The following is a 54,007-nucleotide window of genomic DNA, read 5'->3' as shown; positions in this document are numbered from 1 at the left end:
CTAATTAGTTTACACTACCGCATCCCTTTGATTCATGCCGCTTGTGTGGAAACAACCTCAGTTCAGAGGGACACTTGCCCATGAAAGGTAGGTGAATATCGAGTTTCTTCGCAAATATCAAGTTAAAAGGGTAATTTTGCTTGTTGGGACCATGAAATGATATCGAGATATCCAAAATATCAAGACATCCGTATCGAAGTTAAAAGAGCTTGAATAATAATAAATTATGGAGGATTTTGCCGGGACGGAGATGTTCAATCGAGACAACCGAGATATTGAGTTATCAGAGTTCGACACAACGGTGCTCGACTGTATTAATTATTACCTTAGAGACTTGTGCAAGTCTAATCATAGTACTGAGATCACTTTGCTGAACAGGGTGTTGTACAAAGCGATTTAAGGTGATCAGTGGGCTAGCAATATAAAACCGATATGGGGGATCATCTTACACACGCATGACTGCTGTAATCAAGCACGCGTTAAACAACACCCCTGGGCCATATTTCACATAAGGATTGACTGGTCCCTCTAAAATCTACAACAACACCCTGGTGAAATGTGCTGAATATTGGCTTGAAAGAATTTAAGAATTTCACAGATGTTGCACTATGTTTTTTCTATATCAGTCCTACAACTATGGGGCCATACAATTGGACTCATATTTTTTAATTGTTAAAGTGCATTGTGATAAGGCATCGTATCCAAACCAGTGATGATTTTATAATAAATATTTCTGAAAAATATCTTTTGGGCTGTCAATATTTTTTAATGTGTTTCTCATTTCCAAATTCAACCAGCAAGAGATACTGGTATGCTAAAAACATCAATAAAAATATGTAATATTTTTCACTAATTGGGTGACATATGTCATGGGATTTTCAAATTTAGATCACTTGGTAATTGTCTATAAATGAATTTGTGATGTAGGTTGAGTGTCTTCGCTTTGGAAACGATTTATTAAGAGAGTGAGTGAGTTTAGTTTTACGCCGCACTCAGCAATATTCCAGCTATATGGCGGCGGTCTGTAAATAATTGAGTCTGGACCAGAAAATCCAGTGATCAACAGCATGAGCATCGATCTGCGCAATGATCTGTTTTTTATGGCGCCACGGTAAGAGTATTTCATTTCCACAGCACCCAGCACCCGTGAAGATCTGGGTTAGAATTGATCTTCCGTGACCCATGCATGTCGTAAGAGGCGACTAATGGGATCGGGTGGTCAGGGTCACTGACTTGGTTGACATATGTCATCGTATCCCAATTGCGTATGTTGATCGTCATGCTGTTGATCACTGGATTGTCTGGTCCAGACCCGATTATTTACAGACCGCCGCATATAGCTAGAGTATTGCTGAGTGCAGCGTAAAACTAAACTCACTCACTCACTCATTTCCACAGCAGCAGGAATGAAAATTCAGAGTGTGTGTATGTGTTTGGGGGGGAGGAGGGGGGAAGGAGTGAGGAGATGGGAAACACAGGAAACAAATATAGACTCCCAAGAAGTGTTTAATTTGAAATATTCTCATGTTTAATAAACTATTCAACAAATACTTAATTAAACATAAAAATATATACCACTGAGTAAGATGTGTAATTATTTCAAAATATAATGGAGTGTAGGCACTTGAATGAACTCCATGAACTACAGTGTATTACAATACAAAAACAATAATCAAATTTATACTAATGTAAAATGTAATTTTGTAAGGTTGAGATGTTTTCATATTCAGTGAGAGATATGAAATAGGAAAATTTCTAAAATACAAAAATATTTTATCTATGAAACTGAGAGACTGAATGAAGGCATGAAGTTTGATACAATAAATGTGCTATTTCTTGAAAATATCATTCATTCATGTACCAAGAGAGGAAATATGTTTTGGCTTCCTGCATTACCTAATAGTCTGCACAGTTATATCTATAACCAATAAAACATATTATTACATAATTTTAATTTGTTTTAATTTAAAGAGTTACATGAAGCATACATTATCACATATCATTTTTACAATAATCACAAAATGGACTATGAGACAATTTAACCAAAAATAATTTATTTTTAAGACTAAAATTAGTCTACTAGTTGACCACCCAACCACGATTCTAGTCCCCATGAAGCCACCGTTATTAACACCTGTGACCAAGAATGCCCGAAAGGCTGTTGAACAGGCCACTGTCTGTATGTATTCCACTTGTGGATTTGAATGAAGCTCCTACTGATGAGTTGTCTCCCTTGGATCATGAGGGCTGACTTCATTGGTGCATCATTTTACATCATAATATACAAATGTTTAACATGCTACAAAATAGGGGAATGAAATTACAAAAGTATATTTATCTATATATACAAATACTACAAACAGATACACTGTGATTTTGTCATCTATTGTATAATTAAGTTAAATTATGTTTGTACCATCTTGCTGAGGCAACCATTTTTGAAGTCCAGTTAAGTCAAATTTCCATCTAGGCCAGTAGACACTTTTGCCTCAGGAAGATGTAGCTTAACATGTCACTGACGTTTCTTGTGTCAAATTATATCTTGAAAATATGAGTATTTTATCTTACAAGCAAAATCACCCAGAATTACATTTATGTACAATTTAACACAGATATTAACCCTCAAGTATTTAATGTCATTAAAAATGCCTAAACACATAAAATTAAACAGAAATGTAACTTTCAAAAACAGGTTCTTCATTTTACCAATCAGAAGATTCATTATTGCTATTTCTCATCCATATGACCTTTAAATTTGCATATTCATTGACAATTACTGACACAGACTATTTGCATATTATCAGTAGCTCTTTATACAGACAAAATAAGATGTCTATCATATCACAAGCTTACACAAACCATTTCCAGGCACCAAACTTCGCAAAGAATCTAAGTAGCACTGATTTTGTATGTTACATCTTTAACACACAATATGGCAAACATCCACTAATGGAATAATCCATTTCAGCTTTAAGGTGATACAGTTTCAAACCTGAAACAATTAAATGTTTTTAAGCTTTTCATCACCTTGATTGTACAAAGAGAGATTCTTGTTTCCAACAATGGAAGAGTATATTTATGTAAAAGGGGTGTTTTACACAACACATATCAGGCTTTTGCCTTCCAGCACTTCCTCTTCTACCTTGTAGGATGAAGTGGACTCATCCGCCTTTACTGACAGGAATGCACACAAGAAAGACAGAACAGTCCCAGTGACGCACAAGTAGAACGCCCAACCTGCAAAACATAATTTTTGTGTGAATTTTTTATCATCATATGAGCACGAAAATATGTCGGAATACAAGTCACCATATTTGCTATATTTGGAGCCGAGGGTGCCATTATACAAAGCAATCTTAACATTGAGGTGTCTTTGCGCTAAGGTGATTGTAACTCCCATACCCTAACATAGACTGAAGATAGTCTTAGCGCTAAGGTGACCACAACTCGCACACCTAAACACAGACTTATGACAATCTTAACACCAAGGGGTTTTTTTAAGAACAGCATCCTGGGGCCTGATTCACAATGCAATCGTAGCGCTACGACTGTCGTAAGTATATGTTAAAGTATTGAGTTACGATCACCATAATGTTATGATCGCTTTGTGAAATGGGGCCCTGGGTGCTGTTGTACAAAACAACCTTAGAGCTAAGATTACCTTCAGTCTATGTTAAGGTATGAGAGTTACGGTCAGCTTAGTGCTAAGATTACCTTAAGTCTATGTTAAGGTATGGGAGTTACGGTCACCTTAGCGCTAAGACTACCTTCAGTCTATGTTAAGGTATGGGAGTTACGGTCACCTTAGTGCTAAGACTACCTTCAGTCTATGTTAAGGTATGAGAGTTACGGTCACCTTAGTGCTAAGATTACCTTAAGTCTATGTTAAGGTATGGGAGTTACTGTCACCTTAGCGCTAAGACTACCTTCAGTCTATGTTAAGGTATGAGAGTTACGGTCACCTTAGAGCTAAGACTACCTTCAGTCTATGTTAAGGTATGGGAGTTACTGTCACCTCAGCACTAAGATTACCTTCAGTCTATGTTAAGGTATGGGAGTTACGGTCACCTTAGCGCTAAGACTACCTTATGTCTATGTTAAGGTATGGGAGTTACTGTCACCTTAGAGCTAAGACTACCTTCAGTCTATGTAAGGTATGGGAGTTACGGTCACCTTAGGGCTATGACTACCTGAAGTCTATGTTAAGGTATGGGAGTTACGGTCACCTTAGTGCTAAGACTACCTTCAGTCTATGTTAAGGTATGGGAGTTACGGTCACCTTAGGGCTAAGACTACCTGAAGTCTATGTTAAGGTATGGGAGTTACGGTCACCTTAGTGCTAAGACTACCTTAGTGCTAAGACTACCTTCAGTCTATGTTCAGGTATGGGAGTTACGGTCACCTTAGCGCTAAGATTACCTTCAGTCTATGTTAAGGTATGGGAGTTACGGTCACCTTAGTGCTAAGACTACCTTCAGTCTATGTTCAGGTATGGGAGTTACTGTCATCTTAGCGCTAAGACTACCTTCAGTCTTTGTAAAGGTATGGGAGTTATGGTCACCTTAGTGCTAAGATTACCTTCAGTCTATGTTAAGGTATGGGAGTTACGGTCACCTTAGTGCTAAGACTACCTTCAGTCTAGCAGCTAGAGCACTTAATACATTGATAATATGGTATTACTTTAGAGGTTTAAGTTACCAACAAGTATTCCAAGCAGTGATTGAACTTAAACACTGGGTTATGATCATTATAGCGAAAAGATTTGTTAAAAAAATGGAACTTAATCATGTTAATTAAAACATAAATTTGAAAAAAAAATTCCCAATTAGGTTATGATTAACTATAAGCATAGAATCCAAGTTAAATATTGCCTATGGGTAGAGCTGGTCGGAGGGAAACCCATTCTACTGGGATATTGATGGAAGATTGGTAAAATCGGTGTGAGACAATATTGAGTGACAGACTTACCCAGACTGCACCTGTCCATGTAGAAGGGGTCTGCCTGAGCCCCGCAGTACTTGGTGACCATGTCGCTGCCCCAGCCTGCAGGGTACAGGATCAGTCCCAGGATGCACAGCAACCCTGCAACATATATCGCATCGTGTGAAACACATATTGAGTATGTGAGTGAGTGAGTGAGTGAGTGAGTGAGTGAGTGAGTGAGTGAGTGGGTTGGTGGGTGGGTGGGTGAGTGAGTGAGTGAGTGACCGGGTAGGTGAGTGAGTGGGTTGGTGAGTGAGTGGGTTGTGAGTGAGTCAGTGAGTGAGTGACCGGGTAGGTGAGTGAGTGGGTTGGTGAGTGAGTCAGTGAGTGAGTGACCGGGTTGGTGAGTGAGTGGGTTGTGAGTGAGTCAGTGAGTGAGTGACCGGGTAGGTGAGGGAGTGGGTCAGTGAGTCAGTGAGTGGGTTGTGAGTGAGTCAGTGAGTGAGTGACCGGGTAGGTGAGTGAGTGGGTTGGTGAGTGAGTGGGTTGTAAGTGAGTCAGTGAGTGAGTGACCGGATAGGTGAGTGAGTGGGTTGGTGAGTGAGGAGTGGGTTGGTGAGTGAGTGGGTTGTGAGTGACCGGGTAGGTGAGTGAGTGGGTTGGTGAGTGAGTGAGTGGGTTGGTGAGTGAGTGAGTGGGTTGTGAGTGAGTCAGTGAGTGAGTGACCGGGTAGGTGAGTGAGTGAGTTGGTGAGTGAGTGGGTTGTGAGTGAGTCAGTGAGTGAGTGACCGGGTAGGTGAGTGAGTGGGTTGGTGAGTGAGTGAGTGGGTTGGTGAGTGAGTGGGTTGTGAGTGACCGGGTAGGTGAGTGAGTGGGTTGGTGAGTGAGTGAGTGGGTTGGTGAGTGAGTGAGTGGGTTGTGAGTGAGTCAGTGAGTGAGTGACCGGGTAGGTGAGTGAGTGGGTTGGTGAGTGAGTGAGTGGGTTGGTGAGTGAGTGAGTGGGTTGTGAGTGAGTGCATGCATGAGAAGGTGAGTGAGACAAAAAAATCCTTTCTTCCAAATAACCTCCAAACCAACTGTTTAAACACTTATATTCAATCATGAAATAATGAATGTGGATCACATGGTCTCAATAAAACAGATCCTTGTTCATGTTATCAACCATTGCTTTGTCAGGTCAAGACTTGATAATTGACAGACCAACAGCTGAAATATATCTGCCTCCTACATCAATATGCAAGCACTCTCTAATGAGGCCATTGATGAAATAATAAAGCACTTTCTTCACCCATTACAGCACCCTCAACGCAAGGACCCTTCATAATAAACACTTGGGGATAGACTTTCAACACGCCTGTATTATAAACACATGCCAAACCCCTCCGATCAGCTGGCAGCCAACAGACCTTCAGTATGGGCCTGCCACACTCAAATAAACAAAGTTCACAGGTTTCCAGGCCCTGTATTTGTTGCTGTCGTGTAGTTACTAATGTTGGGAATTGGTTAAAATCTCATAATTGATGACTGGTTCATTACAACTGATCAATCATCGAAAATAATTGGTTAGCATCATTTATCAAATTTTCCTGGTTATGTTTGTTACTGCACAAAGAATAAAGAAAAACACATTTGTAGTTCTTTCGGGGGTTTTCCACAAATTGCACAAAATGCATTTGCAAATTTCACATCTTTAAAGGATGACTAGTATGTTAGAAACATAAATTTCATGAAGACTTTAAGATAAATTCAATCATGACTTGGAACGAGCTTGTAGTGCTTAAGAAATGTAACTGATAAAACCAACCTTGTGAAATATATTGTTCATGCAAATAAGTGTTCAAAAATTGTTTGTGTTCGGTTATGAGAAAACAAGATCCATTGCTTGGTCGTTTAGTCATTGCAACTGATCTTCAATTATTTCAATTAATCGGAACACCACTAGTAGTTACTAAATGTTTCATATTAACCAGGATGTATGCCTTCAGATTTGGGGTTGAATCTAACTTCCCTTTGTATGACACAAAGTAAATAAACATAAAAAGATGTTGACGATATTGATGAGGAGGAGGAGAAGAGGAGGAGGATGTTGGTGTTAGTGATGATGATGATGATGATGATGATGATGATGATGATGATGATGACAAGCTTAAACCTGCTACACTGGACACAGAAAATTCAAGGTCTCAGGACAGTATAAAGCGATATATAAACCTTATAAACCTTAGGGAGCGAGGTGAGTGAGTGAGTGAGTGAGTGGAGTGAGTGAGTGTAACATACACAGCATAATATGTACAACGCATCTCAACATCTGTTGATGGAGATAGTAGCCATGTACTTATCATGGAGTGAGTGAGTGAGTGAGTGGGTGGGTACATACGTGCGTGCGTGTGTGAATGAGTGTAAACCTAATCTGGAACTCTGCAGCCTTCTTTCTGGAGTATCACAGCATCTCAGGGGTGTGGAGAGTTTGTTCAAGCTCATCTGGCTCAGTTAGTGTGGCATTTTAAACATTTGTCGCAGATAAATGTGGAGTTAATGATCCAACACGAAAATTGTCTGAGAGTCAAATGGTACAATTCGTGTTTGCAATCAGTTGGTTTTACTTGTAGTAAGAGCAAGATGTTAATAAAAAATTATGTAACTGCTAGATAGTTTAGTGAAATTAGTTTATTTGTTGAGAGACTTTTTGATCAACATTTTAAATGCTTGTTCGTCATCAATCATTTTTCAGATTAAGAGTTATCCCGTTCAGTTGCCCAATTTTAGGAACATAGAAATATGTTATCATGTTTAGTTGATTGTTTTTAGTTTAAATTCAAAAAAATCTATTTACTACTTTTTAAAAAAGTATTTAACATTTTATATGCCACAACCACAAATATGTTGCATTTCTCTATATTTAAAAAGAAGAAAAATAATCAAGCTCATGGGTTGAAGTAGGAAACCTATACTACTCAAATTTTGATAGGGTTCACTACATATATCATGGAAAGACATAACCTTATCAAGACTGGAGTAGTATACATATTTTTTGCCCCACACAATAGTAATGGCATTTTCTTCCCTCTTCCGGACCAAACCAGGGGAAACGGAGTAATTGGCAGAGTGTTACAACCGTTACCACATGTCGAAATAAATCTTTTATGTTGAAAAGGTTATTCAGTCTATTGGAGCAAAATCGTTTGTAAATGGGTGAAATGGGAGGGGGCAAATTTAGAAATGTGTTTCAATTATTCAATTAATGTGTTAAAACAAATTCTGCCTGCCATTTTACAGGCTAGAAGAACCACTGCACCGAGAACGGAAGGTCTGAGACCATAACCCAGTCATTCCAAAGGATGTCAAGGAATGATACTTGCTGTTTGGCTAACTGACATAGACTTATACATTGTCTCTGAAATATATATATTTTGAAAGATGGGAGATTCAGAACAGGTCTGCAGAAAATCTAGACTTGCTTGATTTGGGCTTTAGCATTGTAGAAATGCATCGGAGGAAGGGAAAATAATGCGGTTCAGGGTCTGTGAGACAGGTTCTGCCTGCCTTTATAGGGATAGAACTGGTGTGGTCAGCCTGTGGTCGAAACTTTTACTGAGTGGACAGGTACTTGTAAACTGACCTTGATCCAGACTGTCAATCCATCCATCCATCCATAATCAAGATGCTTAAGATTGACTGATTGATTGATTGATTGATTGATTGATTGAGTTTAGTTGCACGCCACACTCAGCAATATTCCAGCTGTATGGCGGCAGTCTGAAAATAATCGAGTCTGGACCAGACTATCCAGTGATCAACAGCATGAGAAACAATCTACACATGACATGAGTCAACCCAGTCAGCGAGTCTGACAACCCGATCAGACGCTTAAGAACAATCGTCAATGACATGAACAAGTATAAAAAATGTCACTAACTTTTAAAAGATAAGTTTGTCTTACAACACCCCGTAATTTGAATATTGACAATGTTTGAGACAAACATAACAATAAGAACAGTCATCTTGAACAAGACATTACACCCCATCTCCCTGACAACAATATTGTATTAGCATCACACACCGATCCACTCAACCCAACCCAACTCCAAAGCCAGGTTTCTAGTTCTCAGGTTTGAGATCGTTCCATGATTTGTTTGGGTCTGATTTCTCCCAGAAGTTCAGTTTCTCTGTCTTGTCTTTACCAGACTATCAACCAAAATATATGACACACCCAATCCTGACATAGAAAAACATCATCTCATCCTTAGCCATGTTTTTATTGCCTCTGGGGGGCACTCCCCCATCGCCCCCCTCCTCCCCAACAGAATACCCTTCCTCCATGGCATTTCAAACAAAAACAGGACATCCTGAAAAAGAGGAGAATGAAATAACACCCCCTCCCAGAAAAGTTTAAAAAAAGAGAGTTTGTAAAGAGTTGTCATATGTTAGCCAGCTTGATATTAACTACATGTTTGGAACCTCCCGGGGATGACACAGGTGGCACAGGAACGCACTGGTTAGTATTGGATAGTTTAGAACATCAGTAGTTGGACACACACACTCTCATGTCACCCTACATCTCTCTTGAAACTGAAGTTGAACACACAAACATGTCATCCCTGGGAATGTCATCGTATCCCAATTGCGTAGATCGATGCCCATGCTGTTGATCATTGGATTGTTTGGTCCAGACTCGATTATTTACAGACCGCTGCCATATAGTTAGAATATTGCTAAGTGTGGCATGATTAAACTCACTCACTCACTTTCTAGGACACAGTAGTTGAACACCCTATCTATCAGGAAACTGTAGTTGAACACCCCATCTATCAGGAAACTGTAGTTCAACACCCCATCTATCAGGAAACTGTAGTTGAACACCCCATCTATCAGGAAACTGTAGTTGAACACCCCATCTACCAGGAAACTGTAGTTCAACACCCCATCTACCAGGAAACTGTAGTTCAACACCCCCAACATCTGTCCTTGGAAAGGTAATTACACACTACCCCACCTCCATAACTGTCCTGGGAACTCCGAGATCACCTGTTCCCTGACATTTCCCTGCAGTAGCCTCACTATCTGACATTTGCCTGGGGGGACATGTGCTGGGGGGTTGGGGAGAGGGAGGATGTATGTTGTGGGAGGCTGAGGGCAAAGGGTGTAGGCAGCCGCTATTATACCTGTCACATTATTTGTAGAACATGACAAAACATGCACTACATCATCCCCTGACCTCTACATCCCTCATCATCAACTAATAACATCTCCTACATCACGGGATAGTTCATCCATAGCAGTTTCATCTCAGGCAGAGACAACTAGACTTGCACAAGTCTCTAACGCAATAATTGTTAGTTTCTTTATTTGCTGTTTAATGCCTAGTCTGTCGTACAGACCCTGAAGTAAATATATCCAAGAAAGCCCACGCAAGTCTAGAAAATGTGGCAAGTCTAGATTACCTCAAAGTCTCAGGGTTCCTTTTCATTATATTTTATTTTTTTTACTATGAACTTTTTTTCAGTAAAATATGTTCATTTCAGAGACTCGTTGTTAGTCTATTTAAAGCCGAACTCAGCAATATTCCAGCTATATGGTGGTGGTCTGTACATAGTCAAATCTGGACCAGACAATCCAGGAATCAACAGCATGAGCATCGATCTACACAATTGGGATACGATGACATGTGTCAACCAAGCTAGCGAGCCTGACCACCCGATCCCGTTAGTCGCCTCTTACGACAAGCATGGGTTACCGTAGACCAATTCCAACCCTGATCTTCATAGGTTATTATTAGTATACTGTGATTGCAACAGTGCATAATTTGGTGCTATGGCACACAAAATACTGAAATGACATGGATGAGTGAGTGAGTGAGTTTGGTTTTATGCCGCTTTTAGCAATATTCCAGCAATATCACGGCGTGGGACACCACAAATGGGCTTCACACATTGTGCCCATGTGGGGAATCGAACTCGGGTCTTCGGCGTGACGAGCGAACGCTTTAACCACTAGGCTACCCCACCTCCCCTGACATGGATGAAATACTTTCAATGTGCCCAGGTAGCAAGAATTAAATGATAAAAATGGGATAAATTTGACCAACTCAAATGATTTAAAACCTATTTTTGCACGTTAAGGATGCTTCATGGATCCGGTCCCTGGAGTCCTTATCTATACTGAGTCAAAAAAGAAACTTCACAAAATGTAATTTGAAAAATAATGAATAATTTTTCTCTGTCAGTGTATCGAGTACATCACACAGATCTCAGCAATGTAATAGTAAAAATTTAACCATCTTACCATCTCTTGTTTTTTTATAGTGCCCTGAAGAAAGAATGTGAAGTTTCTTTTTTGACTCAGTATATTTTATGTACCCTTGCCTATTACAAAGATAGAATCACTGTTGAGGCTTGGATTTCTCATGCAGTGGAAACTTGGAGCAAGGCTATGAGACCACATACATCGGTTGGTATATGATCTCAGGCAACACCACACTACATCATAGATAACATCTGGCAGATTTGGAGGAGGGTTAAGGGGGCACATCCCCCTTTTTAAGACTTCCATCTAGTCTCTGAAAGGAATGTATTTTACAGAAAAACAGTTTCTAAATCATCCTAATAAAATATACTGAAAAGGAGGCAAGATAATTTCTTCATTGAAATGTGGTGAGCTAGACTTGCCACATATTCTTGACTTGGGCTGAATTGAGTTTGTTTGTTTCAGGATCTGTATGACAGACTACCCTTTCTTCTGATGCCTTCAGGGGCGGTGTGGGTAGCCTAGTGGTTAAAGCGTTCGCTCGTCACCGATGACCAGGGTTCGATTCCCCACATGGGTACAATGTGTGAAGCCCATTGCTGGTGTCCCCCGCCGTGATATTGTTGGAATATTGCTAAAAGCGCCGTAAAACCATACTCACTCACTCACTCAGATGCCTTTAGAGCCAGCTTCTGTAACTGTCTCATCATAAGATACGAGTAGTTACAACTACGATGACTTTGGAGAGGTGACTTGTGTTTCACTGATAGCGTGTTTTCACGATATTTTCTACAAAATTAGAATAATTTTAGTTCAATTTTTTCATAACTTCAGAAATATTTTGAGAATGCATTTGATGCAATAATATGAAACCAAGTATTAAATCAATTCTTATTTATTGGTTTTGTAATAAGCGAAATACATGTTATCTCTATTAAACCTTTCGTTTATCGCTGCTGTGAAACATATTCCACCTTGTATAACATGTTACTGAAACAAGCTCAGATGGGGTAAGGTGCTGACAAACCCAGAGACATGATCAGAGCAAAGCAGGATTCAAACCCAGAATGGTAGGTTCCTGATGTGCCAAGGGACACAGCTAGTCCACATAGTTCTAGTGTCCCCAACCCCCCGCTGTGATATTCCTGGAATATTGCTAAAAGCGTAAAATGATACTCACTCACTCACTCACTGCCCCTCCGTACAGCACCTCACTCATAACACAGTCAACTCACTCACTCACCCACTGCCCCTCCGTGCCAGCACCTCATAACACAGTCAACTCACTCACTCACTCACTGCCCCTCCGTGCCAGCACCTCATTAACACAGTCAACTCACACTCACACTGCCCCTCCGGTGCCAGCACCTCATAACACAGTCAACTCACTCCACTCACTCACTGCCCCTGTACCAGCACCTCATAACACAGTCAACTCACTCACTCACTCACTGCCCCTCGTTAAGCACCTCATAACACAGTCAACTCACTCACTCACTCACTGCCCCTCCGTTGCCAGCACCTCCATAACACAGTCAACTCACTCACTCACTCACTGCCCCTCCGTTGCCAGCACCTCCATAACACAGTCAACTCACTCACTCACTCACTGCCCCTCCGTTGCCAGCACCTCACAACACAGTCAACTCACTCACTCACTCACTGCCCCTCCGTGCCAGCACCTCATAACAGTCAACTCACTCACTCACTCACTGCCCCTCCATGCCAGCACCTCACAACACAGTCAACTCACTCACTCACTCACTGCCCCTCCGTGCCAGCACCTCACAACACAGTCAACTCACTCACTCACTCACTGCCCCTCCGTGCCAGCACCTCATAACACAGTCAACTCACTCACTCACTCACTGCCCCTCCGTGCCAGCACCTCACAACACAGTCAACTCACTCACTCACTCACTGCCCCTCCATGCCAGCACTCCTCATAACACAGTCAACTCACTCACTCACTCACTGCCCCTCCGTGCCAGCACCTCACACACAGTCAACTCACTCACTCACTCACTGCCCCTCCATGCCAGCACCTCACAAACAGTCAACTCACTCACTCACTCACTGCCCCTCCGTGCCAGCACCTCATAACACAGTCAACCATAGTTTTGCAATGCCGAGACCATTATTTCCAAAACCTTGAAACATCGCTGACTGTGCGAAACACATTCCCAGCTCACTCACGATTATTCAGTTATTTAAGAAGAGTAATGTTGATTCACCATGGGAAACAAGAACATCGACACCAAAACATACATAAAAGTAGAACTAAAAACACAACCCACTTTCCTATTGGTTCAAAATACATTTCTGTAAAATATGATTGATCCAACAGCTGTTGTTGTACATAAACATGTAAAAAAATGACGAGAGCGTTGAAATAATTCAGAAAAAAATTGCCATGTCAAAATGACCTAGACTTTATAACACAAGTCTACGAACATGACACGGGTTCAGATATTCAAACTATTTCACGCTTTTTAAAGAAATGTTCCATTCCGACAGAAACATCTGCTGTTTTGTAGAAACATGTAACATTGATAAGACAACGTTCATTGTCGCTGTTAACATACCAAGAGGTTACGTTGTATGTTTTTCTAAAAAACGTTCACAAACTGACTCTAAAATTAACTCTTTTGAATATTTGCAGTTATTCTTGTTTTTTTCACAAGACCAGTGTTTTGTTTAATGGAGTAAGAGAAGTCAATATACCATGATTCGGAAATTTGAAAGAGTGTTTTTAAAACCTTTCCCTGTAATGGTGGATTTGGTTTATTTAAAAAAGCACTGATGTGATAGTTTTTTTCAATTTTCAAAATAAACATATGTTATTATTTCTGTTACATTTACATTAAGCGATATCTTTGCATGCCACAACCAATTTTGGGTTGTAATTCTGCAAGCTTGTTTAACACTATTTTAATACAATATGTTTAGTCAGCAAAATGTGTTTTAGCAGTAACAAGATCAGCTTGGATGGCAGGTTTGAATATTCCAGCTTTATTGCAGCAGTCTGATATAATTAAGTTGAACCAGACAATTCTGTGATCAACAACATGAATATCGATCTGCACAATACGCAATACGATAACATGTGTCAACCAAGTCAGCAAGCCGTAACATCCGATACACTTCTTACGACAAGTATGGGTTGTTGAAGATCAATTCTAACCCGAATCTTCATGGCTACCATAAAACATAATAAAGTTGAGCCACAGACTAACATTTTGACTCTGAAATGAAAATATTTTTCAAAGGAATATACACATGTAAGGGACTGTTCATTATTAATGGCTAGGAGGGTGATGATGATTTTGATATATATATTTTTTTAAATTTTTTAATTTTTTTTTTTGGGGGGGGGCATCCATTTTGTTCTTAGGGCTGGGGGGCAGCAGTTTTGTACACACTTACTGGGGGGGGGCAGCAATTTTGTACATATAAATATGATTAAAATTATGCTTAGAATTTATGGGAAGGGGAGTAGGGTCACTGATTTTGTATATGACATGCAAGGGGGGAGGGTGTTACTATCTTGTACATAAATTTTAGGGGGGTCATTCACATTGTACATGCTTCTCCATAAAAATCATCATCACCCCCCTACCAATAAATTATGAATGGTCCCTAAACACTCACTTTACTCACTCACTCATTTCTTTGTTTTGAGAGATGTTTACAGTTTGTTTCCCAGACCCTGGGAAATGAATTAAAAAAAGTATTCTCCTCAATGTGTATTCCCTCAGCTGTAGTGATTTTGTTCTGAGCTCCATTTTGATTTTATGTGTTTTTTTATGAGACTAAACATTACTCTAAGAGACCCCTAGAAGAGGAGAATCTGAGAGTATCAAATATATCAGCTAAAGTCGATACAAGTTTCCCACTTGTCAGTGATGTCAATGGTCATGTGATGCAATTTCACAACAGTAGTTGTCTCATCCAAACTTAACCCGTGAAGGTCCGTGTTAGAATATTGATCTTCAGTCACCCAAGCTTGTCGTAAGAGGCGAATAACGGGATCGGGTGGTCAAGCTTGCTGATTTGGTTGACACATGTCATCGGTTCCCAATTGTGTAGATCGATGCTCATGTTGTTGATCACTTCATTTTTTGTTTCTTGTATGACCCACACTTTTGTAATTGAATCGTTTATTAAATTTGTTTTTTCAGTTTTTCCCTCAAAAAATTAAGTTTACATTTTCAATAGTCCAATATAAGTAGACATAATTATGTGCAAACATTTTCAACACGTTCTTTGGGTCTGCTTCAGTTTTCTATAACAATCTGTATGGTTACACCAAGTCAGTCAAAAAATAAAATAGGAATATATTCGTGTGATTATATTTTAATTTTGCATTTGGATTTGGATATGGGGTAATTTTGTGTGAAACAGTATATATTTCCATCCATCCATCCATCCATCATCCAGGAGATTGGAGTAGCCAGTAGTGGTGTTCCGATTAATTGAAATAATCGAATATTGGTCGCAGTGACCAAACGACCAAGCAATCAATCACATTTCCTCATAATCGAACAGAAACGATTTTGGAACTACTGTTTTAGTTTTTGAAATACTTGACAATGGAACATATCTTAGAAGTTGTCAGGGCCTGAAAACGTGTTCAATTCTTAGAAAACTCACTTCACTACTGAAAAGTCATTACTGAATATTTCTCTAAGACTCCAGGAAGTTTATGTTCATGATATATTAGTCATCACTTTAATGTAACAAGCTGCATCATGTTATACATATCTGTAATTACAACCTGGATAGGAAAATCTGAAATGACGCTAACCAATTTTTATCGATGATTGTTCGTTGGTAATGAAGCAATCATCAATTGTGAGATTTCAACCAATTCCCAACACTAGTAGCCAGAGATTAAACAGAATGTATTTGATCAGTGATCAAACCCCAATTTATCCAATATCATTCATGATTTCGTGTGATTTTAGCAGTTGTGTCCTTGAAAACCATCATTGATAGAAGAGTGCTCAGCAATCAAATCAGAAAATGATCACGCCGAACAAACAGCAGCTCCAGAAATCTGATATTAACCAATACAAAATATGGTGGAGATAAAGACAGTTTCTTCCCTTGACGTGAGTCAATGCTGTGATTAGTCTCTGTGCTGAATATAGATTGGCAAACAAGCCCTGGCTCCGATATAATGGGGAGAGTGTTCTGTATTGAGCGTCCAGCATTAACATAGAATATAGCTGTATCATAATCAAGCAAGGCATTATCTTCAGTGTTCTGTGATGTTCAGTTAAAGTTAGGGAACAGTTGTATAGGTTTTGATTTAAATGAGCTCCTTACGTTTGGTTGAAAGGTGTGGTGTCTGTGTGTGGGCCTGAGAGAGAGAGAGAGAGAGAGAGAGAGAGAGAGAGAGAGAGAGAGAGAGAGAGAGAGTGAGTGGAGCCTGAGAGAGAGAGAGAGAGAGAGAGAGAGAATATTTGTTCTGAATAAAGTACTTTGCTTAGGAAAACAAAAACAGTTTTGCATCAGTGCATTAGAGAGAGAGGAGGTAGAGGATGAGAAAGAGAGATAGATGAAGAGGCAGAGTGTGAATAAAGTAATATGCTGAAGAATCAAAATAGTGGTGTTGGTGTGTTTTGCATGAGAGAGAGAAAGAGAGGGAGAGAGAGAGAAAAAGAGAGAGAGAGAGAGAAAAAGAGAGAGAGGACAAGAGAGAGAGAGAGGTCTGTGTGATCTTTGAGTTGGTGTGTATGGTGTGTGTTTGCTTTTCTCTCTGTATTACATATGTGTTTGTGGTGTTTGGGTCTCTCTGTTACATGAATGGTTTGTGTGTGCGTGCCTGTTGTGCGTGCATGTTGTGCGTGCGAGCATGAGCTCCTTTGTTGGAAGTTATCAAGAAGCATGGCTGCTATTCATAACTACAGTAAATCTGACTGAAGAACGATAACATAGAGACCTATATCAATGCCTATTGCAAAATTGGCCAAGAGAATGACTGTACTGTTGCTTACTTTGACATAAACTAACATTCGATCACCAAATACTTTTAAAACAAGTCAAATAAATCACTGAAGTATTTTGAATGATGAAATCAGCATTCTTCATTTTGCCACAGTGGAATGGCAACATCTGAAACATATCAAACTAAATGTAAAATTTCTTCCTACTAAAGGGAGACAACTCACCTGCAATGCTTTGAATAAGCCCTGTCACGGTGAAGATGCTCTTCCCACAGAGGGACCTGTTGCAGATGCTGATGACCGATGTAACCGTAGCGAACAGCAACATAATAGCTCCAATACAGAAGAAAAAGAGCCGCCTTCCACGTGTTCGGGAATTCACTGTCGGGCATTCCATATCCTGTTACAAATGTCGCGCACGTGTCTCTGGTCTCGATCAGCTCGTAACGATGTAATCGGGTGCATCGGTTGAACATCCCAACCGTAGGTGTGAAGATTTCCTCTGGATTAACGCCAGTGATATTGTCATAGATGGAATCCAGGCCCATTTTTTGTGGTGCCCCTATGAGCCAGTTGGGAGACATGACTGAAGTCACCACCAGCATGAAGGTCGTTATGGACAACAGTGTCCATAGCAACGACCAACAAGTAATGATGACGTAACACATTTTGACTGGGTAATTCACAAAGTATTCCTGATGCCGACCAAAACGGTTCCAAGGAAGTCAATATCGAGAGGAATGGTTTTGTGAATTTGAAAAATATATTCTGATGCAGTAAAGGCACACTTTGCACAATATACAGATCTTAATATCACAAGATTGGAATAAGAACAAGAAAAAAGGCCTTAGAAATGAGGTAGCACTTTTTAAATGAGGAATGATTCCAGTGTTGTGCGATTGAATATTATTGCATCAGCTTCAGTGGTTCACGTGTCCTTTGTTTTCAAGGTAATCCTGATCAAGGGAATGATTGAAAGTCTGTGAAATTGGACCAAACGCAGTTTCTACAAGGCATCAAGTACTTATATTCCTTCCATATATCTGTCTCAGAATCTTGACCTTCACCTTTTCACCACAGGTGCAAGCTAGAAAATGTGACCTTGAACTTTTGTAGGGTCACTGTAGGTCACACAAGGCACTCAGTTATTGGACTATTTTGTTTCTGATTATTTCTGTTGATTCCAAATCAGAGAGATCTGTAAAGGTTGAGCTATTTTCTAGATTCCTGATAACAGGTCTTGGAACAGATGATGAGATATACTGTAATCTTGTACAGAATCTATATACTGGTGCTGTTATACACAATATTGGTTTACCATTTATGGTGCCAATTCTTACCGAAATCTAATTCCTTTTTCCAAACTTCGTATCACACAGCAATTATCTTCCAAATATTCCAGATTCTTTTTTGAGTTCCAAAGATGGAGCCACAATAATTCTCTATGTACAGATGATATCAGTCTTCTAATTTTTCCTAATGATTCCTGATTCCTCCCATTCACAGATTAGGATTGTAGTTTCTGGAATGTATTTCCAAATGAACTCTTCACACCACAGATTCCTGAAATGCTCTGTACGGAGCCAGTATCCTCTTCTCCTTCCAGCTGTTTGACTTTATCCAGATTGTATGAGTTCCTGGTGTGTTTTGTTACACTTCCTGGTTTTGTTGTGAGTTTTGTTCAACTATATTCTCCTTGTTGGTGTACTGGAACAGAAGTCACTTTCATGTCCTTCATCTGGGGAACAGAAACAGAAAATATAATGTATGCCCAAAAACAATAATAATTTTTTTTTATTCAAATAACCTGAGAGTGCGAATGATGGGTATTTGTGGGTGAGTGAGTGAGTGAGTATAGCTGGTTATGAGCAATAGCTTCACCATGTCACGGCCTACAGTGTTTTTTTAATACTAAGGCCAGACCAATTTTATTTCTTGTTTTACAGATTTTTGTCCTCAGAAAACCAAAAGGCGGGAGGGGAAAAAATAGAAAATAAAAATCACAACTCAAAATAATTTTCCGTTTAAGTACCAAAAGTATTTTATTTTTGGCAATTTATGAAGTCTATATGGGGTAAAAAACAATCAAAATTTTTTTAAGTTTACATTTTTGGTCAATAGAAACATAAGGATTTATTTTTTGAGCGGGAAAAAATAATTTATTTATTTTTCTTATTCTTGAAAAAATACGACCGGCAGATCCGTAAAACAATTGGTCTGGCCTAAAGTAAACTACATGTATGTTTTTACAGCGAACTAGTCTGCCTCATAGTCCCCTAACAACTTTACTTTCCCTTCTGTCCAGCCCTCGAGTGAATGTAAAGTAAGTCTAGGTTTCTCTCACTGGGAGTCCTTTTCAATTTGAAAGGAATTTTTTGTTTCTGTCAAAGTGATATATATTCAGAGACTAGCCGTTAGTCTACTCCCCGATATCCTTCAAGATCTGATCACAGGCTGCAGACCTGTCTGTCCACTTCAGTCACGTGACCAGCTCGTCCTACTCAACATCAAGTATGTAGGTTCGAGAACTGGCTACTTGTACTCTAAGGTTCTCCCTTTCACACAGACTCACGTCTGCTCCTACTCATCTCTCAAGCTTGGACTAAAGGCGCACCTCTTTGACTGTTACAACTGACTGTTCACTGAAGTATTTCTCTACATTGTGTGTTTTAGAGGTTTGTGTACCATGAGCATTAAAGATGGGGCTGTATCATATCATCATCATCATCATCAAGATGGACCTAAAGGCACAACTATTGACTGTTATGAATGACTGTTCATTCAAGTATTTCTCTTGATATTTTGTAATTATATTTTTCAGAGGTTTGGAAAGAACATTGAGCATTGAAGATGGGGCTGTATCATATCATCATCATCATCATCATCATCATCATCATCATCATCATCAACCTTCCCATCATCATCATCATCATCAACCTTCCATCATCATCATCATCAACCTTCCCATCATCATCATCATCAACCTTCCCACCATCATCATCATCATCAACCTTCCATCAACATCTTCCCATCATCATCATCATCATCATCAACCTTCCCATCATCATCATCATCATCAACCTTCCATCATCATCATCATCAACCTTCCCACCATCATCATCATCATCAACCTTCATCATCATCATCATCATCATCCCACCATCATCATCATCATCAACCTTCCCATCATCATCATCATCAACCTTCCCATCATCATCATCATCATCAACCTTCCATCATCATCATCATCATCATCACCTTCATCATCATCATCAACCTTCCCATCATCATCATCATCATCAACCTTCCATCATCATCATCATCCTTCCTTCCATCATCATCATCATCATCATCCAACCTTCCACCATCATCATCATCATCAACCTTCCCATCATCATCATCATCATCATCAACCTTCCATCATCATCATCATCATCAACCTTCCCCATCATCATCATCATCATCAACCTTCCCATCATCATCATCATCATCAACCTTCCCATCATCATCATCATCATCATCATCATGTACCTCCATCATCACAATCATATGGAAACACCTAACAATCACAGACAGACAGGCACACACACACACACACACACACACACACACACACACCATGCCTATTTATACCCTGCTTTTGTGAAATGTCAGACTCTCATTACAAACAAAATCAAGGGTCACTGAAGTGACATAAGAGACGATGCAACCAGAATATATATGGCTCTGGCATTAGCTACAGCACCTTGCCTTATCTGTGTACACTCTCAAAATGTTATCTTGCCGCATTATGTCTTATCTTGTCACACCAGCTGGTATTACAACATAAAACTCCGCATGAACCTCTGACCCCCTTCAACCGCAGGTGATAAAGTGTTGTTGGCTTAATGATATTTTCCAAAAACCAGTTGCACATTTCTTAAATCAACTGAAAATTAACTTTGTTGCCATAACAGTTTCTGAGCTGAAAAAATAAAGTGGCGATTAAATTGAATTATCTTGATAATAAATTACCATATCTTGATTCAGTTTCATGAAAATCAAATATTTTTTGTTTATTTTTATTTTTAAGCACTCTCTCAATGTCAGTTGCACTTACCCTTTAAAATATAAGGTGAAAAAAATATAATTTTTTCTTGAAATGTCAGATTAAGTTGACTGTTCTAAAACATGTAACCGCAAGACAAGCTTGAAACTTGGAACAGACGTACTACTGAAATTTTGATAGGGATATTCTGAGTGTCCAGAAAGGGACTGGCCATGACTTATCAATGGGAGCAGTTGTCATGCAAATAGCATTAAAATCGATGTTAAATCTATGCTGAAACATTGCTTTTCATAGAATAAACAAGTTGTATATTCATAAAATTATCATCACTCTTCACCTTTAGAAATATTGTGAAATATTTAATTATGCCCATCAGAAGTTGAAACATATATTACTCAAGAGAAGTTAAGGAACAAAAGAGTATTTCATGTTACTATAGTTGATTTGTCATCCCCTTTAATGAATATAATCAATGAAATCCTCTAAATTTGTGATGTTATTTGAATCATATGATGGACACTATCTTGGAGCAAGCTGATCGCAAGAAGGAAATTAGCCAGCCTGTCTAGTTAGAACCAGTTAGAGGTCAACTATGAAATGGAACATATTTGCTAACTGAAGCATAAAAACAATTAACTCACAGTTATTAAGAAAAAACAAAGGTTGACCTTTTCAGTCTGAAGGTCACTAAACCATGGAATCTATGACCTTCAGTTACTGACCAATGACAAGCCATATAGAGATATAGCCAACATGACCATTATGTGTCATTGTAGGCCAAGGCCGTTGTATTAATAAAATCATAAGTTTGGTTACAGACCTAAACTTATCAAGCTAAACTAAATCCCTTTGACAGGATAACTGGCCCAAAAATGTTAAGTATTCAGAGGTAGGCCTATTTTAAGAAAGGACATGATGTATGGATGAATAACTTCATTATTGTATAAAATCCAGAGCAGGAGACCAGAGCAATACTCTGATTCACATAACTGAAGGAATTTACACTTGTCAATTCAGTCAAGACTAGTGTTAGATGATTGTTGTTATTTGTTCTATAAGACCTCAGAGCTTCAGATAAGATTTAGCTCATTTGGGTACTGTACTCACTGTATTTTTGTGGAGTGGATTTTATGAATGTTGAGTGGGTATTTCATTTTCCGTTACCCACTGCTTTCAAATATGTGCGTATGAGTCATTTTACTCACCTAAGTATTATGTCATTGAGTAAGTTTACTAAGCAGGTATGTTCTGCCTTATATCATACCTAATCAAAACCAACTTAAATATAATGGAAATGATTTCATAAAAAATCACTCGTCCTGTACTTACAGTACAACACTAGTCCTATACTGACAGTACAACTTGATAGCAATCGATGTCTTTTTCATTACACAAGCGATTTTTATAAATATATTCCATAAGCATTTGTTTTAAACTTTTTGCGTATCTAACATTTTAAATGCGTAATTGGTACAACAATTATTTTTCAATCCATAATTGGAAATTTTCTATGCATATTTTACCCAGATACGCAGCTTATCTAGGCCTCTGGGGCCTGGGAGACTAAGGTTATCTCCCAATTGACAGACACCCATTTGACAGACACTAAACTAGAAGGTTAATTAGGGTAATACCTACGAGTACAATGGAACAGTCCGCTGTCTAGTGAGTAGAGCAGGGTAAGCCTGAAACTCGTTACTGAGAAGTTTGATTGTGAGTAAATAGAACTTTGTTGTGATTAAATGATAAATGATTTCTCTTCTCAAATTTTAGTTTACTATCAATTACTATCGAATTTAAAAACAGGTTTGTCACTGAGATGTTTGATTGTGTTTATTGATAGAAAAGCCCCCTCCCAATAATAGCATATGTACAAACAGAAGTTACGTTTTGTTGGAGAGGTATAGATATGAACATTTTTGAAAACATTCTGATTTGCAGTAAATGAGACACCTGCATTGCCATGTAAGATACGAATAATACCAATCAGTGTTCTAATTTTAACGATACTTTCTAAAGATTGTAACAGTTTATGTCTTTGAGTAGTATACAATGGTCATTCAAGGAAGTAATGGCCACATTGTCATGATGCGTCATATTTTGAATATTTATTCTAAATAAATCGTAATTAAGTGCACTAGTCATATATCTTAATATTGTGTGCAAAACATATAACTTCTTTATTCCATATGAATAATATTTAGGTTCACATTTGACTTTATTTGATTTATATGATACAACAGTGTCGCAATTCGTAATAGCTAAGCTAATGTTTTCAATATGATGATGCCGACTAGAAGGTTAAACAGAAGTGTTTATGAAAACAAACTGTTTTTATATTGCAGCAATGAAAATTCAAATAACTGTCTTTTCGTCCATCTTTCAAAATAAATAATATAGCTTCAGTTTGTTCCTGTGTTTTGGACTATTCCATTATAATGTGTAGGTAACAGGTAGTAGATAATCTGTTCACTGAACCGTAAATGTTGTTGTTTTAAGGTGTCTGCGAACTGGCTGTCTGCGTAATGGGAGGACACCGAGACTACAACCTTCCCCGCCCACCCCTCCACCTACCTCCCTGAAGTTTGACAGCCTTTCCTTATTTACACATGCAGTTTACGATCAAACTAATTAGCTCAATTTTACTACATCTAGACTTGTCAGATGATTCAAGACATGAGCTGGATGAAATTTTGAACTTATCTCCTAGGGTCTGAGACACAGACTAATAACAATGTTTATCCATGTTTTGTTTACACTTGTGTTTATGATCAAACCAATTAGCTCGTTAACCTTCCTCCCCATGTCAACTGCACCAATAACACAGCCTTCAGTTATCACAACTCTCATGAAAACTGGACATTTTTATGCTTGGCAGGTGCTTGTTGCTGGTCTACGGAATTGTCTCACTCAGTTATTGGGCAAAGTCATAAAACTTATTATTTATTGGCTGAAGCTTATGGGTAGTTAGTCTGTCTCACAGTCCCTGAACCATACCATTTTTTGTTCCATTGAAATGCAAAAGGAAGTTAGAGTGCCTAGTCAGATGCTTAATCTTTCATCTCACTCAGGTCGTGTTTAATGTTTATGGCGTCTTTGTTATGGAAATCAAAATGATAAATTTTCACAGACGAAACAGTAGTCTAGATTTAGGGTTGTCCTCACAAAAATGATTTGGTGGTCAGTAGGATTCTTTTGTTTGTTGCTTAATGCCACTGCAATATTGCTCTGTGTGACAGGCATGTAAATATTCAAGTCTGCACCAGACAATCCAGTGATTGACATTATGAACATCGATTTAATAATGGAATACAATGGCATGTATTTAGCCAAATTACCTAGGCTGACCACCTGAAGAATGTAGATGACATATTCTTGGATGTGGGTACTCTCACAATACTGATCACCGATGAAGATCCCGGGTTAGCATTGGTCTTCAGTAACCCATGCTTGTCGTAAGAGGCGACTAACGGGATCGGGTGGTCAGGCTCGCTGACTTGGTTGAGACATGTCATTGCATCCCAGTTTGCGTAGAATGATGCTCATGCTGTTGATCACTGGATTGTCATCATTCGATTATTTACATGTCATTGGATCGCCGCCATACTGCTGGAATATTTCTGAGTGTGGCGTAAAACTAAACTCACTCTCTCATAACACTGATCAGAGTACATAAGAGTCATTCAAAAACACTTCTATGTAGTAATATTCTATTGAAAAATTAGCCATCTTTTAAAAGTATCAAGTATATTAGACAATGCCAAGTTTCTTAAAACCTTAAAGGGAAAGACTTCCGCCCTTATCCCCCTTAGATTTCATTCTAGTCAAATCATATCACCTGAATATTATACATTCCTCATCTGACAAGGATGAGTTTTAACATGTTTCTTTAATTGTATCTAAACATACTGCAACTTCTAAAAATGCGACTCAAAGAAAATTTTCCCCATCGTTAAAATTTAGGGGGGATACGGACGGAAGTGTTACCGCCCAGTGGTTAAACTGTTCGCTGGTCACTCCAAAGACCCAATTTGGGAAAGAGTTCCTTACGACACACACACACACACACACACACACACACACACACACACACACACACACACACACACACACACACACACACACACACACACACACACACACACACACACACACACACACACACACACACACACACATTTTTTTTATAAGGGTAAAGGTACTTTTAATTACTTGTATATCTTTGTATTTTTAAAAAAAATTAGGTGGGGGGGTCCGTAAGGAACTCTTACCCCGGTTCCATTCCCCACATGGGTACAATGTGTGAAACCCATCTCTGGAGTACCCCCCGTCGTGACATGCTATAAGCGGCGTAAAACTAAACTCACTCACCATGCCACTAATCCATTTCCCAGCTTGTGATGATGCAACATTTTCAATCCCACAATTCATCAGTAATCTGGTTCTCTTGGTGCGATGCGCTAGCACGTCTGACCGCAAACATTCGGGAACAGGTGCCCGCCTGGTATTAATCTCACTAAAGTAGCCAAAGTTGTCAAACTCCGCACAGACAATTCATCCCTTCATTCCTGAAGTGGATGCATTCGCGGAGCAAACATGCTCCGAATTCTTGGCACGATCTTCTAAAGGGACCCCTACGTTCGAAAGAGCTCTGAATATTCGGACACATATTTGACTCAATTTGTTGACGTCCGTTGTAACGTGAGCCAATTGTGGTGTATCAACGACGTTGCTTGTTTTGTGATGTTTGGCCAAGTCGCTGCATTGCTGCGGACTGACCTAGGATGGCATTGGTATTAAAGGATTTGAATTCAAGGTTTTTTGTTTCTGTTATTTAAAATATTACAAAACCAACTCGATAACAGTAATCTCGTAATTTAACGCTGCTGCGTGAGATAACAGAAGATTGGGTATGTTTTTATGCCGCTTTTAGCAATATTTCAGCAATATCACGGTGGGAGTACAAGTAATGGTTTCATACATTGCATCAGTATACATCTGAATACATTTAATTTTGATCGAAACCATAAGTTAATTTTATATTGAATGGGAGCCTCAATGAGAAAGGAACGTGAGGAAATCTGGGTGCCGTTGTACAAAGCGATCGTAGCGCTAAGGTGATCGTAACTCCCATACACTAACACAGACTTACGACTGGCGTAGCGCTAAGGTGATCGTAACTCCCATACCCTAACACAGACTTACGACTGACGTAGCGCCCAGGTGATCGTAACTCCCATACCCTAACACAGACTTACGACTGACGTAGCGCTAAGGTGATCGTAACTCCCATACCCTAACACAGACTTACGACTGGCGTAGCGCTAAGGTGATCGTAACTCCCATACCCTAACACAGACTTACGACTGACGTAGCGCTAAGGTTGCTTTGTATAACGGCACACTGGACTTCCTTAATTTGGGGCTTTTGCGTTGCCAGGGGAAATAATCCAGTTCAGGGACTGTGAGACAGACTAACATGGCACCCGGCGACATGACGACTTCAGCCAACCGGCTACCCGCCACACACAAACCCTACTCTCCTCGTCTCAATTATATACTACCCACACTTTGCTAAGGATCACAAAAATTCCCAATTTTACGTAAATATAGATTTATAATTTGAAATTGTATCCATTTAAAACTGGATAAATAATAATATAGTAACCCCTCTTAAGGCAAACAGCCACTTTAATCTAACCTCATGCACTTGATACATGAGGAACCATTAAATTGGTTTTCATGTCACCAATCAACCATTTTGCAAATCATGGAACGAGTCATTGACAAATAAACAACACATGTCAGTAGCAGGTATGGGATCCACAAGATTAAATGACATACTGAAACCTAGGAACCATGCTTACAATAAGCTTAGATATTTAAACCAAATTAGACCCCACATCAAAGTTTTCTGTTGAATCAATGATCTGATACCTAGCAAAGTGTGAATAGTATATTAGATTATTAGTCTGTGCTTATGTTTGTGGAATAAGGTGCCGGATTCAAAATGTTATGACAGAATTTAGAATTTCACTGTCCCTGGACGTAAAACAAATCATTTCAACAATAACTATTGTGTTCTCCAGTACGTCATCAACGATGAATGTCAACCACGTAGATATGTTTCTATGACGGCGGTATGTGTATCCACGTGACAAGTGGTCTAGTGGACAGCGTCTACCTGGAGAGCGGGAGGTCATAGGTTCGATTCCTTACCTGCGTTACACCAAAATACGTTAAAAATGGTATTTCTTATTGCCCTGCCTGACGCTCGAGAGGATACAACAAGACTGGTCGGCTCGAAGTCAGCATACTGTGTCTGAGCGTTGTACCCATGTCAATCTGCGGCAGTGTATTCTAGTGGTTAAAGCCTCACGCCTAACATCCGAGTTCGACATGGGTAGAATGTGTGAAGCCCATTTCTGGTGTCCCCCGCCGTGATATTGCTGGAATATTGCTAAAAGCGGCGTAAAACTAAACTCACTCACTCATAACAAATTGTTCAAATTTGGCAAAAGTCATTGTCACTGACAGAGGTTCATTATGACACACATGAAAGGCAATGCCAGGTCTTGTACCCCACACAAGTCCAGAACTGCCTGGCATCGTAGCCTAATTCCTCCCATGGGTACAATGTGTGAAGCCCATTTCTGGTGTCCCCCGCCGTGATATTGCTGGAATATTGCTAAAAGCGGCGTAAAACCATACTCACTCACTGGGCTAGCGCTGTTGAACCTTCATTATTCTCGACGTCGCTTCATGTTAGCGGAGTGATCTTACCCCACATAGTAGCAAGCCTACAACTCCACATGACCCGACAGCTAACATCACGCACTATATATGGACACCTTAATCTAACGGTTCGGGGTCACCTCTTGCAGCCTCAATATATGTTCCAAAAGATGAAGAAGAACAAAAACTAGCAAAATCATTTGCATTATCATAATTGATCTCCATGGTAACCAGCGTCGAGTGTATGGTTCACGTAAACACCTGTTTCATTCCCAATGGACACGGCGGTCAGTACTTGGTCTACGGGGGGCTGTAAGTTCAGTATCAAGAGTGAGTGAGTGAGTTAATATTTAACGTCAGATATGTTGCACCGAACCATGCCTTGGAAATGTACAAGAGACTCAGTATCACATTTAACTGGTAATTAAGTGTGAAAGGTGTGCTGTGAAATATTGATGTATAATATGTGATAGGATGTTGATGTTGTATTAAGTTGTATTAAGTTGTATAAATGGATAACTTGTATATATATAATTAATAAATACAGACAAACATTGAATCAAACGTAGTAGCATTTTATCCCATTTGGCCCCGGATACTATTTCACAGGGAACCAAATAAGGGATTAAAGGGGATTATCACACCCCAGTGATTTCTTCTACTGAAACAATAGGAGTTGGGTAAGTGGGAAGACCCCGTTCCGACTGTGTTAAACGTCCGTATTATAATCTGCATTGTGGATCAATATGAAACAGTCATAACAGCAGGTGCTCGCGAAAAGATAAGCCTCTCTGTCTGAAACCCGTCACAAACACATGCAAGGGCAAGTCATAAGGTAGCCTGAATAAACACGAGAATATATGTTCAAATCAGAATATGGACACATCACCTTGGTATTTTATACCCAATCACACGGAGACCTAATATAAATCAACACAAAACCAAAATCCCCTTTATCTACGTCTCGAATTGCGTCGATATATATACTGAGGGAAACAAATAAGGGAACACCACTTCATCGCAGTGTTCCTTTATCTATTCTCAGATTTTCACCCACAGTGCAATATAAAGCTTGTGAAAAACCTGGAAAAGAATTAAGGAACACTTGTATTTTCATGTGTTCCCTTATTTGTTTCCCTCAGTATACATTCGTTAGGAGAAAAACGTTGCGATTAGGAACACACGGGACCGCCTCCGCGGTGTAGTGGTTAGAAACCCCGAGAGCGGAAGGTCGCGGGTCATACCAAAGACGTTAAAATATGGTGCTTGTTGGTCCCTGCCTGGCGCTCGGCATTAATGGGTACAACAAGGACTGGTCGGCTCGGAGTCAGTATAATGTGTCTGAGTGGGATATTCATGCTTCACTGCGGCATGGTATCTCCGTGGGCTAGCACTATAAAACCAGCTTAAGTCTGGGCTAGTACAAGCAGCCGCACATACACATACACACGCATGCACGTCGTCATATGAGTGAAATATTCTCAAGCACGACGTAAAACCCAATTTCACCTCACCTCGGAACACACGCTCACCTGTGGCAGAGTCAGTACATCCTTAGACGGCTACAGCTTCTTAAACAGTGAGTCATCACCCCTCCCGTGTTAAATACAGGAGGCCAGGTAAGTATGACTGAACGCTGCCTTGTTTACAAAGACAACACTGTCAATGTCATCTTAACTCGCTTGTCTGTGAGGCTAAGCCGATCAACAGGTCAGCCCTTGGCTATGGGACAGACTAATTACCAATGCAGACTCCAATTAGCATTGTTTGATTTCTAATTAGTCCGGCGCTGTTGTTTATCTATGTCGCCACGAGGAAGCTTCAAATGCGATTGTTTGAGTAACGCTTGTGCTGGGTTGATACAAAGAGAGAGAAAAACATCAGTGTTGCAACTGTATTGGGCGCCTTTACACAAAGCGATCGTAGATCTGTCGAGAGTCTGTTCTGTTAGAATATCGGAGTTACGGTCGTCTTAGAGCTACGTCTGTCGTAAGTTCATATTAAAGTATGGGAGTTGCGATTACCTTAAAATTTCGTCTATGTTAAAGTATGAGAGTTACGATCGCCTTAGAGCTACGTCTATGTAAAGTATGGGAGCTACGATCGCAGTAGAGCTACGACTGTCGTAAGTTCATATTAAAGTATGGGAGCTACGATTACCTTAAAATTTCGTCATGTTAAAAGTGGGAGCTACGACCGCAGTAGAGCTACGACTGTCGTAAGTATTTGTTCAAGTATGGGATGAGGTTACGAAGGCCATAAAGGTACGACTTACGCAGTTCTATGTTAAAGTACGGGAGTTACGATCGCCTTAACGCTGCAATCTGGCGGAACTGGGATCATGGGATTAATGCCCTAACTGGCTTCCCCTTGAAAAACTAGAATAAAATCGTGCTCAGAAACATAACATCAGTATTGTATTTGCCAAAACTGATCACTAAAAGTGAATGAGTTGTGTTTTACGCCGCCTAGAACAGTATTCATGTTTTGTTACGGAGTGTCAACTTCCAGTAGGAGGACGCAGCAGGACACGGAAGAGCAGGTAGGTTATCTAATGACATATTACCTGCCAACCTGTGAGGATCAGGGTCAGAATTTGTCTTCAGCAACCCACGCTTGTCGTAAGAGGCGACTAACGGGATCGGGTGGTCAGGCTCGCTGACATTGGATCGTATCCCAATTGCGTAGATTGATACTCATGATGTTGATCACTGGATTGTCTGGTCCAGACTCGATTATTTACATACAGACACCATATAGCTGGAATATTGCTGGGTGCGACACTAAACAACAAACAAACAAACATATTACCTGAACTTCGAGCGACATTTTGTTCTTCATGGGGCAGTCAGTGACTCGAACCCGCGTTGCGACCCAGCGCGTTACGTAATTCACTGAATAATTCATCGGTATAAACATATAACCAGTGTGCGAAATGGACGGGCTAGTTATGCCTGAAAGTTACTAGCCCACAAAATTATTCACTGACCCGAAATTTGAATGTAGACAGAGGTTTCATCATTAAGCTGCTAATATGTTGAACATTTTTATCAGGCCATAGTTTTGCATGATTTAAAAGTGTATTATAACTTAACAAGTTGGAGAGAGTGATATACATGTATATACAAAATGACCCTAATTCATTAGCCAGTCGGGCCAGTGACTGAGGAGATTTACTGGCCCGACCGGATTTTTACTAGCCACGGGCTAGCGGGCCAGTGGCTATTTCGAAGACTGTATATAGCTGCCAGATAACTTGATTAAAGTATACACTGATTGATATAACTCAATCATATTAGAGCAGCCTTGTTAAGACCGTGGGGTAGCACTGTGGTTAAAGTGTTCTCTCATCTGGGTCACGGGTTCGATTCTACCCTTGGATAAACTGTGTGAAGGCCATTTCTGGTGTTATTCTGGCATGGCATTACAAACTGACTCGTTGTATGAAAGAACTGGATGTTCCTTAACTTCATGTGAGTAGTGTATGAATTCCTGGAAACAACCCACGCCCATCTACACGACACCGTGCGTGCGTGTGCGTGCTTTGATCAACTTATAATAGTGATAATCTGATATGTCAGCTATGTTAAAATAAATGCTGATCAAACGAGAATCATCTTTGAGCATCACGGAAAGCTAAAAATATTCTTATCAAAAGTTGAGTGGTATATATTCACTTGCCGCGAAGTAAATACGGGGCCCGCGTTATCTCATCATTGTACAGCACGTACTCTCACGCCGGCATCATCATCTACTGATTCAGACGAACTACTGTAGGTGCATCCCTGCAATGTGTTTAGTGAGTCATGTTCCGGTACCATTTACACGTGGGGTGAGAGTTTCTACACAAGACGAGTCATGAAGATCGGCAGAGCCAGACTGTCTCTCTTTTATACCCTAGAGCACATACATGAATTTAAAAACACTCTTCCCATTCTCACCCTTCTCAGTTCTAGTGGGGCGATGGGGTAGCGTAATGGTAAAAGCGTCCGCTCGTCACGCCGAAGACCCGGGTTCGATTCCTCACATGGGTACAATGTGTGAAGCCCATTTCTGGTGTCCCCGCCGTAATATTGCTGGAATATTGCTAAAAGCGGCGTAAAACCATACTCACTCACTTCTAGTTGTGGGAATGAGTATTGTGTTACGTCGCTTATAGCAATATTCCAGCACTTGGGGTCCACCAAAAATGGCTCCTCACGTTTATGTGCATATGGAGAATCGAACTCAGATTATCGGCGTGACCAGCGAACACTTTATTCACAGCCCCACTGCCGTTGGGTTAGCTGAAACTTATAGACTTGCGCTTATCTAATACCCGACGTGCCTTTAACAGAATTATGTGTAACCTTATTCATTCCCCTATTTCTGGTACCAGCAGTGTTGGCAGGATAATAAGATACATCGGGCATATTTACACATAAACTTAACACATGACGGGAATCATATTAAAGTATTATGGAAAGTTATCCCTATTTAATATGGAGTAGTATTGTAGGTGACTTGTAAGTCACTTTCAACACTTTTCAAAATAATCACCTTGTATGTTTATTATTATTTCAAATAATACCAAATAACAAGATGTTTACTTTCTTTTGTACGTCAGTGTATATATCACCTCGGAAAGTCTAGATTTCTAGTGTCTGAAAATAAAGAAATTTTATAGGCTTCCGTTTATTATAGATAACAGATAGTTTAACCAATAGACTCTTAAAATATTTCCATTTCAGAGACTAAATTATAGGCCTCTGTTTATTATAGTTAACGGATAGGTTAACAAACAGAATCTTAAAAATTTACATATCAGAGACTAAATTTAGTTCCTCTACACTGGAAATGATATTATAGTATTTTAATGAGTACTTCACATCTGTTGAGACTCTGATGAATCTGTTTTCGCTTTAGAAAATCATAAAACAGTATTTGTTTAACGACAAAATCACCCGTACACACAAAATTCGAAATGAAAACGGTCTGGTCCAAAGTCGAACTGAATTGGGTCTCGACAATAAATCAGTATATCGCCCTGTACGCGATGTCTCCTTCCAAATCGTAAGTTTGAATTTCGTGAAACAAAGCGGTGTTGTACTTGTGCCATTTCCATTCACAGGACACGATTAAATCATCCTCTAAGGTTATTCCAATACAGAAATGATTTCCTATTTCGCCAGACAGTCGGTTATTGGAGCACTATCAGTTTCAGGACAATCGATACAAGCTCAGCAAACTACCGTCCTCTGTTGTATTTAATCATATACCCATCTGCTTTAAACATCGTCTGCTCTGGTAGTAGTAAACAATAGAAGCACCTGTTGATATGTCCAGAAACGTTTTCGTCAAGAATAAACCTTTGTCAGCTGATTCAGCATCAATAAAATCATAAAACGTACATACCCACAAAAGTCAGACTATCGTCTGCGCTCCCAACCACTGCCAGCTGTGTATGGGATTTGTTTAGCAGTGGGATGGATCCTCGATGTGTAAGCTTGATTCACGGTGAATGACAGCTCCAGTAACAGGACAACATCCATGAAAACTGAACACCCAAATCCCTCTTGAGACCGAACCGAGTCGACTCCTATGGGCTGTTAGAGTTACTTCATAACGATAATATTTCCACAGCGCTCGTCTGCTTCAAACTCCAAACAACGGTCGCCGCGTGACTCACACCGCTGAACAAATGGGATTTGGACGAAATCTACTCCAAACAGATACGTCAACAATATTCATCCAAATATTTTGAAAATCGGGTCCCAAATAAGACGCTTGGTCTAAAATGGCGTCTGAAGCAGACGATAACAGCACGCGCCATGTAGCGCACGGGACAGATGGATCAATATTTCAGATGAAAGATTAGAATTGTTGTTCCCCGCTTCCCCTGCAGTAAACCTTTGTGTGTTTTTCCGCGAGGTGATTTACCTTCAGACTCGGCTCAACAAAGCCACGGTTCGCTGAATAACAAGAGTCATTACCCAGAAATGTAATCATTTCCAACAAAAACACAGTCACCATAAATTATGTAATATTTTATGCTTTGTAATTAATATTAACAGCAGGAGTGAATTAACATGCGTTCTACAAATTGCGAATCTTATGAAATGGAAAAACATCTGCATTATGGCACACGGTCGTGAATACTGAACGAAGTCAAACAAATATGACGTCTTTCTGAACTTTATCCCGTGCATAGCTGCTGTTGTAACCGGCATTGAGCAAACGGGATGACACAACGCCCCTAATGACTCAATGTCCCGGTAATATAACAAGCATGCTAATTTGAGATAGGCACGGGAACTTCTATACGATTCCTATGATTAATTGCATATGTATAATATTACCATATGTTATCACATGTACTTCGTGTACCCTACAGCCACTAGGGGCATTGTTCAAGGATGATATCACCGGGAACATATTGCCATAGGTAATTAAACAGACCGTATAAACAGATATTTAAAAAGACACTCGACAAAGACTATTAATTCAAACAGAAAGTTTACAAATATGATTTTATTAATAAAAATAATCTCTTGGGGCACATTTTGCTCCTAAAATAATGTAAGAAACTTTGATATCTTAAGCATATACTTCATGTATAGCATAAGCGGATATAGATATATTTCCCTTTCCGTTTTCTAACGGCCCCGCCTGTTGTGTTAATAATGATGCACAACAGGACTATTTTTCAAACATTTAAGATGAAAATCATTCCGTTAATATTTCTGACCTTATCAAATTATCATAATTAAATTCGAATTGTACAATCTATATGAATTTAGTTACATTTATGAACTGAAATCAAATTTTCAAATACAAGGAAATGATTTGAAACTTGCCTTTGTGCTCCTTGTATTGTCGACTGCGGCAAAATCGCCAGTAGACTTTTTAAAACTGATCGGGACCGTCTCAAGAGTCATACACATATATACAACGAAAAAGGTCATCTCTTAAGCTGACATATTCCATTCATATGAGATCGATGAAAAACAAATGCCTAAAAATTCTATTGCCACATTTTCAAGATAATTGTCACATAGAGTATTAATTCAATGCACAGCTGTACTTCCATGAAAGTGATACATTAAAACAGGAAAACAACTTTTGAGACGAACCGTAACCTTTCACACAATGGGTCGACATTTTGACATGTGTTTTCTTTTCCCAACATGCATTATTCCGGTATTTGTCACAGTGCCAAGAACAGGAATGCTTGTCAAGCTGTTTAAACTACAACCAATTCTCTTTGTTGTCAGGAACAATAATGGTGAAATTGAATATATTGAACTGACAGTATGTTTTAATCACGTATGAAGGAAAGGTCAAACTAATCATGTTTGGGGTCAAAGGAAGGTCATGCCATTATCCCGTCAAAAACATATTTTCATATTTTTATTTATGAATCATGTCCTGTGATTTTCATTAGCGTATATATATATATATACGCGCGTGGTTCTTACCTGTTGCCGCGATATAGCTGGAATATTGCTGAGAGCGGCAAGAAACTTAACTCATTAAAAGTCTGATGGGTAGTCTAGTGGTTAAAGCGGTCGCTCGTCACGCAGAAGGCCCGGGTTCGATTCCCTACATGGGTACATTGTTTGAACCCCATTTCTGGTGTCCCCCGCAGTCACATTAATGGAACATTGCTAAAAGCGGCGTTAAACCCAACCCACTCACTCACTCTTGTCTGTCGGGGGGCGGTGGGGTAGCTGTAGTGCTTAACGTGTTCGATAATCTATGCAGTTTAAACATGGAGAGTTCCGTCCGACACAGAACACTGCAACCGAACGGGTCAGTCCGTGTTTTGACCCCACAGCAGGCAGGGCAACAACATGTACCATCTTTTAACGTATTTTTGGTACGACCCGACCTGGGATCGAACCACTGATATTTAGCTCTGATTGCAGATACACGCCATGAATCCTAGGAGTATTAAGGGTCGCGAGGTAGCTTTGTGGTTTCCTGGGTTCGATTCCCCACATGGGTAAAAAGTGTAAAGCTATCTCATGTCCCCTGTTCTCCGTTTGATATTGGTGGAATATTACTCAAATAATCGTAAAAATTACTCACTCACCCTCGACGAATTTGAGTGAGTGAGAATGGTTTTACGCCACTTTTAGCAATATTCCAGCAACATCACGAAATGGGCTTCACACATTGTACCCATGTGGGGAATCATCCCGGTTTTCAGCGTGACGAGCGAACGCTTTAACCACTCGGCTACCCCACCTGGCCTAAAGACATTCAGACTGGTAAACCACTGATTGAGGCGGTGAGCAACGAACCATGTCCTGAATACACAATGCCATTTAGAAAGTCAGTGGGTGAGTTGAGTTTTACGCCGCACTCAGCAATATTTCAGCTATATGGCGGCGGTCTGAAAATAATCGAGTCTGGACCAGACAATCCAGTGATCAACAGCAAGAGCATCAATCTGCGCAATTGGGAACCGATGACATGTGTCAACCAAGCCAGCGAGCCTGACCACCCGATCCCGTTAGTCGCCTCTTACGACAAGCATGGGTTACCGAAGATCAATTCTAACCCGGACCTTCACGGGTACATTTAGAAAGTGGTCAAAGTGTGATTTAACCTTCTCAGTAGAGTACAGATTCTTGTACTTTGGTTGGTCCAGCCTCATCCGGGATTGGAACCCGCACTCCCAGAGACAGGCACAACTGTTGTCAGACTTCCATTTTGTGGAAGATGTGGTGGCTGAGTGGGTTAGATCGCTGACTTTGCCGGCGATAAGGTGTCTGACTTTGTGAGTATGGGTTCGAATCCCGGATGGGACTTAACTTAAACAGGTACTAGAATCTGTACTTTACTGAGAAAGTGTAATCCGGTTGTAACGAACTATATTTAGTGGTCTCTTCGTTATAACCGTACATTACTGTAGTTCCTATCACTATGTTAAACATCATGACAGACTGATTATAGTGATAGCCTTTGAGTGAGTGAGTGGGTATGGTTTTACGCCGCTTTTATCAATATTACGGCGGGGAACACCAGAAATGGGTTTCACACACTGTATCCATGTGGGGAATCGAACCCGGGTCTTCGGCGCGACGAGCGAACGCTTTACCCACTAGGCTACCCTACCGATCTATAGCTTGCCAGAGTAGAGTTGACAGTTTCATTTCAACATTAAGTCTACCTATCTTGGAGATCCTTGCATACCTAAATGTCAGCATACCTATATCTTGGAGATCCTTGCATACCTAAATGTCAGCATACCTATCTTGGAGATCCTTGCATACCTAAATGTCAGCATACCTATCTTGGAGATCCTTGCATACCTAAATGTCAGCATACCTATCTTGGAGATCCTTGCATACCTAAACGTCAGCACACCTATCTTGGAGATCCTTGCATACCTAAATGTCAGCATACCTATCTTGGAGATCCTTGCATACCTAAATGTCAGCATACCTATCTTGGAGATCCTTGCATACCTAAATGTGAACTATTACCTTTCCTATGTTTCCACCCCTCCGACACGACATTAAAGAAAATGTATCTTACAAAACTCACGTGATCTGATGCCTTGTACAAAACGGAGACAGTTCTTCATCAAACAGCGTACACAACAGTAACTGTGACAAATATTTCACCCCTCACAGAGTTCAGCCGTAAGACGAGTCCGGGAGGACAGTACGTGACAAGGACAAAGTGTCACGTACCAGGAACATTCCAACCACCTCATGACAGCCTCAACATTACATGTACGCATCAGGTTCTAATGTTTTGTGTGTTTGTTGTTCAGCGCCCCACTCAGCAAAATTCCATATGATACCGCGACTTAAATATTATCAAGTCTGGACCAGACAATACAGTGACTGAAGCGGTGCGCAATGACTTCGGGGCAGGATGCTAAGCAATCGAGTCACAATACGTGACACCCAATCCCCACCCCAACAGACAGGCAGACGCACGCACGCACGCACGCACGCACACACATATTCATTTAGTCGCCTCTTCGGGCTTGGGGTGGTTGCTGGGATCCATCACGGACCCATAATCCCTTCTTGGCGTTCAAATCCATACGCCTATTTGAGTAATATTCCTACCATATCAGACGGAGAACAGGGGCATGAGAGAGCTTTACACTTTGAACCCATGTAGGGAATCGAACCCAGAAAACCACAAGGCAATGCCACGACCATTAATGCTCCTAGGATTCATGGCGAATAACTAGGCCATTTGCATGGTGAGGTAAAGATCAGTGGTTCGATCCCAGGCCGCGTCTTACCAAAGTTACGTTAAAAGATGGTACATGTTGTTGCCCTGCCTGCTGTGGGATCAAAACACGGACTGATCCGTTCGGTTTCAGTGTTCTGTGTCGGACGGAACTCTCCATGTTAAACTGCATGGATCTCGTGGGCTAGCCCTGTACACCATTCATAATCCGGACTTTACAAGCCCCGCACACACGTGCATTAACAACGCTATAATTACAACAACAATAATAATATTGAACGCGACGCGTCCGCTCACCTACCTAACACCCCTTGACTCCACATAGCTAGATATTGCTGAAAGCGGCGTAAAACCATACTCACTCACTCACTCCTTGTAAAGCTTTCTGCATGACCTGATGATCTCGACAACGTAAGGGGCACTATTATACCACATCTGTCTTTCCAGAAGTACAGCTTGAACGTCCATGAGATTGTATGTTCTTCGAACCTTGATCTCACACATATTACATCGCATACAAATTGTTTTGAGCCCCCATTCATCCCACATCCGTGAAGATCTGGGTTAGAACTGGTCTTCGGTTATTTTACTGACTGACTGACTGAGTTTGGTTTTACGCCGCTTTTAGCAATATTCCAGCAACATCACGGCGGGGGGACACCAGAAATGGGCTTTACACATTGTACCCATGTGGGGATTCGAACCCGGGTCTTCGGCGTGACGAGCTAACGCTTTAACCACTAGGCTACCCCACCGCCCCTCGGTGATTTTAATCCATGCTTGTCGTAAGAGGCGACTAACGGGATCGGGTGGTCAGGCTCGCTGACTTGGTTGACACGTGTCATCGTATCCCAACTGCGTAGATCGATGTCGATGTTGATCACTGGATTGTCTGACCCAGACTCGATTATTTACAAACCGCCGCCATATAGCTGGAATATTGCTGAGTGCGGCCGAAGGCAACAACCAACATATCACATCGCATACAAACTGTTTTCAACACCTTTGAACTTTGTATGCCTTACATTGTTGTGCTATGTATTTGGGGCGTAGGGTAGTCTAGTGGTTAAAGCGTTCGCTCGTCACGCGGAAAACCCGGGTTCGATTCCCCACATGGGTACAATGTGTACCCATCCCCCGCCGTGATATTGCTGGAATATTGCTAAAAGCGGCGTAAAAATAAACTCACTCCCTCACTCATTCCCATATGTATTTATATACCTATGAATCTTTCCAAACGATTACACGAAATGTATGACCATAAGGCGATCACTCCACAAAACAGTGTATTGCCATGTCCTCACGGCCTCATGGCCTCATATACGAATAAAGTTTGTCTGTCTGTTTGAATTTCAATTCATTCCACACTATTAAAACAAAGGGGGGCGGTGGGGTAGCCTAGTGGTTAAAGCGTTCGCTCGTCACGCCGAAGATCCGGGTTCAATTCCCCACATGGGTACAATGTGTGAAGCCCATTTCTGGTGTTCCCCGCCGTGATGTTGCTGGAATATTGCTAAAAGCGGCGTAAAACCAAACTCAGTCAGTCAGTCAGTATTAAAACAAAGCCGTTAACTTTCAAAATGGCAATTTAATGTTTTGAGATGGTCCCCATATCAAGGCAATGGCGCTGGTTATGATTCGATGACTGGACAAGCTATTCTCATGTTACGTCATAAACTGGCATAAACGTTTTAGTGAAGTGTTATTTTCCGGGACAGATGGTATGGTACCATGAAACATAAACCAGCTGTCCAAATGTACTGACAGCTCTACTTTAGATTAACTTGAATTACCAGAGCTGGAGTTTGATGCTTTGTAGTGAAACAGATGCAGAAACTGTGTTTCATCGTTCTGTATCTTATCGTCTAGTTGTCATGAGATGACTACACGCCGAATCCCCAGTCTCAGAATCCAGTTAAGGATTCAGTACCAATAAGTCTGAGTAAATAAGTGAATGAGTATGGTTTTACGCCGCTTTTTGCAATATTCCAGCAATATCACGGCGGGGAACACCGAATATGGGCTTCACACAAAATACCCATGTAGGGAATCTAGCCCGGGCTTCGGTGTGACGAGCGAACGCTTTAACCACTAGGCTACCCCACCACCCCTTTGAGTGAGTGTGTAAGTCAGTGAGTGAGTTGATCACATAGCGTGACGTCATCATATGGTTTGAACGGACTTTGTCACCAGGCCACACGATAAGATCGTGGTTAGAATTGGTCTTCAGTAGCCCATGCTTGTCGTACCCCGATAAGATCCGGGTTAGAATTGGTCTTCAGTAACCCATGCTTGTCGTACCCCGATAAGATCCGGGTTAGAATTGGTGTTCAGCGGGTTAGAATTGGTCTTCAGTAACCCATGCTTGTCTGGTAGACCCGATAAGATCCGCTGGTTAGCTAGTGGTCTTCAGTAACCCATGCTTGTCGTACCCCGATAAGATCCGGGTTAGAATTGGTCTTCAGTAACCCATGCTTGTCGTACCCCGATAAGATCCAGGTTAGAATCGGTCTTCAGTAACCCATGCTTGCCTTACGAGGCGACTGACATGATCTGGTGTTCGTGTTTGGTATCGTAATGATACAAGCCTGACATCGTATCCAAGATGCGTAGATCGATGCTCACGATGTCAATCACTGGATTGTCTGGTCCAGACTCGATTATTAACAGGCCGCTGTGACATAGCTAGAGTATTGCGTAGTTAAACAACAAAGGAACAAAACACGGGAATAACGTTCCATAGATGATTTCAAACGAGGCTTCGATATCCGGAAGTGCATTTCGGGTAACTACCTCCCAGGAAGCAGCCTCTTTCGGTGCTGTGACTTACTGCGACACACTCGTATTGTCACGTGAAGGACTCTAAATCTCTTTACCGTAATGGACTCATCATTGTCATTCACTCACTAAATGACCCTGTATGGTTCAGTAGAGTATAACGAATATTATTCAGTTACTGTTTCAATGAGGCATCTTTCATCAGTAACTTGGATAAGGGCTAGTAGCATCAACCCTTGGTTTATATGCTCGAGGACCCCGACCTCAGTAGTATGTTAGGTCTTTGTCAAAGAATGGGGGTATTTGGAAAGTTATGGGTATTTGGAAAGTTATGAATCAATAATTTTGTTGAGGATGAGATACATTTTCTAATGTTCTTTCTGATATTTACGTTACAGCATGTGGAATGATAGCTTCGCAGTTACCTCCGCGCTTCGCACAAATGACCCCTTCTGACCAGACCGTGATCTTCATGCGGGATAGCATTGAATGAAACCTAGCCGCACAACTTTCTCAAATGTTCATGGTTTCCTATTCCTAAAGTTTAGTCTTTGACCGGACTTTTCGTCTTGTTTTTTCTGTGAAACGGACGCCCAACCTAAACATGGGTCGTATGTTATCGAAATGCTTTTTAAAATTAGCCCCCAATACTGCACCCAGTTTCGAAGAGGCAGTATGGTTTGTTGTTGTTGAGACTAATCCGTTTGTTTGAGTGCAGAATGGGAACTTATTTCTGTGGTGAACCTGCACTAAAATAAACGGTGAAAATCTCTCGTAATCCGATCTAATGCAGTCGGTTTGCAGGCGTGACCTTGCGCATTTGACAAGATTTACGTACAGCATGCGCACCAAACACGACGTATTTGCCGGACATTTACAAACGGGTTGTGCAAATACGCAGCGGAAATACCACCGGCGTGTACTGTAGTGTGGGTGATATTTGAAACGCTAACATCTAGTCTCTGAAATGAACATATTAGCAGAACAAAACGGTTTCTAAAATATATTTGAAATAACATAATAAAACGGAGACTGAATGAAACTGTTGTAATGTTGGCTTGCCACACATTCCAGACTTGCATGGGCTGTTATGGGTATCTTGTTTCAGGGTCTTTATGACTAGATACTTGATTAAGAAGGAACCTAGTCTATTACTAACAGCGGTCAATTCGTGAAGGGGCGATGGGGGGTAGCCTAGAGATTAAAGCGTTCGCTCGTCACGTCGAAGACCCGGTTTCGATTCAGAACATGGGCACAACGTGCTTGACAACGGTACAAGAATCTGAATCGAAACGTCGCACTCACGAATATAAGAAGTTGTTGTCCATAAAGTTTGTTCTATATCGCCGTGATATTGCTGGAATATTGTTAAAAGCGGCGTAAAACTAAACTCACTCACTTACTCATTACTTTGGTGTAGCAAACGAGAGCGGATATTATGCTGAAAAAAAAAGATCAAGTGAACCTAGGTTTCGAAAAATCGGCCAAAAGACGATGACGATCTGGAAAACCACGAGTGGGGTTACAGTGCTGGTACAAGTGTACTATTATCGAGGTGTATGAGGTTTACGCATTGTACCCTCGTTGGGAATCGAACCTTGGTATTTGGCGTGATGATCGAACACTTTAACCATCAGGCTAACCCACCGCCACTATCGCGTTCAAGATTATTGCACTTTAACATTATGCACGTGCGTGCATGCTTGTATTAGCCCGGACAACTGCCGTTTGCACAGTTTGCCATGGCTAGCGACTAATGTTGGGTTAATAGTACTAGCCCAGAGCGTCTTAACTCCGAGCCGACACGGCCTTGTTTTATCTCCTTAATGCCGTGACCGCCTGAGTGGTGTAGTGGTTAGAGTTTCCGCCCGAAGAGCGGAAGGTCGCGGGTTCGATCCCAGACCGCGTCATACCAAAAGACGTTAAAATATGGTACTTGTTGGTCCCTGCCTGACGCTCGGCATTAATGGGTACAACAAGGCCTGGTCGGCTCGGAGTCAGTATAATGTGTCTGAGTGGGGTATTCATGCTTCACTGCGGCATGGTATCTCAGTGGGCTAGCACTATAAAACCAGCTTAAGTCTGGGCTAGTACAAGCAGCCGCACGTACACATGAGCGACACATTCATGCACGTCGACGTATAAGCCCAATATTCTCAAGCTCGACGTTAAACCCAAATTTCACCTCACCTCACCTTACCTCACCTCACCTCACCTTAATGCCGTGCTCAAGGCAGGGTGACAACAAGTACCGTTTTTTTACTTTTGTTTGGTATTACGTGGCCGGGGATCGAACTCCGGACCTTCCGCTCCTTGAGACAATGCTCTATGTACAAGGGTGTAGTTTAGAATTTTAATTAACTAATAAATAGATCATTTATCTCAATCGTTGACGTCCAGTTGCAATCTCGTGATAACGACTTAGGATCGCTAAGATTGCTTTGTGGAGTGAGTGAGTATGGTTTTAATACGCCGCTTTTAGCACTATTCCAGCAATATCACGGCGGGGGACACCAGAAATGGGCTTCACACATTGTACCCATGTGGGAAAATCGACATTATACCCATGCGGTGGTTGAGATACATCGCAATTCTTTTATCAGAATAACCTTGAGAGAAGTCTAGCTCAAGTCTAGAATGATTAAGAAGTTAAGATCGCCTCGGTTCCCAGAATTTAAGGATTGTTCTCGGCTCCATTTTGGATATATACATTGTATTTTGTAGATAAATACTTTTAAATATATTTTCAAAACAGATAACTATATTTGTGGAACTAAATGTCATCCTATCCCTTGAAATCTCTTACAGGCTTGTCCCTGTTTAAACTCTGAAGCGAGGACACTTATATTGGGGTTTCCTATGGAAGCCTTTTTGGGCCAATATTTTTGTTGCTATTTATACTTTCTTGAAATTTCAAGCTTGGGCCCGTCTTGCATAACCAATATAAAAAGTTGGCACAAGTTAACGAACGCAAAGGAGCCGGAAACCAGCTTAGGGACTATAATATGTTAGTCCAGACAAGAGAGTAGGCATTGTTTTCCCCGAATGGAGTTCTGTCATTTTTTTCTGGTGCATCACCAGGCAACGTTCATCAGCTCCGACTCATCTCGACGGAACTTAATGACGGTGAACTTGTTCTATAATAACCCTGTTATACATGGGTCACCCTCGGGGGTAAACTCCTAATCCCAGCGTACGCATGAAACGAAGTACAAAACAGACTCACTCGGCCCTGTAAGGAGTCATGCGGTTTCAGATCACGTGACGTAAGCGTGACGTGATTTCATTCCATGTGTTTTATCACTTACAGCGGTATGGGAACCAGCTCAGAGGCTGTGAATCTGTGTTGAACAGACACGTACACAAAGATAAACTGATTTACGTTCGACTTGGAAAACGTCTCGGCAATTAAACGAGTTTTTGATCTGCGTTGCGCTTAATGTGGCGGAACGCGAGTCAGTTAACTGACATGGTGGTCTGACAAAGTCCTCACTTCGTTATTTAATCGTTTTAGTTGATAAAATCTGTCGCGTATGCTAATTATCTGTTGATGCGTTCTTTATATAAGAAATAACCTCTTTATGCCACCACAGCTTATAAACATTAAAAGGCAGTTGGTAGCCAGTGTTTAAAGCGTTCGCTCGTCATTCCGAAGACTTGGGTTAGACTTTCCACATGGGTACAATATACTCGTATGAAGCCCATTTCTGGTGTTACCCGCCGTGACATTGCTGGAATATTGCTAAAAGCGGCGTAAAACTAGGGGTAGCCTAGTGGTTAAAGCGTTCGCTCGTCACGCCGAAGACCCGGGTTCGATTCCCACATGGGTACAGTGTGTGAAGGCCATTTCTGGTGTCTCCCGCCGTGATATTGCTGGAATATTGCCAAAAGCGGCGTAAAACCATACTCACTCACTCACTCCACTGAAGTAGAAACCGACACCACTCCCTTCCTGACTGGTCTTTACGTTGTTTTCATTGAGATCACGACAATACGAAAATAAAAACTCTGCATACCGTTATCCGACCCATAACACACAATGGGATGAGTAACACGGAGCGATTCCATCTCGCTTTTATCCCAGTGGAGCTGGCGCTCGTCCCAAGTGCACCTAAACGACCGCGCATTCCAGCCAAAGACCCAGTTTTATGTCTGTCGTGAGTAACCGCCCTCGCGTGTTCGACTGTCATATTTTTCTTTAATCGTCACAACTCGGCCCTTTCCGTACCCAAGCCATCATCAATGACAAACCACATTCGGAACAAATTTCCTATTTTCATAATTGGCTTTTAACCTCCGAAATGAAATATCTTGAATTGCTTATATTTTATAAGTGTGAGTGAGTGTAGTTTTACGCCGCTTTTAGCAATATTCTAGCAATATCGCGGCTGGGGACACTAGAAATGGGCTTTACATTGTACACATGTGACCACTAGGCTACCCCACCGCCCCTATGTTATAATACACTGACGTACAAAAGAAAGCTCACACACGATGTGTCGGATTATTTTCATTATTCCCAAACACCACATACCCTTTACAGTAAGACACAATCAAAATACTTTTCAAAATATTTACGCTGTTTATTGGAATATTATTCGAAATCACGCAGTGTGTACTTTCTTAATGCAGTCAGTATAGAAATGAATCAGAGAATCTCTTCGTTTCGGACTGACCCTAACACTGAAGAGTGAGTGAGTGAGTTTGGTTTTACGCCGCTTTTAGCAATATTCCAGCAACATCACGGCGGTCTAAAACTGAAGAAATTTCGATAACAAAATATAGAAGATATACATTAACGTTTGTGTTAGAATATGTGTGTGACTTAGCGCTTGTCATTTTACTTTTACAGTTAAGATGGAGTCACAACGCGGATGCGCCACCCAGTCTAAACTCCACACAGGGCCGGGACACCAGTTGAGTTAAGATGGAGTCACAACGCGGAAGCGCCACCCAGTACAGCCTAGACTCCACACAGGGCCGGGGCACCAGTGCGGAAGGGACGAAGCTAAGCTGGACACTCCCCACTTAAGTCAGCCCCGTGATGACTGAGATTCCCACTTGATATTATGTGTCACTTGTGTTAGAAACGTACTGACGCCTACCTATCCACCTTATTCGGATCGCCATTACGAGAGACACAATGCTGGAGTAAGGGTTGAGGGAAGCCTTCGATAGACACCGAGAGACTCAAAGACCGGAAGTAGCGCGTGACCAGACTGACTGACTGACTTTGGCTTTACGCCGCTTTTAGCAATATTCCAGCAACATCACGGCGGGGGACACCAGAAACGGGCTTCACACGTTGTACCCATGTGGGGATTCGAACCCGGGTCTTCGGCGTGACGAAGCACGTGACCAGAAATCGTCGCAGTGGAATCCCTTTCAGCACGCGGTTCTCGTGTTACATAACTGCCATTTAAATCTTGTGTAGAAAGGGTTAGTGAGTAAAAGGTTTTCTGCCTTCTGAGTGAGTGAGTGAGTGAGTTTAGGTTTACGCCGCACTCAGCAATATTCCAGGTATATGGCGGCGGTCTGTAAATAATCGAGTCTCGACCAGACAATCCAGTAATCAACATCATGAGCATCGATGTACGCAATTTGGGATACGATTTTGTGTCAACCAAGTCAGCGACCCTGACCACCCGATCCCGTTAGTCGCCTCTTACGACAAGCATGGGTTACTGAAGATCAGTTCTAACCTGGATCTTCACAGGTTTATGAAGCCTGATATTGGCGGAAGACATGCACTTAGCTAATCAGATTTGGGAGAGGGATTCATATTGATCATTTAGTTTCACTAATGCACGTGGCTGTCACATTACACAATCTGCCGAGTTTTTGACCCGTATATAAATGATTCTTCAAATGAAACTGTATCCCAGTTTCCATAAACCATAAAAAGAGATTATTTTTTACAAAATCAGACATACTTAAATATACGACTCAAACATGACATATTTATCAAAAGAATCGTGAAAGAGAAATATATCCTTTCGATTTCTGGTTACAAGTTTCTGACCAGCGGTATTTGTTGTTGTTTGTTGTTTAACGCCGCACTAAGCAGTATTCCAGCCAAATGGCGGCGGTCAGATAAATATTTGAGTCCAGACCAGACAATCCAGTGATTTTCGTCATAAGCATCCATCTACGCAACTAGGAAGGAAAGATATTCACAAATGGTACTAACGCGTGACGAGCGAACGCTTGCGCCATTAAGCTACGCTATCATTATTCAAACCACATCCGCTCGCATATGATCATCATAACCGCATGGATATAAACTTTCACATCTGTGTTCCGTCTCTCAAACCAGACAACCAGAAGTGAGATAAAGCGCTGACGTATCTACCTCACGCACCATTAACCAGTCACGACGAGAAGTAGTCCCGCCGTCATGGTGACTTATCGTCTCCAATCTCAGTCTCTCGGACGAGCCTCCGCACTGATCTTCATACGCTTTATCTATGCTGTTACATAAGACCACTATCTGCGAGGGAGAAATGCTGGAAAGACGAGATGGAATTATCAGCCTAATCTCCCGACAGATGTATACATACGCGGTAAAGTGCAGAACAACGGCCGACTGGTTTCGCTGTTGGTACACGAGACGTAAAGACGGAACCCAGTCAAAACCAGCAGGTGCTTCGTGCAATGAGTTTAGGAAACGTGTTCAAAGAGGGTTTTATTATGACTTGTGCCTGACATTATTAACATAGACTGGGGGCGGTTCCAAGATGGATTTTTGTAGATTTATTTGTTGTTTTATCCTCATCGCAGGTGGTGAAATGTCTGGAGCAATAAACGCTCTACTTTAACCCTGGGTGAATTTAAAACATCTTCGGCAATGGTGTGTGTGGGAAAAGTGGGGCTGAAGGTCGTTGTCGGCAGAGGTACTACAGTTGTTAACCCAGGTACGTTTCTGTATTCAGAAATGTGCCCTAAACAAAGTAAAAATACAGAAACCAGGCGCGTAGCAAGTCAAAGTTTTCGTGTAGGCCCGACAGGTTGCAAAGTTTTATATTAGATAGTATTGAGGGGTTGCCCAACTTTCATTTCTTATGAGACCTTAAGTGTTATCGTTTGACGTTTGATGATTTCAATAACTTCAAAATGTTGTTATCTTATCAATATTTTTAAATCATAAGGAGGAGAACTTAGAGTAGTCCACCATTAATTGTAGTTAATATGATTCATACAGGGATTACCATAGTTAAAATTGTTCTGATAACGTGAGTGTATGTATTTTTGGCAAGAATCAGAAAAAAAGATTCTTTTTAGCAAAAATCATTTGTAAGCTAGCGGTGTTCTGATTAATTTAAAAAATCGAGGATTGGTCGCAGTGACCAAACGACCAAGCAAATCGATCATACCATTCGACTTAAATGAGTGGTTAGACTCAAAATACAGTTCGTTTTATCCGTTGGTTCGGTATAGGCGTATTCGTTATAAACGGAGTCCACTGTACAATAACTACGGTTATAACGAACCCAAAGGGACGACACATAGTTCGTAAGCCATCCGTGAAGAACCGCGTTAGAACTGGTCTTCAGTAACCCATGCTTGTCGTAAAAGGCGACTAACGGGATTGGCTGGTCAGGCTCGCTGACTTGGTCGACACATGTCATCGTATCCCAGTTGCGTAGATCGATGCTTATGCTGTTGATCACTGGATTGTCTGGTCCAGGGCCTAGAATTTCAAAGCTCTCTTAGCGCTAAGATAGTCGTATGCTAATGTTAATATATGGCACTTACGACTATCTTAGCGCTAAGAGAGCTTCGACAATCTAGTCCCAGACTCGATTATTTACAGACCGCTGTCATATAGTTAAAATATAGCTGAGTGCGGCGTAAAACTTACTCACTCACTAGTTGGTAAGCCGGCGTATGTGTTTGGTAGGTATGTGTTTATTGAAGGGACGATTGTTGATGTTGTCAACCACAAATGATTTCTCATCAAATTCCAAACAACTAAAGAAATATTTATTCTGCTGGGTTAAATATCCACGTCAGTGAACTTAGTTTAAGCCGCACACAGATCATAGTGTACCTTCCAACAGTGAGTGAGTTTAGTTTTACGGCGCTTTTAGCAATATCCAGCAATATCACGGCGGGGGACACCAGAAATGGGCTTCACATATTGTACCCATGTTGGGAATCGAACCCGGGTCTTCGGCGTGACGAGCGAACGTCTTAACCACTAGGCTACACCACCGCCCTCTTCCAACAGTACTGGAACAAGAGCACCTGGAATGGGATTCGTGAACCCACGTGTGGAATCGAACCCGGGCAGTGTTAGAAACCTTTCAAAATTTCCCACAGGACCAGTGAGTGGACAATAACTAGTGGTCCTGTCTGTACTTCACTGGTTCAAAATAACATTCGTAGATTTACTGAACTATCAATACTATTATATTCATTTGAACTTTTAACATCTTTACATTTTTTTAAAATTCACTGGCCACTGCAAACGCATTCCCCTCAAACATCCGTCTTTGGGTGAAGGTGGTATAACGTGACTATACTTCAGCTCTTGTGCTTGTACCCTGATTCTTCTCACGTGGTTTCGCGTCTTTGAAACGCTGTTAACAACAACAACAACAACAACAACAAACACGTACCACTTAAAGTCTGCTTGTTTGTATTGCAGCTATATGACGGCGTTGTGTACCAGTCGAGAATGGACCACACAATCAAGTGATTGACGTTATGAGCATCGATCTACGCAATTGGGATACGAAGACATGTGTCAACCCAGTCAGCGAGCCTGACCACCCGATGCCGTTATAGTCGACTCTTACGACAAGCATGGGTTACTGAAGATCAGTTCTAACCCGGATCTTCACGGGTCCAGTCCACTTAAAAAGACTCCGCAGTAGAAAAACCTTCTAAAAGCTCACAATATTAAATCCGAGTTTAACAGGCCAGAGTGTTTTCAACCCGTATTCTCAACTCCCTGGGGAGTATCCTGATGTCAACATTATTCGCCTTCTCACATAACCAACCGTATCACACCGTCGTTTTTTTCACCCCTCTTCCTAAAATAAACGTCCTAAAGTTTTGGTGCTTGTTCTGCAGATAGTTGACTCTGTCCTTTCTTATAAACAAATATCGCTATTTCTAAAAGTCGTAATACGACAGTCGTGAATATCAGAATAACTGCATTGATTCGACAGACAGTGAACATCATACAAACTGAGACACCGTGGAGTCTGCTGAATCACAAATTCGACTGATTTCTCCGACTTTAAATATACTCATGCCAATAATGAGTCACCCCTTCAATCTTTTAATTGGAGAAATGTGGTGTCGAGTGGTGTGGGGATGGGGAGGGTGACTCCATTATTGACATGAGTATATGATATGGTTGTTATGTAATCTCTCTACAATTTTAATTAAATTAATCCTAATTACCTATAGTTACGTCGGTTTTACTAGTTTAAAATACACATTCATTGGCCATAGAAACTCGGCAGAACCAAAACTGGTTAATATAAGGGAATTATGCTTACGTATGTTGACGATGCAACAACCATATTTTATCATCACTATCATCCGACTGATCAGATAGTAATATATAATTTATTATATTTTTCATTTCGTACTCAAATTTGAGATATGATGATGCTATTTCAGGTTATAGTCTTACATCCAAACACATGTATTCATTCGTTCCCTCACTCATCTGTTCGTTACTGCCATTTGAATCTTGCTCTCTACTTTTCCCCCCGTCTATCACTCTCTCTGACTGCCCGACCTCTTGATACGCTGGCTGTCGGAAACGCTTTTGCCTCTATCTGTTCCACCTATGCCCTCTGCATCAGGATATCTCGTAAACCAACCCCCACACACACACACACCACCACCACACACACCACCACACTAGCCCACCTCCCACTTTCATTCTTACCCTCTCAAGATCCCTACTCCCTCTCACTCCATTTTTCTCTTCATTCCCCGACCCTCTCTCATTCTCTCATTCCCTCCATTAATACTCCCTCTCCCTGTTTGTTTTCTCCCTCTCCCCCCTCCTCTCCCTCCTCCTTCTCTCTATCACTCATTCATCACAACTCATTCCTACCTTCCGAACTCATGACAAGTCAGATTGCAGAGTCACGATCACAACACTTCTAAAAATCACAAATACGATACACACTCTATAACTACCGACAAAACCGCTCAGACTCAACTCACTTAAAACTTAGACAACTTACCTGAATACACCGTCATCCCAGTCCACAGCGAACTCACAGCCTACACTCACATCCAGTATAATCCCAAGGCATCTATAGACCTTCTCCGCCCTCTCAACAAGTATCCTCCTCTCACTAACGCTGTCTAAGCGTTCCCTGCAGCTGTGTAACGTTCTCCTCCCTAGGGGATGCTAGCAACGCTCTGACTCCCCTAACAACGCGCTGTCTCTCCTTGTGCGCGGTGTCCGCAGCGAGCAGGGATACCGTAGTTGATGCGCATCCCAGTGTCGGAGTTGAAGCTGAAGTCGGGACGTCGTGTGGGAGTTTCCGTGATGACCTCTAGTCTGTCTCACAGTCCCTGAACCACATTATTTCCCATACAGCCTTGCCCTTAGTCTGTCTCACAGTCCCTGAACCACATTATTTTCCCTACTGCTAAAGCCCTTAATAAAGCAAGTCTAGATTTCCTCAGGTTCTGAATCTCTGGTCTCCCTGGGGCTCCTTTTCAATTTAAATGGGCTTGTTTGTTATTATCAAAATTATATATATTCAGAGACTAAGCGTTAATTTGTAGTGACCTCTTAATGTTATTTCTCTACTGATGGAGATGAACTATATACATGTATTAGGTACCTACTGTGATATATAGACAGGCATTTAGCTTAAAAAATAGAGTTATCTTATTTTAGAATAATAAAATAAAACTATAACAAAAATATATATATCTCCAAATAAAAAAACTAAAACACACGAACGCACGCACGCACGCACGCACGCACATACACACACAAAAAACAACAACATAAAAATACAAAAAACATCAAATTGAGCTGAGGGCAGAGCTGGGGCAACATGCCAAATCTTTCTGGAGTGGGACACACTTAATTTACTCACTGGGGTTTTGGGAGAAAACCTTCATGACACGAGTATTTTGTTCAGTCTCACTGCGATTCAAAATATTTTAGTCGATAATTGTCTTCACTTGATTTCGTTAAAAATTAAGTAATCTTTTTCAAAGGTGTAGTCCAAACTATTCTGCAAAAATCGGATGCAGTGATACTATATAGAACAATGCCTGAAGATGGCCTGGTAATTGCATTGTTATAATATATGATCCCGGTATGTTTGTAAATTAACGAGGAAAGGGAATTGGTCTATATTTATCAAAAAGGAAGCAAAGATGATTAATATCCTGTTCATCTGATTATGTCGATGGCCTGATTAATTAACCCTATTGTATGTTGCGTAATATATATCGTTCAGATATTCGTATATGTTTCTAACTTATTTGATATCAAAATATCAGATAATTATAATAATTCTATTCTGGTTGGGAATGATAAGTTACAAAAAATGAAAATTTGTATATTTTAAAAAGTAATATTTTCAGGAAAGGGCAATGATGAAAGCATACACAAGGGGGACGACTGTTGTATGGATTGCTCAATCTGCGATTCAGAGCGAGAGCAAATAGAGGCTCGCCTTTCCGAGTCTCACCCACTGTCTCTGTGACCTGCCGCGAGGGGGCGGGGTCAACTTAACCTGCACGTGCGTGACCTACAACGTGTGATTACTCCACCATCACGCGCGTGACCTACAACTGGCGATTAATCCATTATTAAGCAAAACAGATGCAATATTTCCCAGGCTTTTATACATCGTCCATGTGAAGGCCTGTGTTATATGTGGTGTTCAGACAGGAACCCACGTCTGAGAACGCCCGTGCTCGTAAGAGGCGACTGAGTGGTTCGGGTGGTCAGGCTCAATGACTTGGTTGACGTCTTCGTATCCATTTGTAGGGCCTGGTGCTCATGACGTCAATCACCGGATTGTCTGGTCAACAATAAACAAATAAAATACTAGCCTACTACAACAACCTAGACCACCACCACTACTACTTTGTAGGGCCTGGTGCTCATGACGTCAATCACCGGATTGTCTGGTCAACAATAAACAAACAAAATACTAGCCTACTACAACAACCTAGACCACCACCACTACTACTTTGTAGGGCCTGGTGCTCATGACGTCAATCACCGGATTGTCTGGTCAACAATAAAAAAATAAAAACAAAACAACCTAGCCTACTACTACTTTGTAGGGCCCGGTGCTCATGACGTCAATCTACCGGACTGGTCAACCACCACTACTACTTTGTAACCTAGACCACTGGTGCTCATGCTCATGACGTCAATCACCGGATTGTCTGGTCAACAATAAACAAACAAAATACTAGCCTACTACAACAACCTATACCACCACCACTACTACATTTGTAGGGCCTGGTGCTCATGACGTCAATCACCGGATTGTCTGGTCAACAATAAACAAACAAAATACTAGCCTACTACAACAACCTAGACCACCACCACTACTACTTTGTAGGGCCTGGTGACGTCAATCACCGGATTGTCTCATGACGTCAATCACCGGATTGTCTGGTCAACAATAAACAAACAAAATACTAGCCTACTACAACAACCTAGACCACCACCACTTCTACATTGTAGGGCCTGGTGCTCATGACGTCAATCACCGGATTGTCTGGTCAACAATAAACAAACAAAATACTAGCCTACTACAACAACCAAGACCACCACCACTACTACTTTGTAGGGCCCGGTGCTCATGACGTCAATCACCGGATTGTCTGATCAACAATAAACAAACAAAATACTACTGCTATTACCAAGACCACCACCACTGCTGCTACAACCACCACTACCACAACAACAACAACTACTACCAATACTACCACTACTACTACTACTACTACTACTACTACTACTACTACTGGGGTAGCCTGGTGGTTAATGCGTTCGCTCGTCACGCCGAAGACCCAGGTTCGATTCCCCACATGGGTACAATGTGTGAAGCCCATTTATGGTGTCCCCTATCGTGATGCTACTGGAATTTGCTAAAAGTGGTGCAAAACCA

The 54,007-nt window shown here is 41.0% G+C and overlaps 1 protein-coding gene across 1 annotated transcript; it reads right to left on the bottom strand.

Annotated features, from left to right (window-relative positions):
* Positions 1-1,297: 1,297 nt before the first annotated feature.
* Positions 1,298-33,764, bottom strand: LOC124283875 (LHFPL tetraspan subfamily member 2a protein-like). The gene is given in 5 exon segments (XM_046719903.1): positions 1,298-3,237; positions 4,969-5,082; positions 17,343-17,467; positions 17,469-18,855; positions 33,294-33,764. Coding segments are annotated over 4 exon segments (699 nt in total). The 5' UTR covers positions 17,786-18,855; positions 33,294-33,764; the 3' UTR covers positions 1,298-3,094.
* Positions 33,765-54,007: the final 20,243 nt, after the last annotated feature.

The sequence above is a fragment of the Haliotis rubra genome, unplaced genomic scaffold (genome assembly GCF_003918875.1).
Source record: "Haliotis rubra isolate DU_JTF1 unplaced genomic scaffold, ASM391887v1 Scf324, whole genome shotgun sequence".
In the NCBI taxonomy this organism is placed as follows: Eukaryota; Metazoa; Mollusca; class Gastropoda; order Lepetellida; family Haliotidae; genus Haliotis; species Haliotis rubra.
This window is presented reverse-complemented; position numbering and strand designations above follow the sequence as displayed.